Here is a 64618-nt window from a genome sequence, read left to right as displayed (position 1 = left end):
ATCCGTCTCAGGCAAATATTTTGCTTACCCCAGCCAATGAACACGCACGCACACGCACGCACGCACGCGCACGCACGCGCACGCACGCACACACACACACACACACACACACACACACACTCGAGGCCATTACAGATTTCAGTGCATCTCAAACTCCATCTCCGAAAAAGACCAAGCTCACGCGCGAGCATGCGCACTACATACATATGGTCCATGTCCAGGACATGACAATTTCCCCCTCACTAGTTGAGGCGAAGCTATGAACTATGCAATAGTAAACATGTCAAGATGCAATCTCAAAACTTACAACTGCCGAGACATAATATTTCATGATACACTATACACCATAGATACACCATAAAATATGTATAGATTATACACCGGTTAGGAGGTCTATACAGGACATATAGACCGAGTAAAAGACCGAGGTATCCCGAGGTCTTTTACGAGGTCTATATATCCTGTATAGACCAACTATGGGGTCTATAATCTATTTATAGTGTTCTCCACGCAATAGTTTCTCTTCATATACGACATATCCTTGTAATTTTAGTATTATACTATAGCCTATACCGCATTGTACGGCATTGCAGGATCAAGGTCATTGTACGTTCAGCATCGGTAGCACAGTGGCTGGGTGGTAAGGAAGAGTGACTAAGATTCACATGGTTGTGGGTTCAAATCCCATCTTGTGTATTTATGCTTTCTTCAAAAAAATCTTTTTCTAAGTTGAAGAGAAAATTTCAAAGTCCAAGAAATTCTAAGGAGTCAATATTAAAGGGTGCGTTCTTAAATCCTCTCGGAAAAGTTGGAGACTCTCCGAAAAATTCGAGAGCTGTTCTTATATCCTCTCCAAATTTTAGGAGGCTCTCCAAAGCTCTCCAAGCTCTCCAAGCTTCAGAGGTGGTTGAAACTTGGAGATTCCCGCGGTTTGGGATCAGCGCATGCGAACTAGGCTAAAAGCCACGTGTTGATCATGAGTGTACGCATTTCCTTTTTCGCATACGCACAGCGCATACTATATTCGTGGCACTCAAGATCGCGGCCCCTATGGCGCTTCATTTTGCTTGACATCTGCAAAATATCTCCGAATTCTTCGAGACCCGTTCTTGAAGAATCCCAGTTTCTTCGACTTCTCTTTTCTTCTTCTCCTAGAAGCTAGAGAATTTAAGAACGCACCCTAAGCAGTCAAATACGCGATATATTTGACCGTATCAGGGAAATTAGTGGGGTCAAATACTAAGAAGGCGATAAATAATTATATACAATATCCAGCAGAGTCCAAAATATATCATTTAAATTACACAGACTAGAATAGGTCTATATGAACTGTGTGTTCTGAACGTCAATCCTTGAAATGAACTGGTCGAACAGTAGCGCGGGTTGACCGTTGTTCAGCTTACGGTGACGACGTCTTGCTGTAGCTGGCACGTGAAGTGCTAACTCACTCAGACTCACTAGTACCGGTTGTGGCTGAGACCGGCGCACCTAGCTCCGCTGCCGTGACACTGGCGTCGTTGTTGCTGAGTGACGGCTATGACGGAACCTGAGCTGTTAAACTTGCTCCACTCTGCTCAGACACCCCTGCATCGAACTGAGGGATTTGCCGAGGACGGAGCTGGTTGCGATGGCGTTTCCACATTGCATCACCGACTTGTATCTGATACGTCATCGGACTGAGAACAGCCATGACCACGGCTGGGGCTCACTTATCTCCTCCTTTGCTGAAATTCAAAGCCAGGACAGCTTGGCCGCACTGAAATTCCGGCATGTGCTCCAGATTGTTCTCGTAAACCTCCATGCCCTTAATGTTGTGGTTCGCATTCAGCCCGCACACTACTCATGCACAGTTCCACTGATACACACGGATCGGAGAGTTTAGAAATACATTGCATTGAAAGGGAACATGGAAGTAAAGGTAAAACCAGAGAGGAAAGACATGCAGCCCAGGAAGCCAAGATGGATCCAAGGAGAAGCACATTACACACATGCGCACACTCTAGATACAGTGAGTGCTGCATAGCAACAGTAACTACGCGCATGGCAACAGTAACTATGCGCATGGTAACAGTAGCTAAGATAATCTGATAATGACGTCACACATAGCATGCATGTAATCTAGGACTGTGACGTTGCACATAACATGCATGCAATCCATAACACTCCTCCCCCCTAAAATGAGAAATGGGGAGTATCCACATTTGACCAAGGAAAACCGAAAACGATAGAATAAAGAAAACGAGAAAAACTGAGAGCAAACCGTCACATATTCAAGGAATAGGAACAGTGTAAACCTGTGTAAACAGCAAAGTTGCACAGTACAGATAAGAGTCTACATCTCTTCAATCAGGCGCTTCGGAGCAGCACGCTCACGGCCAGAACGACGAAGAGGCGGACAGGGGCTAGCAGCTGGTGACGCTGGACTAGGCACAGCAGTACTAGATGACGGAAGAGACGGCTGAGGACTCGAAACTGCAACTGGACTAGTAGGTTGTGACGAAGGAACAGGCAGTACCGGAGAGGATGGCTGCTGCGGAGGCAACACAGGCACAGGAGCCGTGTCTGGAACTTGTGGAGAAGTCGACGGAAAAGTGTCGACACAAACAGAAGTACCATCCGACTGGCACGCGCGCAAATGCTCAACGTGTATAGTACGTTGTCGACCATCATACTCAACGGAGTAGGTCAGGGGGCCAAAGCGCTTCAGGACCACACCCTTCAGCCACTTTGGACCACCACGGGGCACAGGATTCAGGAACCAAACTCGATCGCCGGAAACAAAACCACGAGACGGCGGACCAGAAGACATCGTTGGCTGACGCATCGTGTCACCAAAGGATGGCTGCAACATGGAAAAACGGGACGTCGGGGTGAATCGCAATACCAAATCAGCAGGGGAAACTCGCGTGGTACTATGCAGAGTAGTACGATAGGCAAACAAAAAACGACACAACTGAGCAGCAATCGAGACAGTGGGCGGACGTGTCTTCAACGATTTTTTTAGCTCTTGGACTATGCGCTCAGCCTGACCGTTAGATGCTGGATGGTAGGGAGGCGTGAGCTTGTGAATGATGCCATTTTGTGAACAGAATGACGCAGACTCGTGGGACGTGAACTGAGGCCCATTATCGCTCACAATAAACTTTGGGATACCAAAGTGGGAAATCAATTTCATCAAGCAAGAAATTGTCTTAGACGTAGTGGAATCACGGCCCATATCAAATACTTCGACCCATTTTGAGTAGGCATCCACGGCAACAAAGAAGAAACGGTGCTCAAATTCGGCAAAATCAATATGCACACGCTCAAAAGCTCGGCTGGGGTAAACCCACGGGTGTGTAGCCTCCTTAGAGGGAGCTCGAGCAAATTGCTGACACAGCTCACACGATGCACACAAATCAGCAATATCAGAGTCCAACTTAGGCCAGTAAAAGAATGAGCGGGCAACTGACTTCATTCTGTTTACGCCAAGGTGCACACAATGTAATTCCCGCAGGAGAGCTTGTCGAAATGTACTGGGAATGATTACACGGCTTTTCCAGAGCAAACAGCCTTGTTCAATGGACAATTCATCCCTAATGCGGCTGTACGGTACGAAACGTTCTGCTACATCACTAGGCCAACCAAATCTGAGAAATCGCATCACATCCGACAATACCTCATCACCTTGAGTTGCCTTGGCGACCTCTGGTGCACACAGAGGAATGTCACCACATGGATCGGCGGTAAATTCGTTCATAGCATGAATGAGGACAGACTCCTGCTCTGCCGACAAAGGCTGGGGTAGACGAGACAAACAGTCAGCAGTCACATTGTCAGTACCCTTCACATGCTCAATACTGTAATCATAGCTGGCAAGAAACACAGCCCAGCGTTGCAAACGAGCAGCAACAGTGCTACCAATGCCAACATTAGCACCCAGAATACGTAATAACGGCTTATGGTCAGTACGCAACACAAAATGACGACCATACAGAAACTGATGGAGGCGCTTGATAGAGAACACAATAGCGAGACCCTCGCGGTCCATTTGGCTGTAGTTCTTTTCGGCAGCGGTGAGTGCACGAGATACAAAATAGATTGGCTTTTTCTCACCCTGCTCATCAATGTGAAATAGGCAACCTCCAATTCCGTACGGAGATGCATCAACTTCTAGCACGACAGGCAGGTCATTCTTATAATGTGTTAGGATAGGAGATGAGGTCAATGCATCTTTCACACTATCGAAAGCACTATGGCACTCAGCCGACCATAACCAAACAGTTCCTTTCTTCAGCAGACAATGCAAAGGATGCAACATGGTAGACAGGCTCGGTACGAAACGACAATAGAAATTTACCATGCCAAGAAATGACTGTAACGAAGCGACATCGTGCGGCGGTGGAGCAGCAGAGATAGCTCTCACCTTGTCGTCGTTCGGGGCTATGCCGCTCCTAGAAACGGTATACCCGAGATACTGAACACTGTCCTGTAGGAAAACACACTTTTCCCTACTAACACGAATGCCATACCTCCGGAAACGGGCTAAAACTCGCCTCAGGCGGATGTCATGATCTCGCCGTGAACCTGCAGCAATAAGTAAGTCATCGAAATATACAGATACACCATCAAGACCCTGTACGATTTGTTCGATGACGCGCTGCCAAATCGACGGGGCACTGGAGACACCAAATGGCAACCTTGTCACTGATACGCATACAAACCACGATGTGTCGAGATGACACATAGCTTCTGGCTTTCCGCGCTGAGCTTCAGCTGCGCGTACGCTTGCCGTAAATCCAGTTTAGAAAAAACTCTGCCCCCACCCAGAGACGACAACAGATCTGTGGGATTTGGTATGGGTACTGCTGTGGATCAATGTGTTTGTTGATGGATACTTTGAAATCCGCGCAAAAACGAATGTCTCCATTGCGCTTGCGTACAACTACAACTGGTGAAGACCACTCTGCAGCCTCCACCTTCTTAATAATGCCCTCACGCTCTAGACGATCAAGTTCACGATCTACCTGGGTACGTAACGCATACGGTACCGGACGTGCAGGGATACATCGGGGCACAGCCCCATCTCGCAAACGAATTTCTGCTATGTGTTCAGAAATGCAACCAAGAGTGTCAGAAAACACGTCTGAAAACTCACTAAACACTTCTGCAGACTCTGGCTGCTGATCGACTGTGTGCAAAGACGCTGAAATGGCTTGCCAATCGAGACGAATATGTCTCAACCAATCTCTACCCAGCAGTGCACAAGAGCCCTCTTTTACAACGAGTAGAGAACACTCAACGACCTCTGCATTACACTTCACACTAACACGGGCTTCACCAAGAACAGGAATGTCAGTTCCACCAAATGCACACAAACGAATATCCGATTTACACAACGACACATCTGACCACTTAGCTTGCCACAGCTTCTCCGGAATGACGGTGTGCTCAGCTCCTGTGTCGAGCTCCATGAGAAGATGATCTCCATTTATCTCCAGATCGACGAACACTGGTTTGTTTGAGCTACTACCCACTCGGCCGACATTGTACATTTCGCACGAGTAGGAGTTGCTGGCTGGTTCACTGGCGCTCTGCTTGCTCTTGTCCTGTTGCTCTGCGTCAGCAGACAAATCATGCACTCTGCGCTGCTGTCCTCCCTTGTCCTTCTTCCTCTGCGACCGACAGACAACAGCAAAATGTCCAACTTTCCCACAGTTTGAACATTTTTTCCGCGTGCTGGACACTCAGGGCTACGTGAGAAATGACCTTTCCGGCCACACGAAAAACACTCCCAGTCAGCATTCCTCGTTGCTGACTGAGTCTGTGTACCACCTCCACGTGGTCCCGCACCAGAGTGACGATGTCTGCCTGACGAGTTAGCGTGAGGTCCTGACGACGACGATCGTTGCTGATGAATGGACGATTCTGCAGAGCTGTCCATGCTCCGTGCTTGCACAGTCGCCAGTTCCCGCTGTCTGGCTTTCACCAGGGCATCTTTCAGTTTGATATTCTTCTCCTCCAGGAGTTTCTGGCGCAGCTTCGGGTCCGACATGGCTTGGATCAGTTGATCTCGGATTTGGTCTTCTTCGTCAGTGAAATTACAAAATTTCGCTTGATTCCTGAGTCGAGTTACGAACTGGGCCACAGTCTCTTTCTCTTTCTGGGCCATCTGTCGGAAAATGTGCCGCTCATAGGGCTCGTTGGCAGTGACGGCAAAATGTCCATCCAAAGCGTCTGTCAGCGCCTTCAGCGCGTCTCCAGCAGTTTGGTCTATGGACGACTCCAAGGTATCGTATATGTCTTGAATTCCTTCTCCGCCGAAACGCAGAAGTAAGGCCTTAGCCCGAGTCTTGTCCGTTATGCCCTTCCCTACGACATAATACGAGAAAGATCTCTTCCATTTCCGCCAGCGCTCTGCCACGACATGGGCAGGACCGGTGACATCGAGACGCTTCAATGGCTTTTCATCTCCGGAATCATCCATCGTTCAACTTTTAATCGCGGCCTGCAGTTTATCTTCGTCGCCAATTGTTGTGGTTCGCATTCAGCCCGCACACTACTCATACACAGTTCCACTGATACACACGGATCGGAGAGTTTAGAAATACATTGCATTGAAAGGGAACATGGAAGTAAATGTAAAACCAGAGAGGAAAGACATGCAGCACAGGAAGCCAAGATGGATCCAAGGAGAAGCACATTACACACATGCGCACACTCTAGATACAGCGAGTGCTGCATAGCAACAGTAACTACGCGCATGGCAACAGTAACTACGCGCATGGTAACAGTAGCTAAGATAATCTGATAATGACGTCACACATAGCATGCATGTAATCTAGGACTGTGACGTTGCACATAACATGCATGCAATCCATAACACTTAGGGGCCGTCCGTAAATATCGAACATTTTTCACCAAACGAATTATTTTAGTTTAGACCCAACCCCTCCCTCCCTCCCCCTCAGAACGTAAAAAAATGTTGAGATATACATGCGTATACAACAAAAGTCGCAAGTGTGTCACTGCTCCTAAAGACATGTACATGTATCGAACTTTTCTGAAACGAAATTGGTCAACCCCCTCCCACCCCATAACGAAATTATTTCGTTTTGTGAAAAAAGTTCGATAATTATGGACGACCCCTTACGCCCTTCTATTTTCAAACGATCATATTTGATGCGAGGTTGTCGCCCCATCAACATCTCGGCCGGTGTTTTTTCATTCGCCTGTGGGGTAGTACGATGCGAGAGCAAAAACCTCTGCAACTTTGAGTGAAGTTGCCCTGGTTCCTCATCCATGACTTTCATTTTGCCCTTGAAAAACCCCACGTACCGTTCTGCCATTCCATTGGTGGCCGGATGGCCAGGAGCGGTACACGTGTGATGAATTCCATTCTTCCGCAAGAACGTTTGAAATTCGTCGCTTGTGAACTGTGACCCATTATCCGTGACGATATGGTTTGGCAGGCCGAAAATAGCGAACACGCGTTGCAAAGCCATTATTGTTGACGCTGACGTAGCATGCGACGACGGAATAACGTCAATGTACTTGGAGTACGCATCCACCAATACCAGGAACATTTTGCCGAGAAACGGTCCTGCAAAGTCGAGATGCAGTCTCTGCCACGGTCCTGCCGGCCATGTCCAAGTTGCAAACTCTTTCGGGGCGTTCTTGGCATTGAGTTGACATAGGGCACACTGCTTGACCGTCGACTCGATATCTTCGTCGATTTTAGGCCAGCAAACGTATCTCCGAGGCAACCGTTTCATTCTCACTACCCCAGAGTGTTCTGAGTGTAGGTCATTGAGTAGGATTACTCTCAGGGAGTCAGGCATGACCACCCTTCCATTTCATAAAAGGATGTTGTCCTCTAATGACAGTTCCCACCGTTTAGCGAAGTAAGGAAAGAGCTCTGGCTCTGACACTTCCTCCCAACCATTAATCGTGAAATGGAGTACCTTCTTCAGGACGACATCCCGTTTCGTTTCCGCCGCTACAGTAGCAGCCCTGATAATTTCAGATTCTTCTTGAACAAACAACACCTGTTGTTCAACCATTTCATCACGAGTAGGATCGCCACTCATTGGTTTGCGCGACAAATAGTCCGCAAATACATTCTTTCTGCCCGGAATGTACTCCATTGAGTAGTTGTATGCCGACAAAACCATCTTCCATTTTTTCAGCCTCGAAGATACCAGAGTAGGCACTTTCTCTGTGCAGCCGAACAATTTGAGTAATGGCTGATGATCCGTTCTCAGCATGAACGTCCGTCCCAACAGATATTGACGAAATTTGGTAACTCCAAACACCAACGCCAGCGCCTCCCGTTCGATATTGGAGTAGTTCTTCTCCGCCGACGAGAGAACACGAGACCCGTACGCTACAGGACGAAGCTCGCCCGATTCGTCCTTCTGAAACATTACCGCACCGAGACCAATGCCCGAAGCATCCGTTTGAAGGATCAGATCTTTCTCCGAGGAATAGTGAATGAGTACTTCACTGGAACACAGTGCAGCCTTGATTCGAGAAAATGCATTCTGCTCATTTTCCTCCCATTGCCATTCAGCAGATTTCTTCACCAGATTGTACAGAGGTACCATTATTGTTGCGAAATGAGGTATGAACCGTCGCAAGAAATTCGCCGTTCCAATGAATGATTGAAGCTCGTTAACATTCGAAGGAGCCTTAGCGTCCCGCAATGCCTCAATCTTATCCGCTGTGGGAGCCACACCAGCATTAGAAATCGTGTGACCCAGGTAGGAAATCTCATCCATCATGAAATGAAACTTACTGGGACTAAGCTTCATCCCGACCTCCTGTAGGCGACATAGTACCCTGATCAGGTTGTTGTGGTGTTCATCCTCATCCTTCCCAGTAATCAGGATGTCATCCACATAGACGATGCACCCAGGCAGATCTGCCAATATGGATTCCATTGTGCGTTGGAAAATTGCCACTGCCGAGTGAATGCCAAAGGGCAATCTCACGTATTCATACAACCCCTTGTGAGTAGAGATTGTCGTGTATGGCCGAGAAGCTGGATGAAGCTCCAGTTGGTGATAGGCTTGGGAGAGATCCAATTTGGTGAATTTATCTCCCCCCCCCCCCGACAATTTCGCTAACATTTCCTCAATAGTAGGTAGCGGGTAGTGCTCCAGATCAGACTTGGCATTGATTGAGCGAGAGTAATCAGCACAAATTCGGATACTACCATCCGATTTCAGTACTGGCACAGTAGGCGATGCCCATTTGGAATGCTCAACTTTGCGAATAACTCCCTCTGCTTCCAATTTCTCCAAAGCCTCCTCGTACTTCTCCGTGATAGAGAACGGTACGGGACGCGCCTTGTGGAAAATTGGATCAGAATCATCCACTCTCAGGGTGATTTGAGCCGACCTCAGCTTGCCAACCTGAGTCGTATCGAACAGCTCCTCAAATTCCTCAATGTGAGCTCTCCTCCTACCATCCATTTGAACATGATTGACATTGACAATCTGTTTCCACGGTAGAGTAAATTGGGACAACATATCCCTGCCCAACAATGACGGACCACCATTATCCACCACACGGAGTAGTGTTGGTTTCTCCACACCATCAATGCTGACATTGAACTTCCCTTCACCAATACATTTGATTTCTGCCCCAGAAAAACCGGTCATGCGTACACTCGGTTTGGTTAAATTTGTATGAGACACCCCAAGTGACTCAAAATCATGGACAGAAATGATTGAAATGCCACTGCCCGTGTCGATTTCCATTACAACAGGAACATCATTCACAGCAATTTCCAATTTGTAGGAGGGCACAGATTTGATCTTCAATTCTCCCTGATCCGAAATGTGGAACATTGGCATGCACTCAAGATCAAGAGATTCATGCTCACCTGCGTCATCAGTCACAACATTGTGCACCGATGCGCCTGATGTGGATTTCTGCCGACAAACACGCTCCAAATGCCCCTTCCTGTGGCAGTGACGACACTCAGTGGCCTTGTGTTTGCACTTATCCGCCAAGTGTTGAGTAGACCCACAGCGGTAGCATAATCTCTGCTCTCGAGATTGATGAGATTGACGAGAAACACCAGACTGCGCCTGCAAACGCGATTCCACTGGCCGGTGATTCACCTTGTGCACTTCCTGCTGAGAGGTCAGCTGCACGGCCGCGCGCGCAGCCGATTCCTGCGTCAAAGCTAGTTTGACGATGTCATTGAACGACTATGCCGAAGTATTTTCTTTCGTCTATAAGAAATTTCGAGTGGATGAGCTGATCAAGCCAGCAATAAACTGGTCTCGAAGCGCTCGATCGAGGTGATCAGCAAACTCACACCTCACAGCCAATCTCTTCAGACGAATGATGAAATCCGCAGTCGACTCATTTTCCTTCTGCTCCAACTGATGGAAATTGAACGTCGCCGAAACTTGCGAAATTGCAGGTTGAAAATACTTCCTCAAAAGATCGCAAATCTCCGACAGTTTCTTGTCAGCTACTTTCGCTGGCAGACAGAGGCTCCTCCAAATCGAGTAGACTTCCGCAGACAGCAAACTCACTAATACAGCCTTCCTTTTCTTTCTGACAGCCAACTTGTCTGCAGCATTGGCCGAAGCAGCCACGGTTCCAATATCATTGGCAAAAAATAGAATTCAAGTCTTTCCTCAAACTCTTCAAAGTCGCCGCCGGTAAACGGCTGAAGCGATGATATCCGAGCCATATCTTCGTCGCCAGTTGTTGTGTCCTACTCCAGGTGGGTTCTACTCGGACTCATCCAGCTCGATCACACACACACTCGAGGCCATTACAGATTTCAGTACATCTCAAACTCCACCTCCGAAAAAGACCAAGCTCACGTGCGAGCATGCGCACTACATACATATGGTCCATGTCCAGGACATGACATAAAGACAGGTAAGTCTAACAAATGAGGACTGAGACCTCTACAACAGGGTTTTTACGCCTGAAAGCAGGTGCATGATTTAGCAAGCAGGTTGTCAGTCTAGATTTTATGCGCAGATGGAGAAAAAAATGCGCAGAATTTTTGTAATGAGATGTAAAGCAGAAATAATAAGAAATATTAAGAAAAGATGAAATGAAAGCCTGCTCACAACCCCGCTATTGCAACCCAGACTGAGACAAGGATGTTGCCGGTATGTATAATTCTATTCACAAAAGCCAACAACGAGGAAGTCACTTCAAGGACTCGGAAGATAGAACAACAAGGAAAAGGGCAAGGAAGCACAGGTTGGCCTGTGTGCATGCAGAGTCCTAGTGACGTGTTAGTGACGTCAACACAAGACATGTACATGGATATCACATCCCTCCAACCCTAGATGAAACAAAGACTAGGTAAACAATAACAAATAACAAATTACCTGTAGAAACAGTAACACAAGACATGGTTGAAAAATATGGTGGTAAAGACAAACCTGGCAATATGGCGGTAAACACACGCCTGCCCACACATGCTCTCTAGGCTGCAAAGTTCTGCCATAGAGCTCTCCTTCTCACCACCACCACCATCAGTTCGCGCCTGGCGCCTGGTCGATGCATGGCTGGCGGTATCCGGCATAGCAGGCTGGTACATCAAGTAGCGCATGGCACAAAGATGATGACACAGCAACGACATAGCTCGATTGCGACATACGTTTCGTCCCCGCTGGACTCATCGGGCAATCTTCTTCTTGGATGTCTTCATACGGAGCTTGACTCGGGAGAATGAAGTTGAAGACACCACTGCAGCTGTACTTATGGTTGAAAAATATGGTGGTAAAGACACACCTGGCAATATGGCGGTAAACACACGCCTGCCCACACACGCTCTCTAGGCTGAAGACATCCAAGAAGAAGATTGCCTGATGAGTCCAGCGGGGACGAAACGTACGTCGCAATCGAGCTATGTCGTTGCTGTGTCATCATCTATGTGCCATGCGCTACTTGATGTACCAGCCTGCTATGCCGGATACCGCCAGCCATACATCGACCAGGCGCCAGGCGCGAACTGATGGTGGTGGTGGTGAGAAGGAGAGCTCTATGCCAGAACTTTGCAGCCTAGAGAGCGTGTGTGGGCAGGCGTGTGTTTACCGCCGTATTGCCAGGTGTGTCTTTACCACCATATTTTTCAACCATAAGTACAGCTGCAGTGGTGTCTTCAACTTCATTCTCCCGAGTCAAGGTCCGTATGAAGACATCCAAGAAGAAGATTGCCTGATGAGTCCAGCGGGGACGAAACGTACGTCGCAATCGAGCTATGTCGTTGCTGTGTCATCATCTATGTGCCATGCGCTACTTGATGTACCAGCCTGCTATGCCGGATACCGCCAGCCATGCATCAACCAGGCGCCAGGCGCGAACTGATGGTGGTGGTGGTGAGAAGGAGAGCTCTATGCCAGAATTTTGCAGCCTAGAGAGCGTGTGTGGGCAGGCGTGTGTTTACCGCCATATTGCCAGGTGTGTCTTTACCACCATATTTTTCAACCATAAGTTCAGCCGCAGTGGTGTCTCTCAACTTCATTAACACAAGACATGGCGAAATATAGCTGTAAACACAGAAATAAGACAGCAGATCTAGCTGTGAGTAGCTATGATAGAACTGTTACAAGTCCAAACGGATGGGCGCCTGAACAGCTCTAGTTGAGCGACGCGGAAGAATAGCAGGAGTCGACCCAGCTGACTGCGACTCTGGAAGTGTGACTGATTCCTGTGCTGGAGGAACTGGTGAGGCAGATACGGCCGTTGGTACAGAATCAACTGAAGGCTGTAGTTCGGATGCGTCTGAATCCGGCACAGGTGATGTCCACACTGGATGGCTCAGAGGTTGACCAGATGGAACGACAGCTGGATATGCGGTTGTCGCCTGTTCTGGCGCAGCAACAGGTGGCTCCTCGGCTGGCAATCGTGGGCGGATGTGGTCACTGTGCCGTTTCCACAATCTGCCATCGGGTAGGCGCACTGTAAATGTGGCTGGGCCTAGACACTCTTCAAGAACTCCATCCATCAATTTAGGTGAGCCAGCAAAGTTGACACAGGACACAGGGTCTCCACAGCAGAAGGACGACGAGTGAGCCGGGCGGCGGTCTACGGCTGCTTGCTGTCGGCTGAAAACCGTCTTAGAAGTGTCCGGAAATGTGAGGTCAAGACGGGACCGAGGCTTATGACCCATCATGAGTTGAAATGGAGATTGACCAGTAGTGGATTGTGGCGTAAGGCGATACTGAAACAGGAACCGATACAGACGGGATTCCAAATCAGAATCACCAACAGACTTCTGCAGCGCATTCTTGACGGTTTGTATGGCACGCTCAGCTAGACCGTTGCTGGCTGGGTGGTACGGAGATGACCGGGTATGCTTGATACCATTAGCAGAACAGAATCGTTGAAATTCGTCGCTGGTGAATACTGAGCCATTGTCGGAAACAAGTTGAAGCGGCAGTCCGTGCGTTGCAAATGTCTGACGTAGCTTGGCAATAGTTGAAGCCGAGGTTGCAGACGATACCTGGTGGACTTCAATAAACTTACTGAAACTGTCAACGATAACCAGGAGCATCTTGCCTTCAACTGGACCTGCGTAATCGACATGCAGACGCACCCATGTTTTACCTGGCCATTCCCAGGGATGTAGCGGCTGAAGGGCTGGTGACTTCTGAATGGCTTGGCACGGTTGGCAGCTCTTGACCTTGAGCTCTATCTCGTCGTCAATAGATGGCCACCAGATGTAGCTGCGGGCGAGGGCTTTCATCCGGGTTATGCCCGGGTGACCTTCATGTAATTCTTCCAGGAGCGGCTCACGGCCTCTTGGTGGAATAATAACACGTGAGCCCAGCAAAAGACAGCCACTTACTACTGAAAGCTCATTACGACGACAGGAATACGCTTGATAATCCACGGGGATGTTGTCCGGCCAACCTTCTTGGACGTACTTGAGGACAAGTGACAGCACCGGATCTTTGCTCGTCCATTGAGCAATGGTGGTGGATGTGACCGGAGTGTTCTCCAGGACAGCCATCGACAGAACGACTTTGGCTGGTGTTGGGACTTCTGGTACCGATGAGGGTGATGGTAGCCGACTGAGTCCATCAGCATTACCATTGTTGCTGCCCGACTTGAACTGAAGCTGGTAGTCGTAGCTTGCTAGTAGTAGGGCCCAGCGTTGGATGCGACCACTGGCCATCGGCTGAATCGGACGATCTTCCTGAAATAGACCAAGTAGAGGCTTGTGGTCAGTCTGCAGCACAAACGAGCGGCCAAACGAGAGAGCTTGGAAGCTCAGGGCCCTACGCTATGCTTTTTTGCTTGCTCATCATGCATGTGACGTGCCAAAGCCGTGTGAACCCTGGCTAGCGCCAAACGATACTGAAGTAACGTCTGTTGCTACGGCGTTAATATTTTTTGTATATTTTTACAAACGGCGAGGAGACAACAATTTGATAACCGCAATCAGTAATACAAGCTGGATCGACATTTGTGTACACTGTATTCATGTATTGTAAAACTGTGGAGACAATGTGCAATAAAACGATGAAAAATGTGAAGAAATTGTGTAGAGAAAGAAAGGGATTCAAACAAGTTTTCGTACAACACTCATCAGGAATCATCGTTGTACTAAAGGACACTGAAACAAAAATTGAACTATTATAGAAAATCTAAGTTAGAGAAATAACACTAAGAGCAACAACAGTGAAATTTACAAGTGTGAATTTTAACAATCAAAGCGAGAAATGAACAAAGGAGAAAGGAAGGAAAGACAACGTGATAACACATAACAGCAGTACATTACACCTAGAACATTAACGGCCAAGCTTGGCCGCACTAAACACGACACGTTACTTGAACAATTTCAACCCAATTATACTATCTTTCTGTACACACAAATTAGGCTTGTACAGACGCTGATAGATAGCTTCCAACACTTTTAACTGTAGTCCATAACCATGACGACCACGGCACAATACAGTGAACGAAGAGTCAGAATACGCACCGCAACAATCAGGACTAGCCAGCAGATGATTGTACACTGAAGACTTGCTACCACGAAACCTACGCACAACACTAACACTCTCACCGGCACTCTCACCATCACTCCCATCACTGCTCTCCGACTCACTGCTCCCTCCACCGTCCGTTCCATCCTCCGCTTCCTCTGCACTCTCTCTGTCTCGTCCATCCCGCCTGACCGGGTCCATTGAACCCAACTCGGCCGTCCCCCTGCTATCACGTCCCTCCTTTCGCCCTCGTCCGCTGAGTGCGTAGCTTCTGTTGTAGTTGGCTGTTGATCGTCTTGGTCTTTCAATTATGGGCTTGGATGGTGGATTAGTTGTGGTTGCTGTAGATTGCGTTGTTGTAAATTTCACTGTTGTTGCTCTTAGTGTTATTTCTCTAACTTAGATTTTCTATAATAGTTCAATTTTTGTTTCAGTGTCCTTTAGTACAACGATGATTCCTGATGAGTGTTGTACCAAAACTTGTTTGAATCCCTTTCTTTCTCTACACAATTTCTTCACATTTTTCATCGTTTTATTGCACATTGTCTCCACAGTTTTACAATACATGAATACAGTGTACACAAATGTCGATCCAGCTTGTATATTTTTAATTTTTAATTTTTTTGTTACGTTTCCTGTGAACGGTAGGCATTTGCGGATAATGCCGGCAGAAAAATTGGCAAATTCGGTACTTTTTTGGTAAGTTTCCTGCCTGTTTGGTATGTGGATAAAGAAATGGAGCAGAATTCGAGTAATTGCCCGCCATAGGTTTGTATGGTTCTGCCAATTTCACTGCTTTTCGAGCATAATCTGCCACCTTTTCGAGCATTATCCGCACACCCCTAGTGACCGGCGCTGACTCTGCCGATCACGGGCGTTCTGGAGTCGACGCGATGTCTGTCCTGCCGTTTCCTGTGACCGGGGCTGACTCTGCCGATCACGAATGTTCTGGAGTCGACGGGATCTCTCTTCCGACGTTTCCTGTTACCGGCGCTGACTCTGCCGATCACGGACGTTCTGGAGTCGACGGGATCTCTCTTCCGACGTTTCCTGTGACTGGCGCTGACTCGCCCGTTCAGGATTATTTTGGAGACGACGGGATCTCTCTTCCAAAGGTTGTTTTAGCTGACGCATCATGTCACATATTCGGCAACTAACGTCCATTCTAATTGCATTTCTTCATCTCCCTACTTCGTATTTCTTTCAAGAAAATCTCCCTAGACAGCACTGAGTCGTTTACATAATACGACTCCCTGCTATACATCTATACACGTTATAATTATTATGCTATCGGCCTACATGCGATTCCCGGGCTGGTCGACAGGCGGCCCAGCCAGCCTGCTAGTGGGATCTCGGCCTCGCACACAAATCCACACAAAATGTTACTGCACTGAATGCATTACTCCGATACACTCCGCATGTATACTCATTTTCTTGATTGTACCGTATTCTTGATGGTACGGGACAGGTACGGGATAGCGTCAGGCATGCCGATGGCACAAACAAACCAAAATATATTGTGGCCAGCTGTCTTGGCTGGTACGGTACGGTACGGGACAGATACGGGATAGCGCCAGGCGTGACACAAACAAACAAACAAACAAACACCAAATTAAAGCTGTGTGGACCCTGGCTGCATAGCTACGGGAATAAATACTTATGAAAGCGCTTGACGGCGAACACCATAGCCAGGCCTTCTTTCTCGATCTGTGCATATTTCTGTTCCGCTGAGGACAATGTTCTCGATGCAAACACGACTGGATGCTCATCTCCGTCCGCAGTGATGTGTGAGAGAACGGCACCAATACCATACAGTGACGCATCACAACTGACGACAATTGGCATCTTCGGGTCGTAATGTACACGGCATGGTGCTTCTAGTAGCATGGCTTTGCTTTTCTCAAAAGCAGACTGTTCACAGTCAGACCACCGCCACTGCTTCTTACAGAGCAATTCGTACAGGGTTTCAACACAGTACTTAAGTTCTGTACAAACTTGTGATAATAGTTAATCAAGCCCAAGTAGCTTCTGAGCTGTGATACGTTAGTCGGTGCCTTGGCGTCCAGCACATCTTGCACTTTCTCAGCTGTCAGCGATATTCCGGTTGAATCAATGATGTGGCCGAGGAAAGTGACAGATGAACGGCCAAACACACATTTGTCCCGGTTCAAGCGCAGACCAGCCGATTCAAGACGCTCCAAGACCATTTTGACATGGAGGTCGTGTTCCTCCCGTGTTGTGCCAGATATGAGGATGTCGTCCAGGTACACTACGACCATTGGAATGTCGGCCAACAGCTGCTCCATGGTGCGCTGAAAGATACCAGGTGCAGAGGACACTCCAAAAGGCAAGCGATTATACACAAATAGGCCTTTGCTTGTGTTGATAGCCGTGAGAAGCTGAGACTGTTCGTCTAACGGTAGCTGCTGATAGGCCTGGCTGAGATCTAACTTCGTGAAGCAGCATCCTTTATTCAGTTTTACATATAAGTCTTCTATGTTGGGTAACGGATACTTGTCTGTCTTGGATGCTTGATTAATGGTACACTTGTAGTCGCCACAGATGCGTATCTGGCCATTGTTCTTTAGCACTGGCACAATCGGTGCAGCCCAATCAGTACTCTGCACAGGGTGGATAATGTTCTCTTTCACCAGCCGGTCCAGCTCCTTCTCCACTGCCGACTTGAGTGAATAGGGAACCGACCGTGCCTTCAGAAATCGTGGCCTCACGTTACGGTCCACTGCCAGCTTGACACTGCCATGTCGCCAAGTGCCCAGGCCAGACTTGAATAGTTCCGGATGCTTGTCCAGGATATTCTTCGGCATGTCACCAGTGACGTTGAAAACTTGGTTCCAGTTGAGCCTCAGTTTCTCCAATGCGTCCCGACCTAGCAGATTGGGTCCAGTGCCTTTGACCACATAATAGACCAGCTCAGCCTTGCGTCCTCCGTGGCTGGTTTCCCTTCTCACGCGGCCTACCGTTGGGATGATCTTGCCGGCATACGTATGTAGACTGGGTAAGTCGTCAGTTTCCAGCGTCAACTGTTCCTTGGAAGCCAAATCATGGTAATGCCGTTCATTAATCACAGTAACTGCAGCCCCGGTGTCGATCTCGAATACCATTGGGGTGCGGCCAATGCGAACAGTGCAGACATACGGGTCGACAGTACTGCTTACATGGCTGATACACACGGTGTGGTGCAGTTCCGGACAATACTCCTCACTGTTTATTGCCGAGTCTGATTCCCCCGCGTCCGGCGCTGGATTGTGCACAAATTGTACCTTGGCCTTGGCTCTGCACACAGATGCGAAATGGCCCTGCTTGTGGCAGAAATTACACGACTTTCCCCAGGCAGGGCAGCTCTCTCGTCTCTCGTGCCATTGTCCGCCGCAGCCAGTGCACTTGCGGCCAGCTTTGGGAGGCATGTCGTTGTATGAACGCGACTTCAGCGATGATGGCGCGGACCGAAGACTGTGGACGTCTGTAGTCCTTGAGGCCGATGTCAGTTCTGCAGCCCGTGCATCAGCGAGTTCCTCCGAAGTTGCCGTGGCTAAGAAATCAGCAAATTTCTTGTCGTTCGCTATAGTCAGCAGTTTCTTCGTGATGGATTGGCCTCGTAGCCCTTGCACGAACTGGTCCTTCAGTGCGCGATCCAAGTGGGAGTCAAACTCGCAAGTGGACGCCAGTCTCTTCAGGCGATTTGCAAATTCCGTGACAGATTCCGTTCCTTGCCGGCACTGATGGAAACGACAGCTTTCCGCCACTAAACTCAGCTTCGGTTGGAAGTGTTTCTTGAGGAGATCGGCTATCTCATCGAACGTTTTAGACGTTGGCTTGTCAGGAAAGCACAAGTCTTTCAGCGTCGAGTAGGTAGCTTTACCCACCAGCGCAATCAGGGCAGCCGTTTTTGACCTTTCCTGCAGCAGTGACGTCGTCTGCATCGGTGGTAGCTGCCACTCCGATTCTATTTGCGGCGAAATAACACTCGAGACGATCCAAATTATCGGAGAAGTTCTGGCCGTCAAATGGCTCCATCTGACAGAAACTGGAGGCCATGGCCATCGTCTAATACTTTTATCTTCGTCGCCAATTATTACAACCCAGACTGAGACAAGGTTGTTACCGGTATGTATAATTCTATTCACAAAAGCCAACAACGAGGAAGTCACTTCAAGGACTCGGAAGACAGAACAACAAGGAAAAGGGCAAGGAAGCACAGGTTGGCCTGCGTGCATGCAGAGTCCTAGTGACATGTTAGTGACGTCAACACAAGACATGTACATGGATATCACACCCGCCCAGCCTTGCGAACTGGGTATGGTGGATTAAGAACCCGGTTCAACGCTCGAGCAAGCGCTCTCCACTCAAGGTGTTCACAGCAACTGATAGGAACTCATATGGGGAAATTATAGAAAAGAAATAATAAGATAAAGAGAATAAATTTCAACGCACCTCAATAAACGGAGCCCAACATACAGTACCTCAGAAAATTTGATCTTCCGACCAGTGTTTTTGTTGACGTCGCAAACAGATGATGTAGCTGCTTCGCAGAGACGTCTTACTGCACAAATTAAAAATAAATTGTATTCTTCGATTAGAAAACCCAAGCGCTTTCAGAGCCCTCAGAAGAGAGTCCGGGATGAAACCACGCACACCTACCTCAACCGAAAAAGAAACGACCTGCCACCCGTTTGCTCGGCATTGATCGGCCAGATCCGCATACCGCCTGTCCTTCCGCGAGTTACTGACACTGAATCTGTCCTCAGCACAAACTGTCAACTCCATCCAGAATACAATCCTACGACTCGTAGAGTACAGAACTATATGTGGTCTTAGGGTGGTATGTGCAACACAGCTAGGGAAAGAAATCTTTGCACTAACTGAGTCGACAAGAAGTTTCCAGTCTGAGGCCGCTGACAAGAGATCAGTCGTAACCAACTTTCGTCTGGGCTGAACGCGAACTGGCTTCTCTCCCGCCTTGCAAAACGAGATGAAGTCAAGCTCATTTGAATTTCAGTTTGTACGGTGTTTGCAGCAGTGCGGATTCGAATCTCCTCACGCATGTTCCTGACGATGACCCCGAGTTCGTTGTCGTGCCTCCAGGTGTAACGTCCCTGGTCCAGCGCTACACGACAAGCGCCAAGCACGTGGCGCGTAGTACAGGCCCAGGCACGGCACAAACTACAGTACGAGAGAGAGAGAGAGAGAGAGAGAGAGAGAGAGAGAGAGAGAGAGAGAGAGAGAGAGAGAGAGAGAGAGACAGAGAGCGAGAGAGACAGAGAGAGAGAGAGAGAGAGAGAGAGAGAGAGAGAGAGAGAGAGAGAGAGAGAGAGAGAGAGAGAGCGAGAGAGAGAGAGACAGAGAGACAGAGAAATAGAGAGAGAAAGACAGACAGAGAGAGAGAGAGAGAGAGAGAGAGAGAGAGAGAGAGAGAGAGAGAGAGAGAGAGAGAGAGAGAGAGAGAGAGAGAGAGAGAGAGAGAGAGAGAGAGCGAGATAGAGAGAGAGAGCGAGAGAGCGAGAGAGAGAGAGAGAGAGAGAGAGAGAGAGAGAGAGAGAGAGAGAGAGAGAGAGAGAGAGAGAGAGAGAGAGAGAGAGAGAGAGAGAGAGAGAGAGAGAGAGAGAGAGAGAGAGAGAAGAGAGAAGAGAGAGACAGAGAGAGAGACAGAGAGAGAGAGACAGAGAGACAGAGAGAGAGAGAGAGAGAGACCAACCGTGTAGTAAGTGCTCTGGCACTGAAAGGGTTAATAAACCTAAACTGGGAGTCAGGGAGGATGGTCTCGGCCAATGACTGCAAGTGGCGCTGAATCATGGCAGCAACGACCTCCAATGGCAAGGCCCTGCCAATTTTCGCATTGAGCAAGGTTTCCCTTCTTCGGGATGGGGACCCGGTTGCAACACACCTACTCTTGAGGGACTGCTTCCACACACACACATACGCATGCACTCACACACGTACACACTCGCACACCCAGACCTACTTACTTACCTACCCACCTACTTGCACACAACGTATAAGCGATTACCAACTTTCTCTGACATTCGAAAACACTGCCCGATATGTTTGAGAGTGGTTCCTGTCGTCAGTACTGGCCACCGACATGTTTATCTATAACAGAATGAGGATGCTGATTATGCATGAGGTACAGTAAGGCACAACACACACAACATTCTGTAATGGCCTGTACCAAACTAAAGGCCACCATGTGTACTTACTTTCTTCAGTGGTAGTGCCCGAAAAAGTAGCCTTGCTCGAGTAACTGATGCCTGATGCGTAGGTTGTAGTGGCTGTTACAGTGCATGTGTACGTTGTAGCATGGGTCAGAGGAGAAACCGTTGCAGTTAAACGGCCAGTGTGTAGTAGACCTGTGGTACCAGTAGCTGGTACCGTTGTTGTTCCTGATTGTGCTGGTGGGCATGAAACGACGTACTTTCTAGTACCCGCTGCATTCCACTGTTTGTTAGTCAAAGCAGTCCATGTTACTGCCAGAGAAGTTGGGGTTGGTGTCACACTGAATGACGTTACTGTTTTTGGAGCTGTGCAAAAAACGAAAGGAGAACATTTGTGGTGTAGATGTATATTAAAAAAGTTCTTTTTCAACAGGTCAGTATGTTGCAGCATAGTAGGGGTATTTCGTGACAGGTCAGTATGTTGCAGCATAGTAGGGGTATTTCGTGATAAAATAATCTGCATGACGATATGGAATTATAGCAAGTGACAAGGTGATACTCACTATGTCATTGGCTAGTGTTCTTTGACACTCATTATTTTCACATTACCTTGTCTGAATTTTGTTTGCCTCTTCTTCTGTCGTTTTTTGCTTGTAGCGCTTGGTAGCTGCTGCTCTGTCGTTCTACGCGAACGATTCTGCTTTGTTGTGTCTGCATTCTCTGATGCTATATCTATCCGAAGAAACAACCTCTCTCTGTTGCAGTATTCTTTCACAGTTGAACCTTTCCTTTCGAGATTGTGGACTGCGATCGTTCCACGGTATTATTTTGCGTTTACAAAATCATTCTATCATTTCTGCTGGGTGACTACGGATTTGAAGGATTTGATGTAGCTAGCTGCCCTTGCATGCATTCGTTTTGAGGCCACCCGAGGGTACCTGAGATGGTGTCGGATTGGCAATAGGCGTCTGTTGATGGAATTTGGCCGTCCGAAACCGAGACAGAGAATTTGTAGTACCGATGTCAGTGCCAGAGATGTGGGAGATGATGACATGAAAGTTGTGTCGAGCAGCAAAGGCATACAAAGCGCGCATGAGCGCCATTAAGCAAGGACCCGTTGTGCGTAAGCAGAGCCGGATGTCATATACACTACGGTTATCGCAATGGAAGGGGAGCACTCCAGACGCAGTTGTGGTGCCCATGTGGATGCGGTGGCGACGATGGCAAAAAAGACTCTGTCCCTGGATGAGTCCATGTAGAGATCCCTATCTGCTGACCTGCTGACCATGAGGCTGACCATGTGGGTTCCAGCAAGAAAGGGACAACTTTCCAAGCAAGTGTTGTCGGGTGCTTAACCCTTTGTGGCCCCACAGAAAGTACGACACTTTATCACCTTCAAAGAACATGCACTTTCGCTTGTATCTCTACTTCCTCCTTTATTCCCAATCAAACACGGTTGAACAAGCGGTCACGTGCTCCTGCGTCACAAATCACCTGGTCACTGCACCCGCAGGCGACAACTTTCACACCAAGGTTCAACTCGAGTTCAACTTGAGTGACAGGACTGCACCCGAAAACGGTCAAACAGGCTGTAAGTTGTACCCTGCAGGCACGGTGACCAGGTGAGTGGTGTATGCAGGAGCACGTGACCGCTTGTTCAACCATGTTCGATTTGGAATAAAGGAGGAACGCTGCATCGCTGCATCGCAGCATCCCGAAGACTACAACTGGTGAAAATTTACTTGGAGCCTCTAGATGGCTCGCAGCCGAGCCTGCAAATGACTCCGCTTGGAGCCACCGAATGACTCTGCATGGAACCGCCGAATGACTCCGCATGGAGCCGCCAAATGACTCCGCATGGAGCCGCCAATGACTCCGCATTGAGCCGCCAATGACTCCGCATGGAGCCGCCAAATGATTTCGCATGGAGCTGCCAATGACTCCGCATGGAGCCGCCAATGACTTCGCATGGAGCCACCAGTAGAGAGGTTCCAGGGTACGATTTTCGGTGCCCAAATCCGTATGGGCTCTACAGATTTTTTCGAGGCGTGCTCCATACGATTTTTCGGCATGGAGAATTCATGTGGACTGGCTTTCATACGAACCATTTTTCGCATGGAGATTTTGCGTCAACGGGTGCAGAAAGATTTTTCCTGTACAACTTTGGAACGAGAAACATCGATTTTCCGCGGGGAGTTTTGATTTCGGTACAAATTTTCAAAATAAAAAGGCATACCGCGGGAATGTGACGTGTTAGCGATCGTAACCTAGGCAATTATGGCCAACACATAAGTTCCGTACTCCGGAACATTGCACTGCTCGAAAACAACGTATAAAAATCCATAGCACCTCTACGGATTTTGCCACGAAAAATCGCACTCCGGAACCTCTCTATAGACTCCGCATGGAGTCGCCAATGACTCCGCATGGAGCCGCGAGTGACTCTGAGTAGAGCCGCCAAATGCTAAATATACAAGTATGCATAACCAGTTGAGAGCATATATTCCATAAATCGGCACTCCCGGAGCGGATCACAAGGTGCAGCTACGCATGCAATTGGTAAGCAGTGCAAGTTAGGTAAAGATTGACTATCAGAACTTGATATCATGGGCTAAAGCCATTGCCGCAGCCACCCATGCTTTGGCTGCAGGTTGCTTCCGAATGTTACTCGGGCAGATATTGCTTTCCACCTCTCCGCCTCTCTGAATATCGAGTCCGGCAGCTGATTTGAGTGGCCGGCGTACAATACCAGGCCAAAGCCACAACTGATGAGCAATATCATTGCAGTAGCTGCAAATGCCGATCGATTGGCATTCGCAGCTGATGCCGCTAGCTTTCCCAGGTGCTGCGAGCTGCCACAATTGCAAACAAATCGTTGCTATCGCTGCTCTACTTGATTGACTGTCCATCTAGTCCAGCAGCCAGGCCCTGAAAATACCTCTAGAAATTGACTTTCGTTCCGACTTCTTCCGCACAACTTTTGACGATGCCAAGTTGAAGAGAAGGCTTCCTGGGCATCGAATGCACTGTTCGTCGCCTTCAAAAGTGAATGCATCGACTAGTAAAACCGACTTTTTTCGTTCAACTCGGCCATTGCTTCTTTCACCTCAAGCGAACTGCGGGGTAGTTATTCTACGACTCTTGGCGGCATCCCATGGTGGGATTTCCCCATTATGCAGGCAGTCCGTGCACCAAGGGCGCGCTTGCATGAGAAGAGAGACCGATTTTCATTTTCTCGCGGGAATCGTAGACTCCAAGGGTGCCGCACCTGTGGGCTTGTTTTCTGTTGATTTCGCCTACCTCCAAATGGCGAATATTCAAAGAAATTTGCTGCTTAGAGTTAGAGACCTTCTAGTCTCGTCATTATTACGGGGAGATTTGAGTTTAGGGGACAGAGGTGGGATATTTCACCAACTGAAGTACTAGTTTTTTTCTGAGTTTGGATTGGATTTTGGATTGGATTTTATTTGTTGAGTACTAGGTTGCATAGTGTATATAAATATGTCAGTATATGTGCATTTTTTAATCTTTCGAACAGATCCTGTGCATTGAGCACTTATCATCGAACATGAGTTATGTGCCTATCGTCTGCTATCTTATTTTTTCTTTTCTTCTCTGCCCGCTCTGTCTGTCTGCTGCCACATACGAATACGTGGACTTCTTGTTGACGTAAACGCGGACTTGCGTATAATAATAATAATACATGCATGATTGTGGTGAAATCCTGAGCATCATTTTTTATAGGCACCACAGCACTGGTGCATGCCCATTAAATTAATAGCTCTCCTGCTCTCTGACTTTTTCTTGCATTGCACGACTATCAAATTCATCGAATGAAATGAAGGAGAAAATTTGTTGCTTACTGCCTCAGTTCTGTTTTTCCTCTGCTCTTCTTCTTTCAGTGTGGTGACTTCTGATCCATGAGGCAATGGCATGAAGTCAGTAGTTTGCAGTATGTGCAGTATGCGGCTATCTCTCTGTCAATGGACCTGTGACAGCTGAAGCCCAGATCATGGTTGCAGTTTGCTGGCTATGGCCAGCAGCAGTCTAAAGTTGCACCTTTCCTTCCACGCACAGCAATGCTGAATATGTCATCGACAGACATCGATAAACTGCCTATTTGAAGAAGCATCGCAATTCTTGTCTGCCAATAAACAACAGGCTTGCCAACTATAATTACAGTTTGGAGATCGGAGACGCTGAAGACGCGATCCCGTTAATCTATTGCACCAACTGCAATGAAGAAGGCCTTAGTAATCTGGATTCATTACCATTCTCGTGTGGATAACTAACGTGTTCTGGTCCAAGTCGTGCGGAACATAAAATGCCTTAGACGTGAGATAGTGAAGGTACTGCGATTGACACTGACGACAGCAAACCAACAGTGGATATCAACCACACAGCCAGTATCATTCTGCACACCAGGATAATCCAATACTTAATTATAGCTGCCAACTCTGATGGTATAGACCCGATAACTTCCATCTTTCTTGTTTTGTTACTCTACGATTGGTATACAGTCATGTACTAGTGCAATCTCTATTCATATGCGTAATGCACTGTTTTTTTTTTCAGTCTTTGGTGGTGTGTCAGGGGTGGTTGCTGGTGTCGCGGGTCATTCCACAGTCCACAAGGGTGATGTTCTCGGCAACGGAGCGACCCAGTAGGCAACTGACCAATGATAAATATGCTGCCATTCATGATTGGTATCACGGTGCACCACAATGGCATATGGTGTGAATATCATTATGTTATTCTGCAGCGAGTACTTGTCGTGTAGTGAGCGAGAGTCATGTCATTGCATACAGCACACTGCACAGTACTTCTGTACACTCAAGTTTCAAGTCCAGTCAATTTTTTTGGAAATATGGAATGGACACTAACGAGGGCCTGGTGACGTGTTCATAGGGCTGAGTTATGCCAAATGGTGCAATTGGCTGGGAGTGGGCAAAATTCTTGTCTGTGGGCAAGAACAAGGTGCAGTTGGTTGCCTTCCTCTCTGCTGAATGGGCAAGCGATAAGTTTGCAAGTCGCCTGACGCCTGGAAAGAGTCCCTTTGTGACCAGCAGCACGGCGTCTTGCATCAAGCTCGCGCAAGGCCAAGACGCCACTGCAATGCAGAGGAGCCCGTGTCTAGACCTCACTTCTTTCAATATTTCGATCGTGGAAATCCATCGTGGAAATCCATCAAGTTTCGAGTGAGTTCCGAACGTTTTAGTCCATCGACGGTATACCGTAGATTTTTGACTGTACGGGCTCCTTGACGAGTGTGGAAGGGACCGGCGAAGTCTGCTCCCACGTTCGTGAATGGCTGCTTGGTGACCGGTGCACGGCTTGACGGCAGTTGGCCCATCAGTTGTATGGCTGGCTTCCTCCAGTGTCAGATGCCTGTTTTGCACTGCAGTCGGTGTGACTTGATGGCCTGCTTCCCTTTCACTAGCCAGTACTTTACGCAGAGGTTCGCGCAGATGTGGTTGCAACCCACTGCAGGGTTTGTCTTCCGGTCCTTATCTGCAATCACTAGCATGGTGATCCGATGCTTGTAGGGCAGGAGAGCCGGTCGTCTATTGCAAAGATGAAGAGAATCGGTTTGGTCTGTCAGAGGGTGCTTGCGCCCAGCGACAGGGTGACAGCAAACCCTGTCAGAGAGAGAGAGAGAGTCAGTGTACAGAATAGGAATACATAGAACGCAGCACGCAATGGAGTTGCTGTGGAGAGCGAGAATGCAAGCAACAACGTAAGTACTATCTATCCAACTATTATTATATCGGCGTATTGTTATTGATATTATTATCCGACAAACATGCACAACACACAACAAACACTGTATCGTAACAACACACTCGTAAATGATGTTATCACAACGACACTCGTAAATGATGTTATCACAACGACACTCATTCTATTTCAGGGTATAGTCGAGGCAGCTAGTTCTCCACGACAATACAGCTAGACAGGAGCTGAAAAAAGAAGATAAAAGTGCTTAGGATGAGACTCGAGTACACGCTTACTCTCCCAGCAGGTTCTGTGCATGTTGCTCATACAGTAAAACCTGGCTAAGAGGCACACTTCACTGATAATTCGACAATACGCTTCGTGTTGCGTTCGTCCAACACTTCAGCGCTTCAGCAGCCGCGCTCGCCGCAGCCATAGCTTCCCTCCTCTGCAGGGCAAGAGTCTGGGCCTTCCGCTCCAGCACGGTGTCCACTGTCAATGCCACAGGAGCGGAGGCAGCGTGGTCACTCCATGCACTACATGCCTGTGACTCGGAGAGGCGGCAGGTCGAGAGGGCACACCCAGGTAGCCCAACAATACCCAGCCCCAGAGGCTCCGAGATATGCCGAGACTGCCATCGCTGGTACGCAGACATAGGCACCAAATCCGGGATAGCCATCCTGCCATGCCGAATAGGGAGTCTGAACACTCTCAAATCACTGGCAGACAATGCAGGTTGCCCTACAACAACTGGCAAAAAAACTCTGAGAGAGGTAAGTTTCCACAGGAGCAAGTACCTCCTCACCTAGGTCCATAGCCCGAAGCGAATACGTCCATGTATGTCTCAAACCATGCGTCCTTGCAGCATAAGCCGCACGAGGCTCCACCGCTGCACCATTAGAACTGTTGTAACTCGCTTTTCTCTACCTGCTCCCAGTCCCGTGCCATCTCCACACTTGTACAAAGGGACGACGATAACTACATTTAGAAGACTGTTTATTGACACGTCGAAGAAACACAACTAGACATGACGAACTCAAGACCAAGACATGAAGAACTCAAGATGAAGACTGCTTTTCACACCACAGCAACACGCGCATGCACCAACATGACGTACACACGACGTACACAAAATAACGTACTACAACTTAACTCCCTCCCAAGAGCAGAATCGTCCTCGATTCTAATAATAGAACAGAGTAAAAAGGGGATAAGATCACACAAATCACTCAATCATACCACACCAGTCACACCCATAAATAAAACACCTCTGCCCGCACTGCAGATTATTTTTAAATAAAATATTAAAAAAATGTTAAACTCTGTCCTCCCACCCAGAACACCAGCCACGATCGCTGTCACACGTGTGGGAACTGATAACCTCAAAACTCTAACTAATGCTTCACTAAACACACCACCTCACGACCACGGAAAAATTCTAAAAATGTGAGAGCACAAATCATAGGAATAACAAAAAGAACAAAATCCACTGGCTCTGTGGGGGCCTCTAGTTATCCTCATAGAAGAGCAAATAAAAAATAAAACAGAACACACGCGCTGTGCGGGCGCCTCTTTACCCTCGAGGAGAGTAAATAATGAAGAACAAAATGTTGGGAGAACAGAAAATACAAAACTCACATACTCCTCACGTTCACAACAACACACGTACCCTCTCACCAACGAAACTCCTCACGCCGTCTGCCATGTCGTCCACCATCTCCAAAAGTGCTGCTCAGTGTTGCCATCCTCACTTCTGCAGCATCTTCTTTTTCTCTTCACCTTCCATCCTTCTTTTTTCTTTTCTTTTCAGGTTCTTCTGGGCACAGTTTTACGTCGTGTCCGTGACCACCAGTCTTGACGACTGACAAGAGACGGGAGAGACGAATGATGAAGGACGAGGACGGCGGACGAATTTCTTGAAGACGGACGAAACTGTGACGATAGGATGATTGGAGATGACATCGGAAACTGGGAGCGAAGGCCTCGCAGGACGAATCCAGAAGTTGAAGTTTATAACAATTTCCATTACCGCTGCCACCAATGTTGTAACTCGCCTTTCTCTACCTGCTCCCAGTGCCATGTCATCTCCACACTTGTACAAAGGGACGACGATAACTACATTTAGAAGACTGTTTATTGACACGACGAAGAAACACAACTAGACATGACGAACTCAAGACGAAGACATGAAGAACTCAAGACGAAGACTGCTTTTCACACCACGGCAACACGCGCATGCACCAACATGACGTACACACGACGTACACAAAATAACGTACTACAACAGAACCTTCAGCTCTTGAATCCTCTCATCCGGTCGCTGAATTGCAATAATATCATTTGCTTTAGTGCTCTACATTCTGTAGGACAAATTGTGGAATTTGTGGGTTCAACAATAAACAGGGCGTCACAGGGCAGTAGGAAGTGGTACGCCCAGGGCCCCTGGGTTGTCTGGGTTCTTCAATGTAGTAAATGTATCTACGCAATCCGCACCGTGCCAGTCCAAAAGAACGTTCGGTTCTAAAATTTCTTAGTGTTCTTTCGGACTGGTGTGGATTGCGCAGATGCATGTACTACATTTAAGAACTACATGTAGTGATTATAAACCAGCTTATTGTTTCAAGATACAATGCGCTTACCTGCAATGCTAGTGGTAGCGGTGGCAGTGCCCGCAAACGTGGTCACTGTTCCTTGGCTATCTTCAAAATATGCGTTGGGAACCGTGTATATCGAGTCTTCCTCCTGCGAACTGAATGGAATGATGACAGTACTCAACCCGCCACTAACACATGAAGTGATGGGATGTATTACCGAACTTGCTGTGGCACCAGAAATGGAAACCCTGTCCAATTTGAAGCAATATTTTGCAGGCATAAACGAAGCGGAATTCAGAACGAGTTTGACGCTGAAACTAGTTGCCATAACCTTAGCAAATGTAGCTGTTGCCGTTGCAGCTACACGAGAAGTAAATATAAGAAACATTCAACATAACAAACATCAAACAGGAACCTTTTACATAGTGCCCTGAATCAAGGAAAGTGAGCACATGAAACTGAAAACTGCAGTTCAAAATTACATGGTAAGACAGAAAAGGACCAAGGAACTACAAATTATGCTATAATGTCCACTAATATCAAATAAGTATTCTTTCTAGACCAACCAACTCAATGTCCACTAACACCACAAGTTACTTGACAATCAGCTCATGCAAAAAATGGGTTGTGGCTACAAAAATAAATAGGCTGGCGGCAGGGACACCCTAATGCTGCACTCGGCTCAGCACTATCCAAAACATTTCGTTATCGCAGATCACGATACAGAACCCTGAGTAATGCGTACAGGGAAGTCCTGTGTGGAGCTTGCAAATGGAAATAGAAATAAATAGGCTTGCAACGAATATTCTATAAGGTTAATGAACGAATACTTTCCTTATCCGACAAAAAGCGATTATTTTTCACCAAATTCTTGGTATTTTAAATAGATTTTTTAAAAGAGGTCGGAGGCGGAAAATACTTTAAACACAAAGGTAAGTATTAGGTGGCAAGTATCCACGCAAACACACATCCAGTCAAATAAGGCATTTGTCATCAAGTATCCGAACGTTTTCAGTCCCTTCTCATCAAGGATTGTACAGGGAATGGCTCAAGTTGTAAAGACCAAAACTTATATAGCGTAAAGATAGTGAGATAACAGCACTCGTGACAGGTGGAAAATTATCAAGTTCAGAATGACACAAAACTCGAAGGAAAATAATAATAGTGACAACATCATAGTGAGCAAATTAAGTTACATTGTTAACACCTCGACGAGGAGTGACACCAAACTATTGTAGCAACAAAACATTTTCTTTCTGTACACAAAGTTCAGGATCTAACTTACGTATATACAAAGCTTCTAACACAGCCAAATGCAACGCCCATCTACCACGTATCAATATTGAGAAAACATCATCACTGGCAGGGGCGCGACTGGTACAACCATGGCCGTACCACTTTTCGAAAAGTGTGGTCTGTCCGGAACGTTGGAAAACCGTAATAAAAAAATCAGGATCCATCGATGCATATGCGCATCAGACTTTGACCTTTTTCTAGACTCGTACTCGTAGATCTGCCATATATCTGAGTACGAGTACTGTACTCGACTGCACACTGAACAGTCATGCACAGTCATGTCACGTCAGTGCATTGCATACGATACTGACGTCGCGACTCGTAGATATACGAGTACGAGTCGTGCGTGCCAGATACTGGATACTGTACTGCCATGGTGCATGTCCATGCATGATTCATATTAGTCCTGCCTTGCTTGTTGTACCGAACTTTTGCTCGAAATAAATAAACTAGGCCAGGAAGTCGCACTGTACAGACTCTCCAGTCAGTTCGTTCTGAGATCGGTGATGGCGGAGACACCTTTGCCAGAAGTTGGCGAAGAGCCGTTTCAGCCAAGAGACAACGAGTTTCCGAAGCTACGGAGTGAAGGTAGTTGTGTTTTGCCGTTTTCAGCCCAAGTGGTTTGATCCGTTCCCTTGGCTTCACTGGGACGTTAGCAGCGAGAAAGTGTTTTGCTACGCTTGCGTACGTGTGCGTCCAGGCAGAATCTGATCTCTTCAGGACATGCGGATTCGGCATTTATCTCGACAGGCTTCCAGAATTGGCAAGAGGTAAAGCGAGTGATGACAGATCACGCTGTATCAGGATGTCACAAGGAGGCTGTGGAGCGCTTACAGCAAATCCCTCAAGTGGTCGGTGATGTTGGGGAGCTGTTAGACTCGCAACGAGCGAAGCATCGACAGCAACACCGCCAGTGCTTCTTCAAGATCCTGTAGATGCTGAAGTTTCTGGCCAGGCGAGGACTTCCTCTTCGAAACACAACTAAGGAAGATGGTGAAGTTGACGGGCACTTCATGCAGTTGCATCTCCTACGTGTCCATGCACGTCTCTTCTGATCGTGAAATTCTATGACTTAATTGTGCCAGAAGTGTTCCAGAAGTTCCCAGAACGCAGGATTTTGTGTCTTTTTTACATTTTCCCCGGGGGAGGTCCCCCCTCTAACACGGCCTTTGGCCGCGCCGACCTTTGGTCGTACAACTTCCAAAACTCCTTCTACGCCCCTGTCTGTACAACTCACGACAATTGGTACGGGCTAACAGATGTTGCTTCATTGACGAAGTGCGATTCTTAGCTCCGTTGGGTGTTGTCTCCTTCAATGTCCCGTCATCTAGCCTTTTTGCGGCACCAGCACAGTTCGTCTCTGTCTGTTTCCGCGGCCTTCCATGTTTCCTGACACTGTCCATTGTGTGTGAGAGGCCCAGAGTCCTTTCAGCTACATCTCCTCCATTGCGGTCTTCGGTTGAGCTTCTTACTCCAACTTGTCCGGTGTCCGATGTCGAGGTTTGTTTTCGCGGTCCACCACATTTTTGAATGTTCATTGTCACTTCCATTGTCGTACGTATGTCCTCACCAGTCCGTATTTTCATGTGTGTTTGCGTGGATACTTGCGACCTGATACTTACCACCGTTTCTAAAGTATTTTTAATAGTATAATATTTAACAAGAAGTCGGAGGCGGATAATACTTTAATAACGAAGGTACGTGTTAGGTCGTAAGTATCCACGCAAACACACATCCAGTCAAAATAAGGCACTTGTCAAAGTATCCGAACGTTTTCGGTCCCTTCTCATCAAGGATTAAACAGGGAATGGCTCAAGTTGAAAAGACTAAAACTTATATAGCGTAAAGATATGAGATAACAACACTCGTGACAAGGTGAAAAAAAGTATCAAGTTCAGCACGACACAAAACTCGAAGGACATAATAATAGCGACAAGAACACAGTGAGCAAATTAAGTTACATTGTTAACACCTCGACGAGGAGTAACACCAAACAATTGTAGCGACAACACATTTTCTTTTTGTACGCAAAGTTCAGGATCTAACTTACGGATATACAAAGCTTCTAACACAGCCAGATGCAACGCACATCTACCACGTGACAATATTGAGAACACATTATCACTGTACAACTCACGACAATTGGTACGGGCTGACAGATGTTGCTTGATGGACGAAGTGCGATTCTTAGCTCCGTTGGGTGTAGTCTCCTCCAATGTCCCGTCATCTCGCCTCTTCGCGGCATCACCACTATCCGTTTCTTTGCTTTTCCGCGGCCTTCCACGTTTTCTGACACTAGGCGTTGTGTGCGCGATGCCCAGTGTCCTTTCAGCTACGTCTCCTCCATTGCGGATTTCTATTGATCTTCTTACTCCAACTTGTCCGGTGTTCGATATTGAGGTTCGTTTTCGCGGTCTACCACGTTTTCGAATATTGACTGTTGTTGTCACTTCCGTTGTCGTTGTACGTGCGTCCTCACCAGTCCGTATTTTTACTTGGCTTCGCATAACCCTTCCCGACGCAGACAGATCCTTTGTCAATTTCGGTGGTTTACGTGTCGGTCTTTCACCATCCTTCAAGCTGTTCTCAGCTGGACCCTGCGCTATACACGCGGAGGAGGACGGGCATGCAGTGATATCTTCACAGGAAGAGGAAGATCCACCGATGGACTGGACAGCACATTTTTTTGGAGGACGACCACGGCGAGGACGACAATCACGCGCATCAAGCGGAACAAAACTTAACGGCACATGTTGACGAATGCGCGCGCCCAGGTGCTGAAGGGTTCTACCTACATACCGATCTTCACATTGTCGGCATTGAAAGAAATAGATAAGGTTACTTTTACTAAGGGTAGGTAGAACATCCTTCTCACACTGAACGCACGCACTGTCCCAAATATGACGTACAGCTTGACGCACGGATAAGATGGACATACGATACCACGAACATCCTTCTCCACGCGCGCAGAACCGGCGCCAACCCAGGGTAAACGGAGCACCACTGGGCAAAGGTCAGGTCCAAATTGGATCGGCTTGTCTGTCGCCGGTTTTTCGTTGATAAGCTTGGCCAGAAATTCCTTTGGATAGCCGTTGTTCGTAAATATTGATGTCAGTCTGTCTAATTCGTCCTGCAATAGATGAGGGGAACATATTCTATGCGTAAAACTAGCGCTTTCACAAGATGTTTCTTCGATTTCGTTGGAGTATAGCTCCCCCACGGAATGTAGAGGCCGGTGAAAGTTGGCTTCCTATAGATAGTGGTGTCCAAACTCTTAGTGTTAATGTTGCGTGAAATTTGTACATCCAAGAAGGATAATCTGCCGTTTTGTTCCGCTTCCGACGTGAATCTCAACGCCGGATGGAGGCTATTCAGAGTTAGTAGAAAAGTCCCACAGACATCCTCATCCTCATCGTGACAGTACACATCGTCTACAAAACGACAGTACATAGAGGGCCACAATGATGGACTAATGGACGCTTCACAGAACCCTACAAATATATTAGCCAATACAGGACCAAGTGGCGAGCCCATGGCAACGCCATCTATTTGTTTATACATAACGTTGCCAAATGAAAACTCAACGCCAGATGTAACCATTAACATGAGTTTCACAAACTCCGTTTCGTTCAAGGACGGCGGAGTAATGGACTTATTGTGGTACAGTGTTGTTGCGCAGATGTCAATGGTCTCCCGTAGTGGCACGTTAGTAAATAAGCTGACCACGTCATACGAACACATGAATCCGCTCGATTCAAAGTTTGCGTCCCTTAGCTTTTCCACAAACTCGAAAGTATCTTTGACGCAGTGGCTGTTGTAGAGGTTGAGTACCGGCTGTAGCATGGCACATAGCCACTTGGATGTTTTAAATTGCGGCGAATTGACAAAGGATCTGTCTGCGTCGGGAAGGGTTACGCGAAGCCAAGTAAAAATACGGACTGGTGAGGACGCACGTACAACGACAACGGAAGTGACAACAACAGTCAATATTCGAAAACGTGGTAGACCGCGAAAACGAACCTCAATATCGAACACCGGACAAGTTGGAGTAAGAAGATCAATAGAAATCCGCAATGGAGGAGACGTAGCTGAAAGGACACTGGGCATCGCGCACACAACGCCTAGTGTCAGAAAACGTGGAAGGCCGCGGAAAAGCAAAGAAACGGATAGTGGTGATGCCGCGAAGAGGCGAGATGACGGGACATTGGAGGAGACTACACCCAACGGAGCTAAGAATCGCACTTCGTCCATCAAGCAACATCTGTCAGCCCGTACCAATTGTCGTGAGTTGTACAGTGATAATGTGTTCTCAATATTGTCACGTGGTAGATGTGCGTTGCATCTGGCTGTGTTAGAAGCTTTGTATATCCGTAAGTTAGATCCTGAACTTTGCGTACAAAAAGAAAATGTGTTGTCGCTACAATTGTTTGGTGTTACTCCTCGTCGAGGTGTTAACAATGTAACTTAATTTGCTCACTGTGTTCTTGTCGCTATTATTATGTCCTTCGAGTTTTGTGTCGTGCTGAACTTGATACTTTTTTTCACCTTGTCACGAGTGTTGTTATCTCATATCTTTACGCTATATAAGTTTTAGTCTTTTCAACTTGAGCCACTCCCTGTATAATCCTTGATGAGAAGGGACCGAAAACGTTCGGATACTTTGACAAGTGCCTTATTTTGACTGGATGTGTGTTTGCGTGGATACTTACGACCTAACACGTACCTTCGTTATTAAAATAGTATAATACATACTATTTTTAAATGGCTCAATATCTGAGAAAATCGACCTTGGGGGGCTGTTTTGGTGAAATTGATTTTTTTTATTGCAAATTGATGTCTAGCCTTTAATAGAGTATCGTGACTTCGTTTCACGGCCATCAGACCAATATTGACCATGAAGCAATGCATTTTATGGTCAGGAATCATGATAAGGAATTGTTCATTTTTTACAAATTTTGAAAGCTCAATGTGTTTGGTGACACCAAAAATTGTTTCCATGTGATATCAATGACCAACTTTAGTAGAGTGTTCTGACTGTTCAGGTACTTCATTTCCAGCATTCACTTTATTGTGCGATTCGCCTCGTTCGAACTGAAACCAGACAGTTCGATCCCGTCGTACCTGCGTACGACAGAAGGCTCCCACGAGCTCCGCATCATCTACGATGGCCAGGCAGGCACGTGCAGGCTATGTGGCCAGATAGGTCACATCGCGCGTACCTGCTAAAACCGTCGCAGTGCACACACCTCCACGCATGCCGGCAGAGAAGGCAGCAGCACTGGCAGCACAGAGCGGAACAGCGGAGCTGAAGCTGACTCTCATGCTCACCGTACCGATTCTGCACCAAAAGCGGCCCAGAGTTCGACCCACGCCAGCGCAGTATCCAAAACGACCTCCGACGGTGCCAACAGCACGCCGAAAGCAGACCTGCTCCCCAGCTCGCACCCAAACGACCCAGTCCACGACCAGTATGACATTACATCGCCCACGTCGGCAACAAGCACGACCGTGCACCCCGGAACGCCGCCAAGCAGCACAGGTACAGCTACAGGTACGACAACATCCAACTCACCGCACACCGACACAACTACTCCTACCACCACAACATGCAATCACCAAGATTTGGCGCGTGCTGAAGACCTCCTCTCCTCACTGGTGACTAACACAGACATGTCCAAACAGCCAGTAAACCCCTGGATTACCTCTGAACGACGCAGGAGAACCAGTCCCAGTGCGGAATCCTCGCCTGATTTCAAAAATTCCAAAAAACAAAAAGAGAGCAACAGCATCGACCCTGGCCACTGCCAGCCCCTTGCCCCAGCACAGGGCTCACGCTTCAGCCCACTGGTGTCACAGGATACTCAATCCTAGCATACAGTGACGTTGTTCTCCACACCTTTTACGTTTTTCATTATTACTTTCTCCTGCAATGAAGGGTAGCAAGCATCTTCGCATTCTCTGCACAAACGCTTTTGGCCTAGCCAGCAAACTTCCCGACCTACAGCACGCACTCCTGCAGCATCAGCCCGACGTCGCAAATGTGACAGAAACAAAGTTCAGTGCGGAGAAAGTGCTTCCCTCTGGCAGTAGTTTCCCCGGATACAGCTTACCATTTCGGTTCGATAGAACGGCACATGGGGGAGGGGTAGCCATCTGGGTGAAGTCGTCACTCCCCTCCATGCTCATCCCTGAACTCATGTCCCCCGCACATGAGATCATCTGGGTCTCTCTCCAGCTGGGACCAGGTCTCCGCACCATCTTGGAAGCAGTGTATCGGCCGGGGTCCTGTGCCCCTAGCGATCTCACCCTAATTGATCATCTCGACACCATCCTTTTTTTCTTTTTTTCTTTTTTCTACAAAATCCACATATCTCCAGACAGTGGGGTGAATGATGGAGTGTGGTGGTGGGGCCCATTAAGCTCCGCCGACCAGAGGTCTCGGCTTCATAGCTCCATGGACACCTCCCAGAAGCTAGACACCAGGCCCCCTACATTATCCTAGCTGGCGATTTCAACGTGCACAACCGGGCTTGGTTGAGCAGCTCGAAAACTACGCCTGCAGGCGAGGCTCTCGAAGATACCTGCGCTTCCCGTCTTCTTTTTCAGCACATCACAGTACGGACCAGTGGAGACAACACGCTAGACCTCATAATGTCAACGTTCACATCCCCAGTAACTACATGTATACTTCCGCCCCTCGGTCGATCTGATCATGCAGTTGTACTGTCAGACTTTTCTTCTGTGCTCCCTAGACGTGAACCGCCTGTTAAGCGAACAGTATTTCGCTACAACAGGGCAGACTGGGATCGCCTCAGGGCGCACCTTCGCAACTTGGAATGGGGTACTATCATCACGAACGACCCAGAAACTTCATGTGAGCAGGTTCCCACTTCGATAACTGCAGTTGTTGCACAGTTTGTCCCATCCAAAGTTCTGGAAACGGGGCCTTCCGATCCGGTATGGTGCACTCCTGAATGCACCCAGACCGAGAGGGAGAAGGAGAAGCGCTGGCGCGACTGGAGAAAACACTCTTATGACCCAGCACTTCAGCAGGCATTCACCAATTTCGTGACTGTAGCAATCGCCACCCAGTTCCGATCACGACGTGCAAAGGAGGACAGCCTCCGTCGCAGCCTTTCAACTGGGTCCCTCAGAGACAAACAGTGGTGGACGAAGTTGAAGAGCACTGCAGGCAACCGCACACAGCCCGAAATTCCCCTAATTGTCGACTCTGTTGGCCGCGAGTGGGCAACGAGCTCAGAGAAAGCAGAGGCATTCGCTCGCTTCTTCTCGAAGAAATGCAGTGTTGCCGGTCCGGACCTTGTGGAGGCTGACCTACCGGACCCTGCTCCTTCAGATGCTCCACCTCTTCGCACCATCCGCTTCCGCCCAGAGGCTGTGCGCCGCCTCCTGGCAAAGCTCGACGTCTCCAAGGCTACAGGGCCTGACGGTATTTCTGCTCGCGTCCTTAAGGAATGTGCCCACGAGCTCGCAGAGCCACTGTCCAAGCTATTTGCTTGATGCTTCCGGTCTGGAGTCCAACCTAGGATGTGGAAGACGGCCAACGTGGTTCCAATCCACAAGCGATCTTCCCGCTCAACCCTTAAGAACTATAGGCTCGTATACTTACTGTGCATAATCTCGAAACTCATGGAAACTCTAGTAAACAGACACATCGTAAACTATTTTGAGGACCACCATCTGCTCACGTCGCACCAGTTTGGATTTCGCAGAGGCCTCAGCACATCAGACGCTTTGCAAGCTCTCCAAACTGTGCCTCATCCAGGCCTTTGTACTCATACAGTGTGGTGTCGTGTGTGACGGAATCGAGCGTCAAGGTCGCCTGGATCTCACCAAGACTGGTCAAGGGTGCGCCATCAGCGGTGCGCACAACATCTTTGTCGGTAGGCAGATTCTCAATAAAGTCTCCGAGAAGCTCGTGGTGTGCAGGGCCAATAGCGTTGATGTCGCTGCCGGTGTCAGGAAGCTGACCGACAGTCCTCTTAGACGCAGACGGACACATCATTAAGAAGTGACCGGTGCGTTGGCAGCCGTTGCATTTGCAATCTGCAGCAGGGCAGGGTCGCTTGCTATGAGCGGTGCGGCCACTGTTGGGACACTTGTCCAGCGAGGGCTTGCTGCCAGACTTGGAATCCTTGGTTGCGGGTGCTCGAGCTTGCTTGGATGCCATTCCTTTCTGCTTCTTATAGCTGGAATGAACGGCACTCACGGACTCGTCTCCAGTGGCCTAACTGGGGATACGTGATGAGGTTTGACTGGCAGCCTCCTCGGCGCGGCATAGGTCGACCCAGGTTGCCAGGGTTAGATCCTTCATTGCCAGCAGCTTGTGTCGAAAGTCATCCTGCAGGATGCCGGTAACGTGTTAGCTTGGAGTGACTGCTGGCATGTTTGACACATACGTCCTGAGCATGTCGAACAGACATCCAAAACGGAGAAGTTGCACGCATGAAAGAACTCCCTCAAGAATGTGTACCACGCGTCGAACGTCTCTCCAGGTTGCTGGGCACGGCGGTAAAATTCAATCATGTCCAGCAGGGGGTTGCGCTGGCGCCGGATGAACTTGCGTAGTTCAACCATGGCCTCCGGGACATCATGGGTGTTTGGCACCACAATCACACCTTCAAGCACGAAACGTCTCAGGTCCTCATCCAAGGCCTGCCTAAGGCCGCGGTCACACCGAGCTCGATTCAGCCGTTCAGCCGAAAAAAGCGCTTGTTTACGTCACTATTACCATGGAAATGGCTGAAAAATGTCCTACAAGCGACTTTCAGCCGTGGCTGACTCTCAGCCGTTTTTTTCCGGCTTGTTTCAGCCACAGCTTGTACAAGCGGCTGAAAGCCAAAATTCAAAAAATAATTTGAGTGCGCTTGGAGCTCCGGAGCACACCATGTAGCTAGTTGACATGATGAACTGATATTGATGTTCTTTCTTGTGTCCGTGGAACCGTGCTATCCCTGTGCCTTTAGTTTTGACCGTGAGTCTGTCTACCCCAACTACACTGTATTCAGTTTGATTTGGATTTTGTCCGACGACCATGGATTTCTGCCGCTGTGCCTCTAGACTGCTGCGTAGATTGTTGGAGCTGTGGTTTGAGGCCAAGACAAGGCACCACACTCACGACCGAATTCATGAAGAAAGCCGGGTACGAAGAAGAGAGTGGATTGCAACTGAGTTCAATAACGGCAACCGGCGTGGCAGAAAGCTCGATATCAGGAAACACCACCCGAACCATCGCGTCCATGCACACCGAACAAATAAAAAGAGCACGACTTCGCAATTCAGAATCCGGGCTTCCTTTGCTTCTTCATCAAAACTGAACACTAGAACAAGTACAGTTTTAGATCGCGAACGTTCTGCTCTCCAGTTTCTTGCAAACATTGGTGTGTTTCGAGATATTCAAAATTTGGCGGGTAAGAAAAACAAGCCACTCAAGCTTTGCACTCAAGGTCTGGTGTGACCGCGTCACAGGGATCACGCAAGCCAGCTGAGCGCCAGCGATAACAAGCCCAAAGTGGCTTGTTTCGGTGTGACCGGGGCCTAAGGCCCCGGTCCCACTGAAACAAGCCACTTTGGGCTTGTTATCGCTGGCGCTCAGCTGGCTTGCGTGATCCCTGTGACGCGGTCACACCAGACCTTGAGTGCAAAGCTTGAATGGCTTGTTTTTCTTACCCGCCAAATTTTGAATATCTCGAAACACACCAATGTTTGCAAGAAACCGGAAAGCAGAACGTTCGCGATCTAAAGCTGTACTTGTTCTAGTGTTCAGTTTTGATGGAGAAGCAAAGGAAGCCTGGACTCTGAATTGCGAAGTCGTGCTCTTTTTATTTGTTCGGTGTGCATGGACGCGATGGTTCAGGTGGTGTTTCCTGATGTCGAGCTTTCTGCCCCGCCGGTTGCCATTCTTCAACTCAGTTGCAATCCACTCTCTTCTTCGTACCCGGCTTTCTTCATGAATTCGGTCGTGAGTGTTGTGCCTTGTCTTGGCCTCAAACCACAGCTCCAACAATCTACGCAGCAGTCTAGAGGCACAGCGGCAGAAATCCATGGTCGTCGGACAAAATCCAAGTCAAACTGAATACACTGTAGTTGGATAGACAGACTCACGGTCAAAACCAAAGGCGCAGGGATAGCACGGTTCCACGGACACAAGAAAGAACATCAATATCAGTTCATCATGTCAACAAGCTACATGGTGTGCTCCAAGCGCACTCAAATTATTTTTGAATTTCATCTTTAAGCCGCTTGTACAAGCTGTGGCTGAAACAAGCCGAAAAAAAACGGCTGAGAGTCAGCCACGGCTGAAAGTCACTTGTAGGACATTTTTCAGCCATTTTCATGGTAATAGTGACGTAAACAAGCGCTTTTTTCGGCTGAACGGCTGAATCGAGCTCGGTGTGACCGCGGCCTAAACGCGGCCATCCTTGTCTCGCGGGGCTGCGCTGACAACAGCTGACACCGGGAGTAGTCCTCCCAGGCCTCGCTCCATGACACAAATTCAGCTAGATTTGCCGACGACAACAATATGGGCCGATCCACAGCGACGGGCTTGATGGATGGAGCAGGAGCAGACGAAGCAGGTCCACTTGTGCTTGACTGCAGCAGAGTTTGGAGCTGCGCATCGCGCTGAGCAGATGCTTGCACTTGAGCTTGGATCAGCTGCACAAGTTGGTTGATGTTCGGCTGTGACTTAGCACCATCCGCCATGGCGAAATCACAACTATCGATATCGTACTACAAGCCTACGAAAAAATTCTAGAACTTGGAAACGGACAATTTTCGAAGCGAAACGAAAACGGGCAGAGAGCAACACTACAGGTGGGCCAATCTACAACTGCAATGGAACTACTAGTATACTAAGACTACAGGTAGAGTATCCTGTTCACTGCGCCATGTTGTGTCAACAAACGCAAACACACGAGGTAGGGTTTGTGCCTTATCTTTTAAAAGACAAAGAGAAAAGACTTCTTGTCCGTAGCAAAGGACAGGCAGAAAACCGTGATGCATGTGTGTACTAGTATGCATACACACGCGAATGAAAAAGGGCAATGCGTACAACAGGCAGAACATAATATGGATACATCAGTTACCAGGAAAAACATGGCATTTGGCCGTGTTCGCCGCACTCGAGCACTCGGCTTTTTTTTCAAAATCTTGTTTTGAAAAATACTTCCAGTCTTTTGGCAGCACTTGGATTGGATCATGGAGACCAGTCACAATGCGATCTGTACAAGTATTGTTGTGGTCACAGGAGTGTGATTCCCACCTACTTATACAATGTGACGTCATGTACATGTATGTGCTGTGTACATTATGCGACATATACACATACATGGGTCTCTGTTTTATTATTCTGTGTTTTATGCGTGTTTTGTGAGCGGATCTTTCATGTGATCGCTTAGTTCTGCGTGCTTACTGATGCGCAATCGCATGGGCACTGTTGTCGTAGAGGGGACGGTTTCAAATAGGACACAGGTTACAAACCGGAACGGACTCAATATTCACTTTCTCTCTTGGTATTTCGATTAGAAAACATATGTCACAGTGAGACTACGATGTGTTAATACTCCGAGCCAAAATTTCATGGCTCTGCGATGACCAGAAGCGCCATATCAAGCAGGTGAGTTTTTGACGTGTTGCTTCGCACTGCGATTTGAGTTTTACGACTTTCGAAAAATCAACTTCTTGTCGCAGGTAAACAGCGGCTCGCCTCTCGCCAATAAAGCACCGCATACCAATCAAAACTAATGGAAGCACACACAAGGCTTATTGTTACTCTGTACTGGCCGTCGTGGAGCGATAGCAATTACCTAATTTCAGACCCAGAGTGAATTTGACGTGCACTCTAAAACGTGTCCGGTTTGGAGCGACCTCTGATTTGAACTTTTTTGAAGCGAAAAATTGGGCAACTTGGGGGCAATGGGTCAACACAAAGGAGTGGCTCAGTTCGATTGACTCTGGCCCCAGAGCAAACTTCAACATGCCAGTTTCCTTCCACAAACATATTTCGAGTGAAAAATCAACGCTGATGATCGGTTTGGGTCTATACAAATTTGGCTGTCAAAGCGTCCCGGTATCGAGCCGTCCCCTCTACACTGTTGAGGTTTTTGGATTCGGATATTTGATTTGAGTTTGTTTTGGACAAGAACTGAAACTAGCACCACTGTTGTCTTGTCGGTCCGAACCCAAAATTTTGGCGCAGTGAACAGGATATACTAGTAGCTCAGCTCGTGGCAGTCGTGACAACTCGCGAGATGGCAGCGAAGATAAAAGTGTCCATTCAGCTCGATCTCGATGACGAGCGCGGCGTGGACCACTTCCAAGTACAAAATTCCAGCTACACAAAATGGCGGACAAGAAGGAGCGTTATCTTGCTGCCGCGTCAAATTTAGGCGAGCGACCTGCCTACTACCTGTGGCAGAGGTACCCTGACATCCCATCCGGAGACGATACGTACCAGGCCTTCGTAGATTTATTTCAACAATATTTCGGAGGCAAACAGAGCAGCCACACTCTTTTCTGTGGCACAGAGAGGTGGCGAGTCGATCCCCGCGTATCGGGATCGCCTTCAAAAGGAGATGCGCGATTGCCATTTGACGGCGGCGGCGTCAGTGGACAAGATTCTGGATGATGAGTCTGTGCACCTTTTCGCTCGTGGTTTGAAGTCGACGTACACCCGCCAGAAAGTATTGGAACAGGGCGAGACGACCCTCCAGAAGGTGGTCAAACAAGCGCAGGCTGTCACCCTGGCGGCAGAAACCGTAGGCGAACAACAAATGAGTGGTGCGCGGTGGAAACTGTAGCGTATGTGGATCGGTCCAGTCAAAGGAATTTTACAGCCCCAGTGAAGTCGACACCTGTTCATGTTGACTTGGCACCGGCACACTGCTTGAGTGAAGCATGTGGCTACTGTGGGCAACCCTGCATCCTGCTGGAATGCGTTATTGTCCCGTAGCCAGGGCGACTTGCAGCCAATGTAAGAAGCAGGGCCATTGTGCGAGTGTTTGTAGAGGAGGGCAAAGAGGGCAAGGCATTTAGCACCCAGGCTGCGTCCGATAACCGCGTGTGCGGATGGATGGACCAGGGAGATTCCTGGAGACATACAGCATCCACGACGGAACAAATGGATTTCTCCTTCCCCTGAGAGTCCTTGTGTTGCGAAATTGTATTACGACTATGATTTACGCATGTTGTTGTATTTGGTTCTTGTCTGGTGGAGTCCAGTGTCTGATGTCATATATGGTCTAAGTGTACGTGCGAGTATGGTGTGATGTGTGACGTTTATGGTATGTGGTGCATGCAAGAGTACGCGTTGTCAGAGTGTGAGGATGTGCTTCCGTCTGTGTGAGAGTGACTGTCAAGTGAATGCTGTACATGCGCAGTGCTAGTTTGGTCTGGGAATGAGAGTCTTATGTGATTCGTCCGTGGTCTGGTTGTCTTGGTCTTGGTCATGTGTTCTGTACGTATTAGTCCCTGATTGGTCGTTCGGATTTGTCGTCGCTTTATGACTGCTTGTTCTTTAGTTGTTTCTTCGTGTCTTTTCCGTTGTCTTTTTCTCGAGTCTTGTTTTCGTCTTTCTTTTGTTGTTTCTTCGTGTCTTTTCCGTTGTCTTTTTCTCGAGTCTTGTTTTCGTCTTTCTCCTACTGCGCCCTCTCCGTTTACTATTGAGAAGTGAATACTAGTATTGAAGCTAACTGAACAGTGTGTTGCTGTGTGGCGGGGGCCAGGGGGAGAACAATTTACTATTTCACTTGTTCTTAATGATCAACACATACTACAGATGCGCGTTGCACTGATGACGTCATTCTGCTCATAATGTGTACGCTTCTCGTTGGTTGAGAATTCGAAAGAAACGAGAAGCCATGTTCTCTCGAACTTCGAATATTTGCGAAGCTTGTTATTTGCTATCTGTATTATTTTGTCTTGCAATGTGGCTGTCCGCAGCCGACCCTGCACTGTGGTTTTGCTGTTGCAAATGTGAGGTGTGAGAGAGAATGAAATTTGATATCGGAAATTGATGACAACTTACCCAATGTATCGACACAGAAAATTCGTTCGACGTCGTGTCTGGAGACCATCTTCGTGGTCAAACCTGAAGTAGCAGAGTAGTTCCTGGAAACTACTTTTAGGGATTTTACTTGATTATATGGCGTCCATTCCTGTCCAGCCGGAGGGCCGTCGGCAGATTATTGCGGGTACAGAGGACGCCTCTTGCGTAAATTTGCGAAACCAATGCCATGATATTATGGCCTTCACTCAAAGTGGAGTCCTCTCCATTAATTTTTTTGTTTTCCTCCTACCTTGGGCACTTGTTCATGACATGGGTCATATTCTGGTCAATAAATGCAAATAATGCATCTGCCCCATCTTCAAAATTGTGAACATCTCGGAAAAGCCCGCATACTTCGGAAGCAACAACCGGTTGCGCGCGTTCGCGCTTGCTTGGTGCAACACATTTTCCACTACCTACCAACTTTGCCAGAGAACCCAGCTTCATGAAGGAAATCCTGCACGAGTTTTGGAGATTGATGTTCTGTTATGTGTATGGCTCCATAGCTTTATCACCACCATTACCCGCTTGCTCCCCCGACTCCGGTCCCATATCAGACTGATCGAGAAGCCGGAGCAATAAGTACATATGTATTCACTCATCTTCATCTGGAGCATAATTATAACTATGTGTCTCTGTGTTCGGTCACTTCTAATTGCTCGAGCACAATGCCCTAGGCACTCTCCTTGCATTCATCCCCAACCTCCTTCCCAAAAATTTCAAAATCAAATGAAATGCGCCTACTGAACATGGCTTCCGCCAGACCAACGTAAACTCAAAGGACGTTCCTAGAATATTTTAACTGTCCTGGCACTTCATATCGTACTGTGCTGCAGATGACATAGTGAATCACTTTCCAAACTTAGGACAAACAAATTTGTCTGTTTCGGCAGGATTCGGGATTACGATATTGACCATAACGACACGTGAAATGTGCATATTAGCATGTCCATATGTACAAATCACTACCTTCATGGTCCCCAATCTCCTTGCTCCGAAATGTATTCCTCTTCACGTTATTCACGTGTGGTTATAAGCAAAATTCGCCCTTTTATTGATGCCTATGGCATGTGGAGTCATATGATGCCGCGCGGTACTTCTAGGTAGCACCCCCTGGCATTTCGGAACGGTACTAATTTTTTGAAAACACAACCCACTGCCATTAAAACAAAATACAAAAAAAATAAAAGTCACAAAATTTGGGGAGATTTTAAGCCCCCATATAACAGCAATCCCATTTTGAAATTCGCAAATGCATCATATGATGCCTCCGGTACTTCTACAAGTAGGGTTATAGGCGATTCACACGACAGGCAAATCCACGTTTACAGGAAAGTCACCATGGAGATGTTCCTGCGGGTGACCAAAATTTGCCCCCGGGAATCAAAAGTGTCCATGGCCTTTTTGCCCGCGGATGCACTCATCTGCGGGCACTTTTACAGTTATGAGGCTGGGAGGTCGTACTATGGTACGGTAGTCTTGAACCCTGGTTGTTTGGCCTTTGTTTTTTGGGTACTCATTCCAAATCACCACAGTAACGCCGTATACTCACCGGATACTCGCGGGAGCTCTGGCCACCACCCGCGGCCGTGTGAACTGCGGCCTCACGTTTCACTTCCTGCGGGCACTTGACAAACGTGGATGTGCCTGTCGTGTGAATCGCCTATTAATTAACCCTTTCCATGCCATGGACGCGTATACGCGTTTTTTTAGTATGAGCCGATTGGCCAAGGACGCGTTTACGCGTTCTGCCTGGACTGTACAATGTACACTGTACAGTACAAGTGCATCGCGCGCTATAGACGAGTGTACAAACTGTCATAACTCCGTCAAAATTTCTCGGACTGCTAAGGTGGAGACACCGCTGGAAAGGTATTGAGCTCAGCTTTCCAGAGATTTAACGTTCTTCGTGATACGACAAGGTATGACTGAGCGGCGACAAATAATTAATTGAACGGCCAGAATGCGCAAATTTCACTTTTTGACGTTCGATTCAAATTTTTTGTTCGCGACTTCGTGCGGGCTAGGGGATTTCACCTAGAGACAACGCATGCGCAGTCAGCTTCAACAAACGCGCTTGAATCTCAGCTTTCCAACGCAGTTTGAATCGTGAAAATCAGTTCACAATGAGCAAGAAGACGAAAGAAAACATGAGAGGCAGTCGATTTGTTATTTTCAGGCATGGTAGGGGGACTTGGAGAGGAGATGGAAGTGACCCTGGTATGCCTGTTGCGCTGTGAGTCCCCGAAATGTCTTCCTGTGGTCCAGATCTTTCCAACAAGCCATGGATCGTGAAAATCCATCAAGGTACAGTGAAATAGCAATAAATTTCGTTCTGAGATGCACGTGCAGCTTCGAACAGGTGAGCTCAGCGCCTGAACAATGCGTGGCCAACACAGGAAAACATGCTGGCATGGAAAGGGTTAATTTTATGATCGATTTCATCACTGGAAACGGAGCGTCTGGAGAGCGATATAATATTTTAAAAAATATAACTATAAGGGGCCGTCCGTAAATATCGATGTTTTTTTAGAGACGATATTGGTGCGTCTGGGGGGGAGGGGGTTTGAGCCATGTGCGTCTTTTCGAGCATCAGAAAAATATCGATGTAAGTTTCGCCGATCCCTGCACGCGGACGTCTAAATGGCTATACAAGAAATGTGAAACCAGCTTCCGTTCGCGGAGCTAAAAGTCGCGACACGAGAACAAAATCAAAAATTGGAAGCTGTACGCCCATGGCGAATTTCAAGAGCAAAAGAATGAGCTATTGATTGTGGAAATCGGCCGAACGATGCCTGCAGGAGACCTTTTTCAAGACGTAGAGGCAGTGCGAACAAACACGGACGAACTCCACAAGAGTTTCCAGTCTTCACTGTCTGAACAAGGATTTGAAAAAATTCAAGCCCGAGCGTAGCCGCTTTGTCTACACCAGTACACGATGGCTGTGAGCACTGCAGCGCCAACCCGGTTCGCTCCCCCCAGGCGATGCAGCTATTGCGTGAGTGCGGCGGGATTTTCACGCCTACACCGGACCCTCAACATCCTGGGCACTTCATGAGAATCCAAAAATATTGATTCCATGATCTAGATGTACATGTGCGTCTTCTGGGGGGAGGGAGGGGGGTCAAGGGAGAGAAGCACCAATATCGTCTCTAAAAAAACATCGATATTTACGGACGGCCCCTAAGTGGTGCTCTTCAGGCATAATCTTCCTCTGCCTGCTCAAGCTCAACTGATGAGGGGTGAATTCCCCGAAACACTGTGGATTGAGCAGGGAGTGGTGCTTTCTTGCAAGTTTGCCGAGTCGAAGGTTCGATGGACTTCTCGTGTGCTCTGGACGGCAGTCGTGAGTCAGTCAAGTGTCAAGTCAAGTCTGCAGAAGAGCGCCGTTTCCAATGTGGGGAGCAAGCCCCTTCCTATCGATTTCATCAGCCGTAAATACCCGCCACCAGAGTGTGCAAGTCCCGCATACCCTGCTGTACGGACACATAGCTAGCAAATGCACGTCATCACGTACATTGAAAATCAACATAATTTTGCGAATCGACCTTTTTTCGTCATCACTTTTCAACGAGGACAAAGCAAAGTCGGCCAAACGAAGCCTAGAGGAAGAGAAAAGGTTTAGTTATCACCCTCCCCCTGTAACAAAACCTAAACGAAAATATATTGACTTGACAACTAGAATGGATTGATATCTCGGCTATCAATGTTTTTCAAAAGGAAACTCTCCGAGACCCACCAACCAATAAGCGAAACGTTTTCGCTTCGTGTAAGAGATCGACGATTATGGACGGATCCTTACTTCTCATTGCCCAGACAAAAACAATGTGATCTTCATGAAGAGTATACAGGTCATAAACCGGGAAAGGGTCCAACCTCAAATAAAATATTGTCCCTAAAACTAACTCAAAGTACACATCAACCTAAACTTGGCGTACTGGCCATTGATGTCGAATCATCCATTGTTCCAGTGCAGGTCCCCCAGAGAATGCTCAAGAACAAGAGGAGCAGCGAACACTTTGTTGCGCCTGCTGCCATGGTGTAAACAGGTTGAAGCTGCACAAAACACAAACACATGCCCACGCACACAAACACGTGCCCAAGCACACAAACACATGCCCACGCACACAAACACATGCCCACGCACACAAACACATGCCCACGCACACAAACACATGCCCACGCACAAAAACACACACGTGCACGATCACACACACACACACATATGCAAGGCGTAAACATTCAAATACACGTTGTTGCGGTGCGACTTGGTCCCGCAACTAACCATCGTCAGGCAGACCACAAAAACCCAGAAACTCCTTTAATCGACATTACCACTCGTTTCCAACAAGAACACCAAAGAACACACCGAACAACGATCGCCAAATCGCTGTCCTGGGCAAAACGTGCAGCGTGCGTGCATTTGGCTTGCGCTGCATGCATGCACACAACGACGTGGCATAGAGAGAAAATGCAGCGTACAGAAAATGCATGATCATCTTAGCCATAGAGATACTAAAATGGCGACTGCCTAAGTCCGCGTGCAGTGCGGAGTGCAGGTGCATGCAACGAAAAGAAAAGCAATAATTTGAAATGTGGAACAAGCAGAAACTAATAATTACTTGCAATGTGCTGGAATGAAAGAATAAAGAATTGTTGATTACGGAGGTGAAAACAGTGTCTGTCAAGGGGTGCTTGCACCCAGCGACAGGGTGACTGCACACCCTGTCAGCGAGAGTAAGTTTCGCCAAGTAGATCGTAGCGGAGTTGCCGCGGATGGCGATAATGCAACGGATCAAGTACTAGTAAGTACATGTGCATTGCAACCAATTAGTGTGTCAACAATTCTACTTGTATAATAAGTTTAGGGTTCACGGCTTGCCACTAAAAGCACCCGTCACGTGCGCCTCCATTTTGGATTATGGACGCGCGCTACAGCAGTACAGGCCGCGACAGCGCCTATCGAAGTAAAAAAATATCGACTCGAAGTCTAGCCGGGGAGCGTGCTTTTTGAATTTTTCCTTGGCTTCAGTGGCTTCACTTCACTCGGGCTTTGCATTTTTCTGACTGACCTGGACTTGATGATGGCGGCGGTGGCGGTCTTGGCGAAAGATCCAGTTCCATCTGAGACACTCTGTCGTCTTTTCTTATCTGCTGAGGTTCTGGCAAAGCGCAGCTGCATCGAACCTGACTAGATGTAGCTGCACGCATCCTTTGTTTGCCCTGCAAATCTCGATCTGTTGCTCTTCTTGCTGTTTGGCCGCTGATGCCATGGAAGAAAATATTCTTCCTGTAAAGAGGCCGAAACTGAGCTAGGGCACGTCAAGATATGTAGGGTATACAAAGAAAAAGAAATGTCATGGTCGTTTCAGCAGCTCACGACAGCCAACACGCTCCATCGTCGGGATTGGAAGTATCCAGCACGGCTGCTCCGAGCGCTGCTGCTCTTGTTATTCTTCTTCTTCAGAAATTCTCCACACCTTGTCGGCCAAAGTACGCGCGCGCGTGCACGGAAAATAGATGCGCTGAGCCGTTTCTTGTTCGATTTTGACAAATAATGGCTTGTTGTTTTGCTCTCGACCTTGGCTATCCTTCTACCGTTCAGTATTTTACGGAAACGCAACGGCTCCCCCTGTTTTTTTAGCCGAACTTTGGCCAAAGTTACTGGAAAACCCGGAACTCGTTTGAAAAAATACGAACGGTGGAAGTCTTGGGACGTCTTTCGTGCGTGTGGATTCAAAAATTCAGGCAGTTTGAGCCAACCGTAATGAATCCCGTAGAGTTGAAAGTGAGTGATATTGATGGGAAAATGCGATTTGAGCACTGACCGATTGTGTGGGACAGTATATGCACGCGCCTGTCACGTGCATGATGTAGCTGGCGACGCTAGCATGCCAATCCGTGAACCCTAAAGTTAGCACAATTCACAAGATATTCCGCTCGTGAACATGTCGTGGTACGAACACGCATAGCAATTACTGTATCATCAAATGTGTCTCGACGTAGACGTAACAGATATGCACTCGTGATGTAATTCTAACAGACTAACAAATGAATATTACACTCGCGAAATGCATAGCAGTAATTCGCAACGCACAAGTATTGCAAGCGACCTAGCATGTCTTGACAATACTGCCTTTGCAGCATGTGACAGTTCTGTACACAATTCGTAACTACAATACACTAATAGTATCAACGTGCAACATATGACAACATGAAAGGATAATGTTCAAGAGCGCAGTCTCCTGTCCACACGTACTTGCAATTGTTCATTCATTCCCAGACAGACTTCATGTGGGCCTGCCCGGGAGAAGCTGGAGAGAGATTTCCAGGAATTCTGGAAAAGTGACTCAATTGACGATCGGAATATAAGCCACACACCAGACTTTGAATTTGTTGGCAACCTAACCAAATGGGTACTAGTGCATGCAAGGCATAAAATAGTCGAGAAGCACGACTAAAGTTCTAGCAATACTGAACTACAGTGCCATTCAGGCCCATAGCTCGTGTATAGTCAGAGTAGTCCGGTCATTGCACCAGAACATTGCCGTCATACATACTACATTCATGTAGTCAATATAGGCAGAATGGCGGCTCTGAACGTTAACTGTGGTACATGGCCACACAATGGGCATGCTCTGGCACATGGTCACCACACCATGGACATGCTCTGGCACATTGTCACCACACCATGGACATGCTCTGGCACATTGTCACCACACCATGGACATGCTCTGGCACATTGTCACCACACCATGGACATGCTCTGGCACATTGTCACCACACCATGGACATGCTCTGGCACATTGTCACCACACCATGGACATGCTCTGGCACATTGTCACCACACCATGGACATGCTCTGGCACATTGTCACCACACCATGGACATGCTCTGGCACATTGTCACCACACCATGGACATGCTCTGGCACATTGTCACCACACCATGGACATGCTCTGGCACATTGTCACCACACCATGGACATGCTCTGGCACATTGTCACCACACCATGGACATGCTCTGGCACATTGTCACCACACCATGGACATGCTCTGGCACATTGTCACCACACCATGGACATGCTCTGGCACATTGTCACCACACCACAGTTGTTCGAGCTACTTATAGACCTTTTTCTAAATTTGGAGTTTGGCCATCATTTAATCTTCAATTATCTCTGATTGATCAAACTGAGCCGAGCTGCCGATATGAATCGTTGACCAAGCAGCCCTGACTGGAGTGAATACCGCAGCTGTCCTCTCGTGTGTCAGTGGTTGCTACCAGACCTGCTAGCATCACACTCGCGACTACAAGTTTCGTGGTGCACATCGACATCGGCATTTGTGAGTACTCCCGCTGTCAATCCCGTTGACAAGCGGACAGGATGGTGTGGATCCTGAATGGCAACCGATCCTGTCTCTTTGTCAGATCTCGGGGGTGAATTTCATTTCACATGCACACGAGGGACAATGCACCATCATCTCACTACGCAGAAAACATAATTTCCAGTGACATCATTATTCTCGCTTTATTCCCGTAGCTATGCAGAAGACGTTACTTCAGTAACGTCTGGCGCTAGCCAGGGTCCACACAGCTTTAATTTGGTATTTGTGTGTTTGTGTGTTTGTTTGTTTGTTTGTTTGTTTGTGTCACGCCTCCCGTATCTGACGGCAAAAAATCATAGGGATGTTATAAATTTTTCAATTCTCCTATTTTTTTCAGGCATATCCTGGGATTCGAACCCGCACTATCGCCCTACATGAATTCCCCCTTACACTTCGCATTCATACCCATTCTTCCAAGTTGCTTCACGTTATGATCTTGCGTTTGAAAGCCCTATTTGAATATTGCGGGCAGCTGTATGTGGCCAGCTGTGTTTGATGGTACGGTATGGAAGACGGTGTCGTATTACCCTCGATCGTACCTGTCCCGTACCTATCCCTACCGTACCGTACCATCAAAGACGGCTGGCCACAATGCATATTCAAATAGGGCTTTCAAATGCAAGATCATAATGTGAAGCAACTTGGAAGAATTGGTATGTATGCGAAGTGTATCGGGGGATGCATGCAGGGCGCGATAGTGCGGGTTCGAATCCCAGGTTATGTCTTTAAAACAGGAAAAAACATCCCTATGCTTTTTTCTGTCTAGGTCATCAAGGCAAAAAAGCATAGCGTAGGGCCCTGAGCTTCCAAGCTCTCTCGTTGCAATCAGTTGTATCAAGAGTAGATAAACAAGAGTGTTCAGAAGACAGTATGCAGTGGTGTGCGTTCGGTGTGCTTTCTGTGCGTTCTCTGTGTGATCTGTGTGCGCTCTGTTCTCTTGTGTATTCCCTGTGCAATCTGTGGGTTGTTCATGTACTGTGCAGAAGACTCCAGATATTGTAGAATTTACGAGTGTCACAATTATTTATCTACTGTGTTCATTCTATATTTTGTTAATCCTTCGTTCTTCCGAGAGCACAGTCAAAGCGCTTACTAGGAGTTAGTTACTAGTACATCACTGATTGTTACAAGCAGTTTGCAGGTTACAAAACAGCTGGTGTTGTTTCTAAGTTGATTGTCTCGAATTTGAATTGTTACTTATCTTTGCATTCCTTCAGAAAGTCCGTTCTGCAGCTCTAGTCCGTCCAAGTGTAGGTTCTGCTCTGACAAGGCTTGCCTTCACCCTGTGGGTGCTAACACTCTCTGACAGGACATGGTTGAAATTGCTTTGAGTTCCTATCAGCACAGATCTTCGTTTTCCTTGTTCTTTGAACTTCCTTTAGCTTTGGACTTCTACTTTCGAATTTCACTGTTTGTATTATAATACTGTTTTGACCTGGGTGAAGGTAGGTTGAGTTGGGTGACTCCGCTCTCTCGCGAAAGGAGAATGTCTTCTTCATTCAGGACTGGTCTAAAGAATATATCAATAGGAAGTTTCAACGTTAGAGGTATTTCTAGTCAGGTGAAGCGGGAGCAGCTTGCTCGGGATATCGCGAGGTACCGAGTCGATGTTTGTTGTCTTCAAGAAGCGAAAATAGTAAATTCTTTTGATGAAACGCTGGGCAACGGAACGAGAATCATCTGCCTGCCGTCAGAGTGCAGGCATTACGGCATGGGCTTTGCCGTTAGAGGCGCCCTCAAGGACTGTATGAGCCGGTATTGGCGTATTTCTGACAGAGCGGCCGGTATTCAATTCAAATTTCCCAATAGCAAAAAATCATCGTTGACGGTCATCAACGCCTACGGTCCAACAACAGAACGGCTGCGGGCAAGCCCGGATGAACAAAGTGAGTTCTTTGACAGTTTGGCGAACGCCGTGACTGACTACGCTTCCAGTCGATTATTGTTCGTAGCTGGTGACTTCAACTCGAAGCTAGGGATACGCAAAAGTGGCGAGTCCTTTCTTGGACGCCATGGCCGCGGTCAACGAAACTTGAGTGGTGGAGTTTTTGCTAGTTTCCTTGAAGCTCACAACCTGTGCGCTGGCAACACAGCATTTCAGCACAGCGCTAGACATAAAACAACGTGGCAAGGCCCCTGCCGTGACAATTCCGGTGTTTCTGTTTACAATATGATAGATTACATCTGCTGCCGTCAGAACCAGAGTCCCCTTCTAACAGACGCAAGTTCGTATGCGGGAACATATGTATTCTCCGACCATCGCCTAGTTGTGGCGAGACTGGACATGTCCAGATTCTATGGTGTTCTGGGTATACACCAACGCAAGACCACTGCCGGCAACATCCGCCCTGACGCTGGAAAGCTTGCTTCAGATGTCGCAATTCGGGAATCCTACAAGAGAACTGTGGAGACCCAGGTCCAGTGCAGCGTGTCATCAGAAGCCAACAGCACCCAAGCAGTCTGGGAATCCTTATCTGAAGTCCTCAGCAAATCAGCACTGGATTCGGCCGGCACCCAGCAGAGACAACATCACCGCCATGAATTCTCCACTGAAATTGAGTTGCTGTCACGCAAGCAGAAAGATCTTCGCCTGGCGATTGGAGAGTGCAGGGATGACCAGAAAAGACAGTCACTAAAAAATCAAAGAAATCGCACAATGCATGAAATTCGTGATATCACATCTGACAATGCCAAGAGAGCCTTGGATCGTCAAGCAGAGGAAGTGGAGCGACTGCATGATAGTGGGGCAAAGATGTTCTGTGCTGTCCAGCTACTGAAGCGAAAACCGTACAGCCAGCCTGTTATTCATGATGAGAAGCAGCGGGTCGTTATCAACCCTGCAGACCAGAAGGCGTTCATCATCAAACATTATGAAAGCCAATTCCATGATAAATCCCTCCCTGACATTCCACAATTCCTAGGTGATCCCAGCCCTCTCCCCAATCAAATCACATCGTCCAAAGTAAGGAGGGCCTTCCAAAGCCTGAATAACGGGAGAGCGGCAGGCCCTGACCGTCTTTACTCAAGTACAGTCCTCCCATTGTCGCTGAGATGACTTCCGACATCTTGAACCGAGCTATTGAGACACATGACCCACTCGAAGTTGGCAGAGGAACCCCAATACTGCTGCAGAAGCCCGGTAAACCACTAGGGCCGCTTACCAGTACGCGCCCTATCGTACTGCTCTCGGCTTTGAGAAAGATGCTGTCCCTGATTGTGCTGAAGAGGATACAGCCAGCGGTTGATCAGTACCTGGCTACATCCCAAAGTGCTTTTCGCTGTGGCCGCAGCACAAGTGATGTGGTGTGGTGCCATAGATGGCTATGCAGTATGACGCAGCGATTCAATACGTCCATCCACATATTGGGAATTGACATGAGTAAAGCATTCGACACTGTCCGCCGCGATGTCCTGATGAGGATCCTTGAATCCTTCCTCCAAGAAAGTGAGCTCCGGATGATCCGTATACTGTTGACTGAAACCTGGCTTGAACCTCGTGTGAAAGGTGCATCGAAAAGCTCCTTCAAGACAAATATCGGAGTCCCTCAAGGGGACAGTCTCTCTCCAGTGTTTTTCACCATTTACCCGGAGGCTGCTCTCCGGGACCTACGACAGGAGCTGCCATCTCGCCCTGCTGTGGACAATGACCTGCCGCTGGATATCGCATACGCGGACGATGTTGATGAAGCCGGGATGAGACGTTTCTCAGTGAAGTTGAACAACAAGCTCCAGCAGTTCTTGCGAGATGAAACCTGAACGTTAATCCCTCCAAGACAGAGCATACCACCGTCGCCCGATTTCCCGATAGGAACCAAGAAACGTGGCGTACTGTCCTCAAACTAGGCTCCCTCCTGGGTGACGCCGAAGATGCTGCTCGGAGGCGTCAACTGGCCGCCGTCGCCTTCAACTCACTCCTCAAGATCTGGACCCGGAGGCGCCAGATCAGTGAAGGTCTTCGGCTGAGGCTCTACAACGCCTACGTCATCCCAGTCCTTACCTACAACTGCGGCACTTGGGGCCTACCGATGTCGGAGCTCGCGCGAATGGATTCGTTCCACAGGACCCAGCTAAGGAGCATCATCGACATGCGGTACCCTAAACGAATTAGCAATGACACTCTGTATAAGCGCTGCGGAGCTGTCCCCATCAGCAAGATGATCACAAGGCAGCGCTACAGTCTCGCTGGCCATATCTTTCGTTTGGCCCCAACTGCTCCTCCACAGTTGGCAGTGGATATGTATCTTCGCCTGGCCAACGACGAGGGCACTGAACGCTTCAGGGGTCGACCTCGGACGACTTTGGTAACGGTCTTGCAGACGGAACTGTTATCATGGCATGGACTTACCCTCCACCAGCCGCTAGATGTTGACGCAGTCCGCACAATGGCAGCGGACCGACAGGCATGGCGTGAAGCCCGCCCCACCTAACAGGACTGACCAGACATGTTGTATGCATATTATATTAATTTTATACTTTGGATGAAGTTTTCCATTAGTCATATTGGTGTTGTTGCTAACGGCTTTTGTTGACGTCACTTCTGTCATTTCATTGTATCGTATTACTCTTCAGACATCAATCCTGAATGGCATAAGCGAAAGTGGCACCCCCGCCACCTACGCGGACATGCTTTTATTTTCTGGCTTTTCTTGATTTTCCATTATTTTTGTCCACTGCGTGCCAGTACAGCTTGTGTATCGTCATGGCAGCGTGACATCATTGTTTTTCTCATATGCATGCACGTGATCTACGCATTTCTTCTTTGGAGCGCTGTGTGCCACGTAGCTTTGCGTGCGCCAGTGTCTTCGTTGTTGAGAGTTCTTGAGAAGACGAGCAAGTTGTCGTTTCGGTTTCTGATGTGCGGTGGAAAGCGTCTCCACGCGTACATTATCTGGTAGCAGAGGATGGTTAGAGGTTCAGTTTAGTTTAGGGAGCATCTCATAAGTTCGCATTTTGTTTCTAAACGTAACGCATTTCGAAACGGGGGTAGGGGGGGGGGGGGTAGCGCTCTTTTCGAATAGAAAAATGACAGTTCGCACATTTTCTGGAACTGTACAATCTACCGTGCTAGATCCCTGCAGCAAATGAGTGTGTTTAGCCGGTGGAGATCTACCTGTACTAGCTCTGTTTGCAGATCAGCTAACCCTTGCACTGCATGCATGCAGGCTACTCAGAGGTGTCACATGTCACACCAGCCTGATCAAACCGTGTACAGTGTACCTGGCCAGCGTTTACAGCAGTACAGTTGTTGTGGAGGAAGTCTATGTTTATGTGCGTGTACATGTCATTGATTGTACTTGTACTCAGTAAATGCGATACTACTGTATGCCATTCACGACTGCTCTAGCAAAACATTCATATACATGTACATGTTCATGTACAATCATGAACATAAGCATACCATAGCATGGGGCATGGACGTGTAGAGGGGACGGTTTCAAATAGGACACCGGTTGCAAACCGGAACGGACTCAATATTCACTTTCTCTCTTGGTATTTTGATTAGAAAACATATGTCACAGTGAGACTACGATGTGTTATACTCCGAGCCAAAATTTCATGGCTCTGCGATGACCAGAAGCGCCATATCAAGCAGGTGAGTTTTTGACGTGTTGCTTCGCACTGCGACTTGAGTTTTACGACTTTCGAAAAATCAACTTCTTGTCGCAGGTAAACAGCGGCTCGCCTCTCGCCAGTAAAGCACCGCATACCAATCAAAACTAATGGAAGCACACACAAGGCTTATTGTTACTCTGTACTGGCCATCGTGGAGCGATAGCAATTACCTAATTTCAGACCCAGAGTGAATTTGACGTGCACTCTAAAACGTGTCCGGTTTGGAGCGACCTCTGATTTGAACTTTTTTGAAGCGAAAAATTGGGCAACTTGGAGGCAATGGGTAAACACAAAGGAGTGGCTCAGTTCGATTGACTCTGGCCCCAGAGCAAACTTCAACATACCAGTTTCCTTCCACAAACATATTTCGAGTGAAAAATCAACGCTGATGATCGGTTTGGGTCTATACAAATTTGGCTGTCAAAACGTCCCGGTATCGAGCCGTCCCCACAGTAGATCTACACAGAAAATCTGCGATAAGACTTTCGAATAGAGGGGGGAGGTAGGGGGTAAAGTCTATTCGAAATGCGTTACGTTTGCAAAATAAATGCGAACTTATGAGATGCTCCCTTAGTTGTAGTGTATGTATCAAATTTAGTTGTACCATGGACGAACTTACGATCGGCAAAGATTCGAGTGAAGTCCAATTTCACGAATACCAAACGTGGAATACTGACAAAGCTGCACAGTGAGACCATGCCCATAGACGCCAGAGACCTGAACGCTGAGATAGATGCACTCAACAATGCGGCAGAGGAGGCAGTGCGGGTGATGCTTGAGCTGTGCAAGCTGATGAGAGCGGCAGGTCGGCCTACTGAGGCAATATACGATGAGCTGGACGAGCTCCAAAGCAAGCACCATATCGTGTTGGAGCAGGCCAGCGAAGTGCTCGCCGAGATGTGCTCCGCGCGGCCCAGTCGAGGACGGAGATCTCCAGCGGGCAAGGAGCGAGCCCAGAGACTTAAGGAAGTGCGGGATCTGCTGCAAAGATCGGAGATCGTTGCTGAGAGCGAGGCTGACGAGGAGGAAAAAAGTGAACAGGCACCAGAAAAAGAAAAAAAAGAGAAATTTATGCATACTGTGCCGAAGCGAGAACCGCACCAGGGACCTGTCGGTCTGGAGTCAGGACTCTTACCGAGTAGTCTACCTGGGTCGTCGGCACCGAGTTCCTTGAGTGTGACTGCTGCCAGCTCGGGGACTGCTGCCAGCTCGGGGACTGCTGCCAGCTCGGGGACTGCTGCCAGCTCGGGGACTGCCGCTCCGAGTAGCAGTAGTACTAGTAGCAGTAGTACGAGTACCTTGGCAAGTTCTGTGCCTGCTGGCAGTGCTGCAGCTCCCATCAGTACGTCGGCTAGTTCTGTGCCTGCTGCCGCCTTTAGTAATAGTATGTCGTTGAGGTCTGTGCCGGCTGTTGTAACAGCTTCGAGGGGCATAACCTCCGTTGTAAACTCGGGTCGGGCTGGACCACTGACAGCCAGTGACGGAGGCAGAGCCACCAGTCAGCCTGCAAGAGCACCAGTGACCAGTACTAGCCTTCCGCCAGCAGTGTCTGCACCGAGTGTAGTGGCACCAGCTCTGGTAGCAGCACCAGCACCATTCGCAGCACCAGCAACGTTCACAGCACCAGCACCGTACGCAAACTTTCCACCAGGTGGAATGGTAGAGCCATGGCGGCAGATGCCACAAGTCGGCATTCCAGTTTTCACCGGAAACCGCAAAGAGTACGAGCAGTGGCGAGCTGCCTTCAACGCATGCGTAGATGTCTCGCCAGCCAACGATGCGTACAAGCTGCTGCAGTTGCGTACTTACCTGAAGGGCGAGCCGCTGGAGACGATCAGTGCCCTCGGGTACTCGCCAGCAGCTTATGCAACGGCAAAGGCGAAGCTTGAGCGCAAGTACGGTGGCAGTCGAAGACAAATTGCTCTGCAGCTGGAGGACATTGAGAGAATGCCAACCGTCCGCAGTGGTCGCCAGCGCGAACTGGTGCGGTATTCTGAGCTGCTGGAGATCGCAATAGTAAACTTGACAGATGCAGGGCGTTCCCATGAGCTGGGTCCGGGAACTCTGTATAACCAGCTGCTGCGAAAGCTGGATGAGAAGCTGATCGCGCAGTATCAGCGTTGGCTATTCGTGCAACAGCAGCCAGAAACAGTCACCATATTAGCAGTGTGGCTGGAACAAGAGGCAGAGTTCCTGACTGTGGCAGCAGAAACGGCAGACGAGATCAGCATATCCCAGCCAGGAGCATCAGCACACGCGCCTGCCAACCGGCCAGCCAGGCCAGGGTCTTACCCACACAACAGATCTTTTGTGGCTCGTAGCGGAAAGTCGTGTGAAGTGTGCGGCGACGTCCATGGCGTGTGGCAGTGCGACCAGTTCAAAGGAATGACTGTTGTTGAGCGCTGGGTCAAGGCCAAAGCAACGCGTCTGTGTTATCGGTGTCTGGCGACTGGTCACCGTGGCAACGACTGTGAACGGACGAGAGTTTGCGGCGTTGATGGTTGCGACTCCACGCACCATAGGCTCCTGCACGGGCAGCAGCAGATCAAGAACAGAGATCCGCCCAAGGACAAACCAAGCACAAAGAAGCAAGGTGTGTACCTCGCCACTGAGGGGGAGGCGCAGGAGTCTCAAGCAGCAGCAACGACCATGAAAGCCAGTGGCACTGGGAATTTGGCTTTGCGAACCGTACCAGTCATGATCGGCAATGGCAACAGACGTGTGCGTATTAATGCCCTACTGGACGACGGCAGCACACAGACGTATGTCAGCGCCCGAGTAGCAGCAGAACTTCAGCTAAGTGGACCAAGCTCCAAGATATCAGTCGGAGTACTAAACGGACAGCGCTCAACGTACGACACCCAGGACGTCGACGTGCAGCTCAGCAGCGTAGATGGCAGCTGGGAGCGCAAGATCCAGGCGAACACGCTACAGCAAACCACTGACGACATGCACGCAGTGAATTGGTCAACAGAGCAGCGGCATTGGCCACATCTCAAGGAAGTGACATTTGCCAGCTTGCCAAAGCGTAGAGAGGTAGATATGCTCATCGGCATTGACCAACCAGACATCCATTGTGCGCTGGAAGAGATACGTGGAGCTCCTTGACCAACCAGACATTCATTGTGCGCTGGAGGAGATACGTGGAGCTCCTGGAGAACTTGTGGCGCGTCTGACAGTGTTAGGGTGGATATGTGTAGGGAGGGGCACGACGTCGACAATGGCTAGATCGTCATTGCTCCAGCTATGCGTCAGTGGTACGAGACCAGTCAGATGTAAACAGAGCTCAACCGCACGAGGGCAAGTGGTACCAACCCGTCATTTCTACGCAGTGACTCAGCCGACTGGCCGACATTGCCAGCAGGTCCACCGACAGCCCCGAGCGCTGAAGAGTTTAAGCGCAGCGCAGCGGAAGCAGTGAGCTTCGTAACTGTTGCACAGCCGCCAGGATTTCGCCTGAAGCCCGAGCGATATTCCGATTGGTTGCGTCTCGTGCGAGTGACAGCGTGGGTTATGCGCTTCATCGGGAACTCCGCTGGCCGGAATCGCATCACAAGTGAACTGACAGCAGCGGAGATCAGTGACGCCGAGCAGTTGTGGATCGCGCAAGCTGAGAGCGAGGCGTTCAGCGACGGCCTGAAGAGTGTGCTCAACAAGCAAGCAGTGCCATCCAGATCAGCGCTACTGAAGCTCAACCCCAAGATCGACGCAGATGGGTTGCTGCGATGCGTCGGCCGGACGCAGTACGCCGAGTGGCTGCCACACAACGTGAGATTTCCAGTGATCTTGCCACGCAATCATCACATCACGCAGCTTATTGTGAAGCACCATCACGAGCTGCAGCAGCATGGCGGCACGAACCAGACGCTGTCGTCGCTAAGCACAACGTTCTGGGTAGTGTCTGCCCGTGAAGCAATTCGAGAGTGGGAGCGTGAGTGTTCGGTGTGTCGAAGAGAGAAAGCCAAAGCAGCGGAGCAGCAGATGGCGCCTCTGCCCAAGGTGCGGCTATCACTACCATTGCGGGCATTCGCTCGTACAGCTGTGGATTTTGCTGGGCCATTCGTGACAGTCCAAGGCAGAGGCAAGCGGCGAGAGAAGCGTTATTTGTGTCTCTTTACATGTCTACTCAGTCGAGCAGTGCACCTTGAAATGGCGCACGGTCTTGACACAGATGCCTTCCTCCGCGCATTGTCTCGATTCGTCGACAGGCGTGGTCTGCCCATGCAGATGTTGTCGGACAACGGCACTAACTTCGTCGGCGCCAACCGAGAGCTCAAGGAACTGGTTAACGCCCTGGACCAGAAGGCTGTACAGCGCTCAGCAGCCAACCGCGGTCTCACCTGGTCATTCAATCCTCCGCTCGCTCCACACTTCGGTGGCGCTCACGAGGCGATGGTGAAATCTGCTAAGCGAGCAATCCAGCACATTCTAGGCAATGCAGATGTCAACGACGAGGAGTTGATGACAGCCTTTTGTGGTGCAGAGAGCCTACTGAATTCTCGTCCGCTGAGTTATCAGTCCGCAGACCCGAAGGATCAGACTGTGCTGACGCCAAATCACTTCCTGACGGGACAAGCGGGAGGTCGATTCGCTCCAGAGTCGGTGGATGACACGCCGTTCCATCCTCGCAACCGTTGGCGAGTTGTACAAGAGTTAATCCAGCATTTCTGGAAGCGCTTAATGCAAGAGTGGGTACCAGCCCTGAACCGTCGGACCAAGTGGCCGCATGCACAGAAGAGCCTGCAGCCTGATGACGCCGTTCTCGTACTGCAGTCGGACACTCCGCGCGGACAGTGGCCTTTGGGACGTGTGGTCAAGGTGTTCCCAGGAGCAGACGGCAAGGTGCGTGTCGCCGAAGTATTGGTGGGCGGCAAGCGCTACACTCGTCCAATCACTAAGCTGTGCCCACTGGAGTTCTAAGCAGGGTTGATCCGTGGTCTGATCAAGAGGGGGAGAATGTTCAGAATACAGTATGCAGTGGTGTGCGTTCTGTGTGCTTTCTGTGCGTTCTGTGTGCTTTCTGTGCGTTCTCTGTGCGATCTGTGTGCGCTCTGTTCTCTGTTGTATTCCCTGTGCGATCTGTGGGTTGTGCATGTACTGTGCAGAAGACTCCAGATATTGTAGAATTTACGAGTGTCACAATTATTTATCTACTGTGTTTATTCTATATTTTTTGTTCTTCTGAGAGCACAGTCAAAGCGCTTACTAGGAGTTAGTTACTAGTACATCACTGATTGTTACAAGCAGTTTGCAGGTTACAAAACAGCTGGTGTTGTTTCTAAGTTGATTGTCTCGAATTTGAATTGTTACTTATCTTTGCATTCCTTCAGAAAGTCCGTTCTGCAGCTCTAGTCCGTCCAAGTGTAGGTTCTGCTCTGACAAGGCTTGCCTTCACCCTGTGGGTGCTAACACTCTCTGACAGGACTTGGTTGAAATTGCTTTGAGTTCCTATCAGCACAGATCTTCGTTTTCCTTGTTCTTTGAACTTCCTTTAGCTTTGGACTTCTACTTTCGAATTTCACTGTTTGTATTATTTTCTGACTTTTCTTGATTTTCCATTATTTTTGTCCACTGCGTGCCAGTACAGCTTGTGTATCGTCATGGCAGCGTGACATCATTGCTTTTCTCATATGCATGCACGTGATCTACGCATTTCTTCTTTGGAGCGCCGTGTGCCACGTAGCTTTGCGTGCGCCAGTGTCTTCGTTGTTGAGAGTTCTTGAGAAGACGAGCAAGTTGTCGCTTCGGTTTCTGATGTGCGGTGGAAAGCGTCTCCACGCGTACAAAGAGTGTGCAACTCCGGATCTTTTCTGCACAATCTGCAGATACCCCCGCCCGCGGCGGAATTTTTTGTTGACGTCACCTTTTTTTAGAAGAACGGGCATTTTGCCGCAGAGCAGTGTGAGAGCACGTGCTGAGCACCGACTTTGTAATGTAAAGCCTGGCCAAGTGCATGAGGCAAAACTTTCCAAAAGACTCGCAGCGCGTGCATCGTCGAAAAAATTACGTCAACAAACAATTCCGCCGCGGGCCAACCCATCCCGGAGTTGCGCACTCTTGTTTATCTACTCTTGGTTGTAGAGTAATTTCCCTGTTAGGTTTACCGGCGTAGAATGTATTGCGTGTTCCTCCACCAAAAAGCGCACCAGTCTCACATTTAGCTCAATCCGAATTCACAAACTGGTCCGCTGAGCATCGTTCTGCGCAGGCCATCAGTGAAATAGGATATTTCAGTCAAAAACACCAGGGAAAAGAAGCAAGAAAGTTGTGGCACTTGTGGCACTCAAGATCACGGCTCTCTCTCTCTCTCTCTCTCTCTCTTTTTCGGTTGAGGTAGGTGTGCGTGGTTTCATCCCGGACTCTCTTCGGAGGGCTCTGAAAGCGCTTGGGTTTTCTAATCGAAGAATAAAATTTATTTGTAATTTGTGCAGTAAGACGTCTCTGCGAAGCAGCTACATCATCTGGTTGCGGCGTCAACAAAAACACTGGTCGGAAGATCCACTTTTCTGAGGTACTGTATGTGGGGCTCCGTTTATTGAGGTGCGTTGAAATTTATTCTCTTTATCTTATTATTTCTTTTCTATAATTTCCCCATATGAGTTCCTATCAGTTGCTGTGAACACCTTGAGTGGAGAGCGCTTGCTCGAGCGTTGAACCGGGTTCTTAATCCACCATACCCAGTTCGCAAGGCTGGGCGGGGTTGTGAGCAGGCTTTCATTTCATCTTTTCTTATTATTTCTTATTATTTCTGCTTTTCATCTCATTACAAAAATTCTGCGCTTTTTCTCCATCTGCGCATAAAATCTAGACTGACAACC

General features: G+C 48.4%; 2 protein-coding genes and 1 long non-coding RNA gene across 3 annotated transcripts; all 3 read right to left on the bottom strand.

Annotated features, from left to right (window-relative positions):
• Positions 1-12571: 12571 nt before the first annotated feature.
• On the bottom strand, positions 12572-14146 carry LOC135813159 (uncharacterized protein K02A2.6-like). The gene has a single exon (XM_065326376.1). It carries the CDS (start codon positions 14144-14146, stop codon positions 12572-12574), a length of 1575 nt encoding a protein of 524 aa, XP_065182448.1.
• A 2688-nt stretch (positions 14147-16834) lies between these two features.
• Positions 16835-18898, bottom strand: LOC135813157 (uncharacterized protein K02A2.6-like). Its single transcript, XM_065326375.1, has one exon. The coding sequence runs from the start codon at positions 18896-18898 to the stop codon at positions 16835-16837; it is 2064 nt and encodes a 687-aa protein (XP_065182447.1).
• Positions 18899-21100: 2202 nt separating this feature from the next.
• Positions 21101-64002, bottom strand: LOC135812321 (uncharacterized). The gene is made up of 4 exons (XR_010552788.1): positions 63905-64002; positions 48739-48856; positions 29482-29796; positions 21101-21493 (listed from the first exon to the last, which is right to left on the bottom strand). It is a non-coding gene; the product is annotated as an uncharacterized LOC135812321 (long non-coding RNA).
• Between the last annotated feature and the right edge of the window lie 616 nt (positions 64003-64618).

The sequence above is a fragment of the Sycon ciliatum genome, chromosome 3 (assembly GCF_964019385.1).
Source record: "Sycon ciliatum chromosome 3, ocSycCili1.1, whole genome shotgun sequence".
In the NCBI taxonomy this organism is placed as follows: Eukaryota; Metazoa; Porifera; class Calcarea; order Leucosolenida; family Sycettidae; genus Sycon; species Sycon ciliatum.
This window is presented reverse-complemented; position numbering and strand designations above follow the sequence as displayed.

What these genes read in the sequence shown, in the direction of transcription:
- LOC135813159 (XM_065326376.1), bottom strand. Translation starts at nt 14,146, where the DNA reads ATGGCCAGTGGTCGCATCCAACGCTGGGCCCTACTACTAGCAAGCTAC.
- LOC135813157 (XM_065326375.1), bottom strand. Translation starts at nt 18,898, where the DNA reads ATGCAGACGACGTCACTGCTGCAGGAAAGGTCAAAAACGGCTGCCCTG.